Raw genomic sequence first — 72089 nt, forward strand, 5'->3', positions numbered from 1 at the left:
AACGACCAAATAAAAATGAGAATCATAACCTATGGGTAGAAAAATCTGCATCCAAATATCACAACACAATAAAGTTAACATAGTATAGTGACAACACACCGTAACAACATAGGACAACATAGTTTAGTGTAAGACAAGGGACAACAAAGTGTAAGACACTAGACAACATAGTACAAAACACAGTACAATAGCGTATTAAACACAAGACAATAGACTTACAAGTTCAGCCCTTTCAAGGTCTCCAAGTATTAATCCAAAATCTGTCAGTTCCTTTAGTAATACAGTATTATAGTCCTTTTGTGACAAGTTTGTTGCACCCCGTTGAAGAAATTTTATGTTAGACAAGAAAAAAAGTATTATATAAAGACTTAATGTTCATGTGTAGTACTCACACTATGAATGGTTGAGAAAAAAACTCGGCAGTTATATCATATACTAGAAAATAAAGAACTGATTCAATGAAGAATAAACAAGAGGAGACAGTTAACGCTGCAATAGATCCACAATGAACAAGGGACACACTAAATGAAAATAGTGCAACAACGATAACTTACCTTTCATCTCTATCTGAAGTTAACGCTGCATCTCTATCTGGTTTTTTCCTTTTACCTAAAGTTTTTTTGTTCTTCTCTGTCATTGTTTGAGCGGATATTTAGGGTTAGAGTTTAAGCGGATACTTAGGTTAGAGTTTAAACGGATTTGAGAGTGAGTTTGAGCAGAAATGGTAGTGAGTTTTAGCGGAGATAGATTGAAGAGAGGGTTGTTGATCAGAAATGAGAGTGAGTTTTAGCGGAGATAGATTGAAGATTGAAGATGGCTGTTGATCAGAAATGGGAGTGAGTTTTAGCAGAGATAGATTGAAGAGAGGGTTGTTTAGAGAATTTTGAGCGTTTCCAGATTGAAGAGAGAGAATGGTTGAAAGGAAATGAGAGGAGTTTGAATTGAGGGGATTATCCTACGTGGAAAAAGAAAACAAAATTAATTATTATTTGACCTACCTGGCATGTAAGGTGGAGTCACTTCTTGTTTCGTTCCCCAGAGTCGCTTCTTGTATCATATCTCTTGTTATATTAACTTTGTTAACCCGTTGCTGTCTTAAGTCTTTCTTAATTTATTTTTCTACTAAATATGTTTTTCTAACCCCATTTCAACAATTCTATATTATTTAAATCCTCAACTGTAACACATCTTTTGGACCATTAAGTTTGATTCCATTTGAACTAATTAGTAAATGAAAATAGAAATATGCATGTGATCCTAGATTCTTATATTAATAAAATCGAAAATAGTAATAATAAAAAATGTTCACCAATAAGTATTTGTTATTTAAACTGTTAATCCGTTGCACCAATTCTTTGGTCTTTCTTAATTTATATTTCAACTAAATAAGTTTTTTAAAACCCCACTACAACAATTCCATATTATTTAAATCCTTAACTACACATCTTTTGGACTATTAAGAGTTAGTTTTATTCAATCTTAACTAATTACTATTCTCATGTAAATGTTCACTAACTAATAAATATAATTAAAAATAATGTGAATAATAATAATAATAATAATAAATGTTCACCAATATTTGATAACCCATTTCACAAATTCTTTGGTCTTTCTTAATTTATTTTTCCTAATAAATAAGCATTTTTAAACCTCACTCCACCAATTCCATATTTTTTAAACATCTTTTGGAAAATCAAGGGTTGGTTTGATTCAATTTGAACTAATTATTATCCCTAATGTAAATGTTCACCAATTAATATATAAATTTGTTAACCCTAACCCATTGTTAGGGGCGGAACCAAGTAAATTACCGTCATTATTGATTATTTCCGTCGCTAAAAGGCATTGGTGACAAAAAACTATAAAACTAGCCCGGATAGATTTTTTTAATAAAAAATTAGCCCGGGTAGGTTTCAAATCCTGGCTCCGCCCTTGCCCATTGTACCAATTCTTTGTTCTTTCTGATCCGTTTATTTTTTTCATTAAATAAACTTTGTTTCGACACCACTACACCAATTTCATAGTATTTAAATGCTCTAACGACAAATCTTTTGGATCATTAAGATTTTTTTTTTATTTATTAAAACAAGTCAACTGTTTTGTGCAATAAAATGAGTAGTTTATTTTCTTCTTGAAATTCAGATTTTATTAAGACAAGTCAACTGTTTTGTGCAATAAAATGAGTAGTTTATTTTCTTCTTGAAATTCAGATTTGACATAAAAACCATACTCATGTACAATTAATTTTACATCTAGTTCTCAAATCACATTTTTTTCAAACAAGAATGCATAACGTTTTGGCATTCAGATTCAACTACACATCAAACAAACTCGAATGTTTGGGACAAAGCCCAAATAATCGCAAATACTTCAATCACAACAACGCGACAATCTCTCTAACACGGAAAGAAACACAAAAATACATCACAATATCATCTTCTTTGGTAACCCCTCGTAACGACCAATATCTCAAGACCCTATTGGATTCTTCACGTCCTTTCCTTCGGGGAGAGCTTGAGGCCATCGACGAGAAACTTCCATCATTTGTGTCAGTTCTCCGGTCAGTTGGTGCCGGAGAATGCTGGCACAAACATGGAAATTTCCTTGGACACCTTATGGGTGTCTACCGGATTCTAAAAATATGGGGTGTGCAAAATGCAGTTTGTCTATGCGGTCTTTTCCACTCCGCATATTCCAACTCCTACACTAACCTCGCGATATTCGATCCCACTACTGGCCGCGACGTAGTTCGCGGCCACGTGGGACCAGAAGCCGAACGCCTCATACACCTCTTCTGCATTATTCCTCGACAAACCTTAATCCACGACGATCTCTTGTTCAAATACGTGGATTCTGAACTTGTCGAGCACCTGAAACTGTCGGAAATTTCGGTGAGCAATGCAAAGGAGAAGCGGTTGTTCGATGACGATGAACCGTGGAGGAAAAAGATCCAGTCGCTTGTGCCATCAGATGGGGTCATACTCAAGCATATCAAAACAGGGGAAGATGTTCGAATCTCACGAAGGCTCTGAGAAAAATAAACTATTGGAGGAAGAGGAGATAGAAAGACTCTTGAGGATTTCTTAACTGAAACAAAACTTTTTTATTATTCTTTTCTCTCTTACCTCATATTCAGCACACAGACCTTTATTTATAGTCTCTTAACAGAAAACAAAACGTACAAGAAATAAAAACAAATATTAAAGACAAAAACTGTAACATCAACATTTAAGGCTGACCATGATTACTAAAACTGCTAAAACGTTTGAAACGTTTGAGATCTCCACCATTAAAGACATTCAATTTATTATTTAAAATATGGCTGACCGTTATTTGAGTTTATTGTGTAACAAATTCCTCCCTTAAACTCAAATCTTTTCCATCTTTCATTCCGATCATCCTCTTGAAATTTTCGAACAACACAGTTGGTAGCGCCTTTGTAAAAATATCCGCCACTTGATCACGACTCGCAACATGACTTAATCGCACTTTACCTTCCTTCACATGTTCCCGTATAAAATGGAAACGAACATCGATATGCTTGCTCCTCTCATGGTGCACCGGATTCCTTGCCAACTCAATTGCTGATTTGTTGTCGACTCGTATTTCAGTTGCTTCGTGTTGCTGGATTTGTAGTTCGTTCAGTAGACTTCTTAGCCATATTGCGTGACACACACACCAGGATGCTGCCACATACTCTGCCTCACATGTTGACAATGTCACTATTGGTTGCTTCTTTGAGAGCCATGTAAAAGCTGTGTCTCCCATATAAAACACATATCCCGATGTACTTTTTCGATCATCTATATCTCCACACCAATCACTATCGGAATAACCGATCAACTTGTATTCCTTTGTCTCGGAGTATAGTAACCCGAGTGACGACGTTCCTCGGATGTATCGAAGAATTCTTTTAATAGCCTTCAAATGCGTGTAGTTCGGTTCCTCCATGAATCGGCTTACTATGCCGACACTATACGCAATGTCAGGCCTTGTGCATGTGAGATATCGTAGACTTCCGACTAAACTTCGATATTTGTTGGCATCCGTACGATCTCCTCCCTCAAATTTAGAGAGTTTTGTTCCGAGTTCCATTGGTGTTGCTACTGGGTTGCATTCTTCCATCTTATTCTTTTTCAGAATGTCTTTTGCATATGCCTCTTGGGACACAAATATTCCAGATTTTCCCTGTCTTACCTCAAGACCAAGGAAATATTTCATTAGCCCTAAATCTGTCATTTCGAACTCCCGAGTCATAGCGATTTTAAAGTCTTGTATCATCTTATCATTGTTCCCCATGAATATAAGATCATCAACATAGAGAGCTACTAACAACAGGTTACCTTCGTCTTTCTTTGCGTACAATGCATGTTCGTAGGGACATTGTATGAATCCGTTCTTCTTGAAGTAGGTGTCGATTCGGGTGTTCCATGCTCGAGGCGCTTGCTTTAGCCCATATAGCGCTTTTTTTAGCTTCAGCACTTTACTCTCCTTCCCGACTTTCGTGTACCCGGGTGGTTGCTCCACAAATACTTCCTCTTCAAGCACACCATTTAAAAATGCTGATTTCACATCCATCTGATAGATCGACCATTTGAAATGTGCCGCTTGAGATAAAAGAAGCCGGATTGTCTCCATTCTTGCTACTGGGGCAAAGACTTCATCGTAGTCGATCCCAGCTTTTTGTCTATACCCTTTTGCAACAAGGCGTGCCTTGTACCTTTCTATCTCACCTAGGGCATTCATCTTTTTCTTGTAAACCCATTTCACTCCGATAGCTCGACATCCATCCGGCAACTCCGCCAACTCCCAAGTTTCATTTCTTTCGATTGCCCGTATCTCTTCATCCATCGCGTCTTTCCATTTCTTATCTCTCACTGCCTCTTCAAAAATGATGCTCTCTACATCTGCCAAAAGACACACCAAGTGTGCTTCACTTGTTGACTCGTATAAGTCTTGTAAACTTCGCATCTTCGGTTGTTTGGGCTCGTCTTCATCATCAGATGTTTGAGAGGTTGTTGGTGCTAATATCGGTTTAGTGGTTGATGGCTCTCCTTTTTCTTCCTGTTGAGATTCCTCCTTTTGGTTATTCCAATCCCATGCACTTTCTTCATTCACCTGCACATCTCGGCTTACGACCACCTTCTTTTCAATTGGGTCGAATAACTTGAAGGCCTTCGTTTTCTCGTCATATCCGATGAAGATGTATTTTTTGCTCTTATCATCTAGTTTGGTTCTTCTTTGATCTGGTATATGCGCGTAGGCCACACTACCAAATACCTTTAAATGTGATACGGTCGGTTTTTGTCCGCTCCAAGCTTCTTGTGGTGTTAGATCCGCCAATTTTGCGTGCGGGCATCGATTTTGGACATACACGGCACATTGCACCGCTTCTGCCCAAAACTCTTTCGGCATGTTTTTGCTCTTCATCATAGACCGAACCATGTCGATGATAGTCCGATTTTTCCTCTCGGCCACGCCATTTTGCTGGGGTGAGTATGGCGCCGTTAAAAATCTTTTGATCCCTTGTTCCTCGCAATAGACTGTGAAAGCGGTTGATATGTACTCTCCTCCTCTATCTGACCGTATGGCCTTGATGAAAAAACCAGTCGTCTTCTCCACTAATACCTTGAATTTCTTGAATGCCTCGAATGCTTCCGATTTTTCTTTCAAAAAATAAACCCAAGTTTTTCTTGTATAGTCATCAATGAATGTAATAAAGTACCTCTTCAAGAGAACCAGCAAGATCATCAACGGTCATCTCTTCCAGACTCTTTGATTCCTCGATTGCACAAACGACGTTTTCGAAATTCTCGGTCAATGACCGTAGAATCTTCTCCACAACTCTTGCATCGGAGAGGGTTTCTCCATTGCGTTTGAGTTGATTCACCACTGTTTGCACACGTGTGATGTAGGTAGAAATTCCTTCTGACTCCTTCATCTTCATGGCCTCCAGTTCGCCTCGAAGAGTTTGAAGTCGCACTTGTTTAACTCGATCGGCACCCTTGAAAACCTTTTCTAAAATGTCCCACGCTGCCTTCGAGTTTTCTGCACCTGCAATTTTCTCGAAACCCGACTCGTCCACCGCTTGAAACAAAAGGTAGAGAGCGGTCTTATCTTTCATTCGTGTTTCTTTCAACGCCCTCAACTGAGTCGCCGAAAGATTTCCTGTTTCAGCTGGTTCTTCATAACCATCTTCAACTACTTCCCATACGTCTTGTGCACCGAGTAAAGCTCGCATCTGAATACTCCAATTATCAAAGTTGGTTTTGGTGAGTCGCGGCAGTGGTATTTGCCCCAGCGCTTTGTTTGCCATGGCGCTCTGATACCAATTTGAGAAAAATAAACTATTGGAGGAAGAGGAGATAGAAAGACTCTTGAGGATTTCTTGACTGAAACAAAACTTTTTTATTATTCTTTTCTCTCTTACCTCATATTCAGCACACAGACCTTTATTTATAGTCTCTTAACAGAAAACAAAACGTACAAGAAATAAAAACAAATATTAAAGACAAAAACTGTAACATCAACATTTAAGGCTGACCATGATTACTAAAACTGCTAAAACGTTTGAAACGTTTGAGATCTCCACCATTAAAGACATTCAATTTATTATTTAAAATATGGCTGACCGTTATTTGAGTTTATTGTGTAACAGGCTCGTGGCGATTTTCCTATTGATCACCATGGCGGATTTCAGCGATCAATTCTACGGATTTCAGGCAAGAAACTTAATAACACGAGTCATTTTTTTTTGTTGGTGGGCAAACAACTGTGGAATCGAAAAAAAGCAACTAAAGAACGAAAACATAATATTTGTAGTAATTCGATAAAAACGGACCTACATCCATTTTCGAATCACAAGACACTTATCATTTTGCTATAAAGAATGTTACATTAGTAATGTAATGATTTTTTTCACAATTAAAGCTCACACGCAATTTAAAAGGAAGTAATGCTTGTAAGGCAATATATTTGAACATTTTTTTTTTGTTGGCAGGATATTTTGTTTGGAAACACAAATGGAAGAATGGAATTTTCAGAAAACGACTGGGATGCCGGAATATGGCCAGGAAATGGGAAACCAGGGCTATGGATGAATTCGGTATCCCGAATGGGAGCAATCTACAGTCTGCTGGTAAGAGAAGAAGAGATTTTCATCCAACAAAGGATGTGCAATTCAAATCAATCTGAAACAGAATCAATAAAAGACAGAGATGAAGAACTGAAGCTGGTAATCCCTCCTGTCTTCAATTACTGCACTAGAGTATTAGATTCAGAGGAGCAAATAGCTGGTAGGGAATTATACTGGGAAGCAGTCTGCAATGGTGGAAATGAGAAGAAGGAGAAGGTTGAAAAGCTGCTGCTTGATTCTATATTGAAGAATCCATTCGTGGGAGAACCTCATGTGGTTCTAGGTCAAGTGTATGCAGGACAGGGGAGATTCGAGGAAGCAGAGATGGAGGCCGAGAAAGGAGTAAAGTTGATGTTGGAATGGGGAAGCCCGTGGGATAAGAGGGTGACTTGGGAAGGGTGGATTGCTTGGGCTAGAGTTGTTCTTATGAAGTCTAAAGACAAGTCTTGGCCAAACACTTCTTGGGGTATCCTTAATCTTGGTCTTGTCAAGTGAGTTGTTCAATATCATGTCTTTCTTTTTCTTCTTCTTCAAGTTCTGTTTTCAAATAAAACCATCATCATCTAGAGTTTCACTAATCTATAGTTGTAATGATCTTGATATATTTGGTTAAGTAATAAATTTGTGTAGATTGTGACTTGTATGGAGAGAAACTGCCAATATTGTTTTGAGAACAAATACTTTTAAGAGAGATTTAAAAGAATTTAATACAAAATCTTTTATTAATTCAATTAAATTTTTTCTTATAAGTTATTTTGTTATTATTTTTCACAATTCAATGTCAACTGAAATCATTCTACAAATTTTTAGTTTTGTTTACAGAAGTATCAATTCAATCCCATTAATATCTTATTTCCTTGAGTTAATAATGATAAACAAATTATCTAAAGATTCTCAAGAAATAATCTTAAGTTTTAACACGAGCCATTAGGCTACAACATATTCTATCTAAATACTTAATAAATTTAATTAACTATCTTAAATTTTTATTAAATGGGCTGTCCTAGGCCCTGTATACAGTTACCATTAACCTTCTTGCTGTTACCATTGATCACTTGTAAGCAAAATGGAATACGGTCGCCCACGTTCACTAAAACCTCCCTCACTTTTACTAAATATACAATGATAAACGAATATGAAAAGTTCGGCATGATTAAATAATAGAGACCGTGTTATATCTTGTTACCATGTATAAAATAAATGGTAACAAGATATAATGCATATCAGCTTATCAGGATATTTTTCAACAAAAATAAAATAACATCTTACAATTTTTTAATCATAACATTCAAAATCTGTAATTTTTAAATTCAAATATTCAAATAATAATATCACCACAAAAGACTCAAGTTGAAATTTATACTAAATGTTTAACAAAGTTTATATGTCTTCTAAATCTAAAATAAGTTCAAGATCTATATAACTATTAATAAAAGTAACAAATTTCTCAAGAAGTCTTCATCTTCCAATTGTATGTGATCAACCTACAACTACAAATAAAGACAACCACACTACAACAAAAAAGACTTCAGGCGACCCTTCAAAAGACTTATGTCAACCCTTAAAAGTGTCACCAAAAATATCACCGACCCTTATTCTTGCGTCGCCATAAGCATAGTCGGTGCAAGTTATAACAATGCTTATTTAAGCGCCGGTAACATGAATTTAAGCGTCGCCAAAATCCCATATAATTTTTAACAATTTTAATTTTTGTTTTAAATTAAATAATCATTAAAAACATTTAAAACAACATTTCCTATTCATTATTGACAATTTAAATAATAAAAAAAACATAAATTTTCTCTACAATATTTTATCATAAAATAATATCATAGTCTAATAAATAAAAATTAATTACCATATTACACTTTTTATTAATGTTCTAATGTTCAAATAAAAAAACATTAGATTCCCGTTTATTTCCAACTTTGCAGAATTATTCCGGGCAGGCTCCATGCGAGTGAACTCTGGCTACGTATGTAAAGAACATGTTTGTGATGATTACTATTCTTGTCGAAAAGCTGCTCACCAACAAAACCATTAAACATTAATGGAGTGATATGATAAACACTGATGAATAATTAATCACACGACAAATTCTAACAAGTTGAAATAAATCTATCTATATATTGCACTTACAAATGTGATGTTCATAGGCTCCAAAGGGTTCGATGAAATAGAATTTGTTCTACTCTACAACAAAAATATTTAAGTCATATATCTGAGACAAGGATAAAAAGACAAGAACTTTAAGAGTCTAGAAAATACACATGACAATAAGTTATGTAAATACAAATGTAGGAATTGCGCAATTTCAAATGCAATTAACCATGTTTAATGACTTAACTAGTATCTATAGCCAGAGAGAATCGTCTCTCCAGTATCAACCTGATTCAATGAATATTCTTCAACTTACTTAAGAGAATAAGGCGGATCCACAAGCTTCTCAATAGACATTGAGATCGGAAGTTGTCAACTACAAAATTAACTACAAAAATAAAGTAGATTTAGTGAAGTTCACCCAAAGACTATCTCAGAGAAATGGCAGAAACAAAAATTTACCATCGATCAAGAAAAAACAGATACAAAGAGGTTTCTCATTTTTCTAAATCTCATACATACATCAACCTCAGGGCACATGTAATTGGGAGTTCCAACAATCTGTTAAGAACATAAGAGGAAGGACTAAATGTTTGGCTAATAGATATCTTCTATCAATACAGAATAAGACGAAAAAATTGAAAACGCTGAAGAACATACTTCTACCACCCCATTTTGATCAATACTTATGCTTTAACATGCAATCAGATTCCATTGTTCTTTCCTATATTCATATGAGAGACTTGCCTGTCCAAACAACAGAGTTTGCCTGTGCAGGCATTGTCGTGAGTCTTCTTGACTACGGATTTTCAGTTAATAGGGATTACACCACCCTGGTTAAGACAAATTGAAAGAATGTTCAAGTAAATTATAGTATAGATGTTAAAACTTAAAACAGTAGATGATTTGAAAAGTGCATTACCCAACCAAAAGTTCTTGAAAGGTCGTTGCCTGTACCGAGACATCCCAAAACCCAACCTACTGCACTATCACCTCCTGCAACATGCAAATTTCTAAAGTTTTTATAATGTACATGCATTTCTGCAAACAGTTTATAGGCATGAATCTTACCACAATTCATACTGAACAAACTCATAAGGATTCACAGAGTTTAAGATAAAAAACCTGAAGATTTACAAATTAAGATCATTCATGAGACTTCACTAATTAAAATATGAACTAAGACAAACATAAATTAGTAACAATTAAAAATTGATGGCTTCAATTGCTACCATTTCAATATATATATAAAAGTATGATCTAGATTCAAACCCAAATTCCAAGTTCTACTTCAAATAAGTTTTGATTTATTTGTCGTCTACATTAACCAATCAAATGGATACCCATTTGAGATAGGGATAGAGGGAAGAACCTGTTCACCCATCAATTCCTGAAGACGACTTTTCAACCTAGGGCCATGCCGACCACTGCTGTTGGAGTTAATGAAGACAACCAACAGAGATTCACAAAGCCATTAGAAAGAAAAACAATCAAATTGGGGATAGTAAGTAAATCAAATTGGTAAGAGAAAAGAAGGATTATGTTGAAGAAGAAGGACCAAACATAGGATTGTCGTTGAGGGCTGAAACGAAAAACGACCGAAGATCCAGCATAACCATTTCCTCTGTTCTTCGTTCTCCTACTTTCCAAATATTGAAACAATAAAGAGCATATCTCAAGATTGAAGGAATTAGCAGATAGACTAAAGAGAGAACATGTGATCTATAAAAGAAAGATAAACAAAAACAAGAACAATGGGAATATTGATCAAATTTCAAAACCTATAATAGCTTCTTAAGTTAAGAGCCAAGAAAAAACATTGCAACTCATCTTTATCCATTCAAATCTAATTACCATGTATATTGAAACAAGGTATCTTACTTTATGCAAATCAATCAATAGAACTGGAGTATCATCAACACTTACCGACTGAAGATCACATGTTTATAAATATATACATAGATTCGAATTGCAGTAAGATATAAACAACAGTCTCAAAAAATCATTATTGAGTTACAAAGGTATGAAAAAGTTCAAACTTATGGATAATTATTAGTGTGTGAATCACTCAATTGATAGAAAGGAGAAGAGCATAATAGTCTTTGATTTTGTAAATACATATTACAGATCCAATGAGAAAAATACTATCCACATGTAATCCGAAGATGTAATCCGAAGGTAGAGATCAACTTATATATATAAGCAATTTAGAGTGAGATTAAATAATGAATTTATCAAGTATGTATATCAAAAATTAATAAAGGTTGTTGTATGTATAAGGGTTGGCAAAATTTTTGTTTCTTTTGATTTTTAGCTACGCTTAATATGCGTTGGCATATAAGGGTCGCCGAAAATATGTTATGTTGTAGTGCCAACAAACCAATATTTTAACACTAATATATCTATTTTTTTTTCAACACAACAACACATCCTTCAACTCAAGATAAAAAAAAGAAGACAAGAAGATAGTTTTAAAAAATACATGTTTTGTCTTCATCTCAGTTATCTTCATATTCTTCTACATCTGAATTTAACATACTTATTAGACCAATAAAATCTAAAATGATAGAAGATGGAGTGCCTAAGTATCTAACAATTTTCCCTCCATTGCGAAATTATTTTATCAATCTTCTAGCTTCATTAGTTGTTTGATCAGTTAATCTTTTACCTTCACAAGCTGCTTGTTCATAGACTAATTGGTGTACTAACTTACAAAGTTCTACATTCTTTTGTCGGAGGTTTTTGAGTTTCAAGATCGACTGTTTTGTCTTTTCGTCTTCGAGTTTCATCGTCTTCGAGTTTCAAGAAAGGCATCTTAGTAAGTTGGTCGATTCTCATCTCTTTACTCCTAAATTGATTAAATCACACACATTAATTTTTAATTTTTAAATATGCACACCAAAAATTTTGTGAACAAAATGTCTTAATTACTATTTCTTGTTATAATTGAGAAAAATACTTAGCTCCCATAATGATAAACATATTTAAAATTTATTTACTAACAAGTTTTTAGATATGAACAGTCTTAAAAGCACGGTAAAGGAGGGGTAGGTAAACAACCATTCTTAATCTTCTTGTGCCCCTTGTGCGTTTGGTGTGTGCTTAAGTTGCATTCAAATTATTCTCATGTGGGACAATGTGTTTTTTATTTTTCTATTATCGGACCTCCATTTGTCCCCTAATTCATTCATGTCTTAATATAGCATAGTCCGATATAGGGGTGTAAATGAGTCAAGCTGCTCGTGAGTAGCTCGTTCAAAGCTCGACTCGAACACAGTTTGATCGAGCTCGAGTTTTATATTTGTTGTTCGGGTAGCTCACGAGTAACACATGAGACTCCGATAAAGATGCATGTTAGGAGTATCAATATTTATCTTAAAACAATTAATAAAATATTAAGAGTGATTCAATGTGTTCATATAAATTGAAAATAAATACTAACTCACATCCGCATAATAGTGTCACAGATTATCAATAGTAGACTGACCTAACAAGATTCATTTTAGTATATGATGTTGAATGAAAAAATTATCTCGGTACAAGACCAATTCTTAAAACATGTTTTTTTAGATTTTTCATTAGATACATGTTGTGGAAAAAGATCTAATCTAAATATATAATTAGGATATTCATGCATAATCGATCAACTAAAGATATACTTCATTAAGTTATACTTTTGATGGGTGAACTCATTAGATCTCGCAGTATAAAAAATGAGAGCCGCACGTGTTGCTCATCTATTCCGTCCACACGAGTTCGTTTAGATCTTATTGCCTTCTATTGCTAGGACAAAAGAACAACATATACAATATTATTGTCTATTGGAAACAAAATATATATCGTATTAAAATCCTTCCATCTCTCGTTTGATTAAAATGAGAGATGGAAAAATAGAAGAATTCAAGGGACTATCCATTTTCTAATTATAAGCGTTCCTTTTCCATTTTGGGAATATCAAAAGACAATCTTTGATATTTCGCCTTCCATTTTCGAAATTATTTTTACCATTAATAATTGTTTTATTTCATATAAGTGTTGAGATGAATATTTCTAATTATTAATAATATCTAATATATTTACTAATAATTAGAAATCATTCCTTTTAATCTATTCCGTCAACTCTAAGTGTTGACCTCATATGACTCAATTATAATAGCTATATGTTTAACCCCATTAATCGTAGTTGGCTTCTAGCAAAGCATTGCGACTCCTAAAATAATTAGATTAAATTATTTCCGTTAATTGTCCTACCCAAGTTTAGTCATTGCACATTGAATTAAATGACACAATTCCTTCAATCTCCCACTTGCCCTTAAACAAGTGTGCAATATAAAATACCTTTGTCTCTTAATGTCTTATTTGACAATATGGTGACATTCATATCATTTATCAAATATGTGTTTCGAATTTATGAGTTTGAGCTGTCAATAAAACGAATGATTCAAATAATCCATCCGAGCATTTCCATGCATTTTCAATTCTTTCCCTTCAAGTGGCCGAGACACCATTTCTTTTCAATGTATCACATTATACATGAAGCAATAAGACTGAGACACCATTTCTTTTCAATGTATCACATTATACATGAAGCAATAAGACTGAGACACCATTTCTTTTCAATGTATCACATTATACATGAAGCAATAAGACTTCTCCAGTCTTGTATGACTATTGCTCCCACTCAACTTTTAGTAATCCTAACAAATGCTTTTATAACTCTCTTTTATGGAAAATGTTTAACAATGTTAAAGAAATACCAATCATCAAGTGGGATAATAACATACTCATGTTTGAGGAATCTACTAAACATGGTTTAACTCAAAACTCTACAACTTTTGAAAAATCTTAAGGTGGTCAGTCTTACATGTATCCTTCATACACATATATGTAAATAACTTAGACATCTCCATGTTCCTATAGCCCATGAAACCTGGCATTATCAATCAACTTACAATATAGTAATATATAAAATCATCCATGTCCATTTGATGATTTTCAAATAGACATTTTAATAATTCAAAAACGCATTTTAATGATGTTTCATTCACTAGAACACTTAAGGTGATCTCATTTGTTAATAATAAATTTTTTAGACATATTATTTAATATTGATAAGAACAATATATTTTTTCATACTAATAATATAAAATATTTTTTTAACAATAACTTTTATATTAAAATATATAATATTACATAACATATTAATTTATATATATATATATAATAAATATATATATATATATATAATATATATATATATATATATATATATATATATATTATAATGTTTACTATCACCACATTAATCAATGTCAACAGTTTTTTTCCTTCATCTCTCTTACTTTATCTTTCTTAATTAAATTTTATTTATTATTATATATATATATATTATATAAAATATATATATATATATATTATATTTCATTACCATATATTATCTAAAAAATTATACATATTAATATTAATTTAAGATATAAACAATTTTGTTATAAACACACATATCTTCATAAATTTTTATATTTTTTTTTTATATATATATATATATATATATATATATATATATATAAACAATTTTTTTTTATAAATGCACCTACATTGATAATTTTATATTTATTTATTACCTTATATATATTATATTATTTTTCATCATTAATTTTATATAAATACATTTTATCTTTTATCAAATATTTTTTCTCTCATATATATATATATTATTTTCTTTATGAGTATAAATAACTTTTAAGTTTATATAAAAATTAACTAATTGGTAATAAATATTAAATAAAAAATATATATACATACACAAAATAATAAAATTATTTCAACAATTATAAGTGGTCTAGCGATTTAAGTGTTCACATTTCATGTTGAAAATCAGAGTTTGAATCCCAAAACATGCAAATTTATATTTTCAAGATGGTGCAACTTTTAAACAAATGATAGACATCTGAAAATGTGAGGGCAAAATTAGTGTTGGTTTGGCGAATATTTGAAACTCTGAGGTTTCGAGATGGAGGTCGGGTGGTGGGTGGTTTGTCGAGTGTGAGGTCAGAATTAGTGGTTGGTATGATGAGCATTTGAAAGTCTGAGGTCTCGAGATGGAGGTTGGGTGGTGGGAGGTTTGTCGAGTGTGTGAGGTCGGAATTAGTGGTTGGTATGACGAGCATTTGAAAATGTGAGGTCACGAGATGAGAGGTCGGGTGGTGGGTGGTTTGTCGAGTGTGAGGTCGGAATTAGTGGTTGGTTTGTCGAACATTTGAAAGTGTGAGGTCACGAGATGGAGGTCGGGTGGTGGGTGGTTTGTCGAGTGTGTGAGGTCGGAATTAGTGGTTGGTATGACGAGCATTTGAAAATGTGAGGTCACAAGATGGGAGATCGGGTGGTGGGTGGTTTGTCGAGTGTGAGGTCGGAATTAGTGGTTGGTTTGTCGAACATTTGAAAGTCTGAGGTCTCGAGATGGAGGTCGGGTGGTGGTTGGTTTGTCGAGTGTGAGGTCGGAATTAGTGGTTGGTAGGATGAGCATTTGAAAACATGAGGTCACGAGATGAAGATCGGATGGTGAGTGGTTTGTCGAGTGTGAGGTCCGAATTAATGGTTGGTTTGGCGAACATTTGAAAGTGTAATGTCACGAGATGGAGGTCGCGTGGTGGATGATTTGTCGAGGGTGAGGTTAGAATTAATGGTTTGTTTGACGAACATTTAAAAGTGTGAGGTCACGAGATGGAGGTCGGGTGGTGAGTGATTTGTCGAGTGTGAGGTCGGAATTAGTGGTTGGTATGACGAGCATTTAGAAGTGTGAGGTCACGAGATGGAGGTCGGGTGGTGAGTGATTTGTCGAGTGTGAGGTCGGAATTAGTGGTTGGTATGACGAGCATTTGAAAATGTGAGGTCACGAGATGGAGGTCGGGTGGTGGGTGATTTGTCAAGTGTGAGGTCGAGTTAGTGGTTGTTTTGGCGAGCATTTGAAATTGTGAGGTCACGAGATAAATGTCGGGTGGTGGTTAGTGGTTGGTTTGACGTTGGATAAGAGGTCTGTGATCAATTGAGATTGGTTGCTGATTTGTTGAAGTGTGAGTAAAAGAGATGTTGACTAAGATTGGTGAGTAGAATATATATTTAAAATATTATTTATCTATAAATATTTTAGAAAAAATTAATATTATTCAAATCTAATTAATTTAAAATTATGCACCCACTTAACCCATCAATTGATCATCATGTTGTGACTTACACTTTTTCATATGTCTTTTTTATCCCCTCATGAATCACCCACCAATCTTAGTTGACCTCAAATGCGACAAACCACCCACTTGACCTCCATCTCTTGACCTCATACTTTTAAATGCTCACCAAATCAACCACTAATTTCGACCTCACTCGACAAACCACCCACACCCGACCTCAATCTTATGACCTCACACTTTTAAATGCTCATCAAACCAACCAATAATTTCGACCTCACACTCGACAAACCACCCGACCTCCATCTCATGACCTCACACTTTTAAATACTCGTCAAACCAACCAATAATTCCGACCTCACACTCGACAAACCACCCACACCCGACCTCCATCTCATGACCTCACACTTTCAAATGTTCACCAAAGCAAACAATAATTCTGACCTCACACTCGACAAACCACCCGACCTCCATCTCGTGACCTCTCATTTTCACATGCTCGTTAAAACAATCACTAATTACGAGCTCACACTTTCATATGCATCGTATCCTTTATTTAAAAGTTGTGTCACCATATATTATAGTCAATAATGCATTCTTGAAAATCAAAATTTAAATATTTTGGAATTCGAACCCTGGTATCAAACATAAATTGTGAACACTTTAACCGTCAGAACACTTGAGTTATTAAAATAATTTTATTATTTTATATATATATATATATATTTTTTTTTTATTTTATATTTATTATAAATGTATAATAAAAAATAAAATATATTTATATAAAATTAATGATGAAAAATAATATATATATATAAATAAATAAAGAAAGGTAACTACATTTAAATATATATATAATTAATGAAAGAAAAAAAATAATTAGGAAAGAAAAAAATATATAAAATAAAATTTATTTATAGTTTTTAAAATTTAAAATTTAATTAAGAAAAAGATAATACAAGAGAGTATGAAAAAAAATACATAATCACACGTGAATTATTATTGGGGTGCTTTTTTACTTTAAATATCATTATATATATTTATATATATTCACTATCCTCATCACAATTACTATTATAAATAATATTTTTATAATCGTAAAAATAAATATTATATAATTCTTTCATATAATAAAATTGTATTAAGATAAACAAAAACCCTCCAGAAACTTTATTATTGCAAAAAAGATGAGGGATTACAAATAAAAAACAAAATATTAAAGTCTACATAGACACAAACTTAACGGCGCCGTCTCACAAACCCCTTGAGTCTTACCTCCAAATTTACTCTGGCAAAGAATAGTGCAATGCGGTTTATCACAGTTGTGTATATCCACTGGAATCTCTGCAAACTTTGCATTTACCGTCCACAATACTTCATTACCTGCTTATAAAAAAAAGTATTTTCTTACCAAATCTTAATAACAATGTTATGAATAAGAAATTAGAGTAAAAAAATCTTGCACGAAACAATAATGAATTCAACTATAAGTGTAACTCAACATACTCAAGAAAATAATATATCACAAATTATACTACTATGATAAGAAAGATTTAAAAATATAAATTACCTGAAAAACTAAACAGGAATAAAAGAACAAATCCTAAAATAGCTGTAGAACTTTTCATAGTGAATTTATGTGTTTAGTTGGCTAGTTTTCTTATTATATTAGTTTACAAAAATAAAATATTGAAACCATGTTGTATTTTTATACTAAAATAATGCAACATTAAAAAATATATATATATTTATTAATGGTTACTTTCTTAAAAGTTATCTTATAAAATAAAATCTACAATATTATATTAAATACACATACGTACCCATGTTGACAAAGTGAATATATATATATATATATATATATATATATATATATATATATATATATATATAAAATGATGCTTAATTTTTAAGGTGTCCGGATTGTCGGGTCGAGATCTGTGGTTAATTTAGATACTTGGGTCGGATTGTGGGTTAACCCGTCTTTAAATTTAAAACGGTTAAAAATAAAATTAAAAATGCTAGAGGTATGTTTCAAAATTGCAACCTAACAAAACAAGTACAATTTTTTAACCAACCAGGCTACAAAAACTTTATATTTTAAATTCAACACCAAATTTGATAAACGCGGGACGTTTTAATATTAATATAAGTTCAACTTTTTAACTAACTAATATATATATATATATATATGATGATGATGATGATGCTGCTGCTTAATTTTTAAAGTGTCCGGATTGCCGGGTCGAGAGCTGTGGTTAATTTGGATACTTGAGTCGGATTGTGGGTTGACCCGCCTTTAAATTTAAAACGGTTAAAAATAAAATAAAAAATGCTAGAGATATGTTTCGAACTTGCAACCTAACAAAAAAAAACAAGTACAACATTTTACCAACTAGACTATTAAGACTTTATATTTTAAATTCAACACTAAATTTGATGAACGCGGGACGTTTTAACATTACATTCAATTTTTTAACTAATATATATATATATATATATATATATATATATATATATAAAATAATGTTGAGTAAATAGATACTTGGATCGGATTGTGGGTTGACCCACCCATTAACTTAAAACGATTAAAAATAAAATTAAAAATGTTATACGTAATTTTTTTTAACGGTTTTATATATTATTAATCGTGCAAAATGCATATGCTAAATGCTAGTAATTTATTAAAATATTTCGTAGCCCTCCGGTCCACCTGGACCGTCCGTGCTTCCAAATTGGCCCACCAACGCATAAGTTTGTTTGCTGGAATTTGGCATCATTTAGCTTATTTAATCACTTTATTGCTTTAAACCATTTTTTTTTAAAAAAAATATATGATTTAGAATAGTTTTCTAAATAGAAATGAACAAAATATTTTATTTGGGACTGTTTGGTTATATTTTATCATTCTTCCCAATAATATACATTACTTTCATTATGCAACTACAATTAAAAATAAAAAAATCTTGATGATCCTTGCATTAAATAATGATTTTTTATATTCGAACTTGAATTTTGAGAATAATTTTAGGTTTTAGCTCAATTCTATCCTATCATGTTATAGTTATGTGTTTATTTTAAATGCAATTTTCTTACCTTTTTAAATTTCGTGGCCTAGAAGCATGTTTAGGAACATAATGATAAATATTCCCTAGATTCTAGGTTAAACAAAAACCATTGCCTTAAAGACACACGAGGATATATTTCATGAATGAAAAAAAGTGTAAACATCACGATTTCAAAAATAACAAATTCATTCAAAGTAGAGATGGTCTATTTGAGAACAAGCATGTGGGACATGGCGCATAGGCATTTTTTACATGTGATTAAGCACCGAATCAGAAATTGAAATCTCAATATTCTTTCCTAATTTCCGATGGAGCAAACTATGTGGTGACTCTTAAAGTCAAAATCTATATATATTTAAATTGAATAAACTGAAATAAATTTTGGTTAAGTCTGTCATTTCGATTTCTCATCCCACTCGGAATTCGAAAGGAAGATAAGACATCACGAATTCAAACTTTTTTTTTGAAAAATGAAAAGGGTCAATTTTAGACGTGTCATAATTTTTTATTTTTTTTTATTTTTTTTTTGAGAAAAACGACTTAGCGTCATTTCATTAAAAATTTCCAAAAACGGGAAAAAAACCCACGAATTAAAGAGATTATTCTAGACAGGCCTAGAATGATTTTGAAGTCGTAATATTCTGAATAAAAGCTAAAAAACTAAAAACGTAAATGAATTATCTGTTTACAATGCTTTCAATTCTAGTGAGTTTAAAAAACGGTAAATTCCAGTGCCTACAGATATTCCAGTTCTGCTCCGTGCTTGGAATTCTTCTCCACGTTCCCGCGAGGGCGCTGCAATCCGATACAATATCTTTCCATAACTCGTCAATGCTCCTGCGGGTTCTGTCATATACCCTTGTATTTCGTTCTTGCTAAATGTTATACACCACTGCTCTAAAGCCGCACTTGAACACGCTTGTTGCAAATCTATTTCCCTTGGCTTTGAGTAGTGCTGCTTCTTTGATTTCATTCCATTCGCTCGGGAAACTGATCAGCTTCAGGCTTTTATAGAATCTGTCCCAAAGCTCCAAAGCAATACAACAACTCCCGAATAGGTGATCTATGGTTTCTTCATTTCCTATGCATAGAAGACAGCTCGCGTCCGGGATGCTCATATACTTACTGATACGATCACGAATGCTGAGTCTTTCCCAGAAGGCGAGCTATATGATGAACTGGTGTCGAGGGATAATATCCGTTGACCATACAAGATAACCCATTCTACTTTTTGCGCTTTTTCCCGGATCACCTCCCATATTTTCTTCAATACCAGCTTCCTATTGTCCTCAGCTTTCCATTCATGAATATCTGGTCTGTAGTTGTATGTTACTTATATGATCAAGAATCCTCTTTCCTTGTGAATTCTTCTCAAGAGCAAGTTCCAATTCCCTTTTTTGATGTCTCTGATTTTCGCTTTTGCGCAGTCCCTTCTGATACGAGTATTTTGAAACTCCTCCTTGTCGATAATAGGCTGGTTTTCAAACCAAGGGTTGTGCCAGAATATAGTGTCTTTCCCGTCCCCTAGTCGGATGTCATAAAGATCTGCAATATCGCTTCTTAGTTTAAGAATCTTTTTCAGAGACCAGCTCATACCTTCGTGAATTTTACAGGTCCAAATGCTGGTTTCGTGTTTCATAAACCTCGTATGCATCCATTTGATCCATAGTGACTCCTGATTGCGCTCCAAAGCCCACAGATGCTTGAAGGTTAGAGCCTTGTTCCACTCGATACAGTTCTTCAAGTTGATGCCTCCCTCGTCCTTCGGTTTGCAGAGAGCGGTCCATTTGACTTTCTTTCCTTCTCTTCCACTTCTACCCCAGATAAAGTTTCTCATCAGTGTGTCGAGTTCCTTCATTAACTTCTTCGGAATGACCATTTGCTACGCCCAATAGCCAACTATGTCCATAACCACGGTTTTGATAAGTTCGATCCTCCCTGCATAATTACAACTTAGTGAAAGAAGAATAATGACAATTATTCTATGCATAATAAACTCTAATTAAGATCATATATTTATATGTCAAATAATTGGCCTAATGAAAAAATATCAAACAAATAATGATTTTTTTTATCGTAGTGCGAGATTAGGTCCAGATTCCGGTCAAAACTCATTTGGTCACCATAACTATTAGGCCTGTAAGCGGTTCGGTTCGGTCGGTTAATAGACTAAAATGTACAACCAAACCGTAGGCGTCGGTTTGCCTAAATCATTATCCGTCGGTTTCGGTTTATTGATCGGTCCGGTTTCATCGGATTGACGATCGGTTTGGATGATTTATTCGATTTGGTCGGTTTTAAAAATCTTCTATAAAATAAACCTGAAAACACTATTAACGAAAAATCAATTTTAATTTGTATCTTCTCAATCAATAATGAATTTTACATTCTTCAACTACAACAAGAAAACAAAACTCCCAAAATTAACAAATCTGATGCACCGTTCCAATATATTATATCCCCTATAATTGAATAATAAATATATATCAATTAGGTCATTACTCAATATCTTCATCATCAACGGAAAGAACTCGCATTCCCACTAGAAGTTTTTCATTTTCGCCCATTGAATCTCCTTTCATCTCTCTTCCACGGCCATCTTCACAAATGGCTTCAAATCAGTTTTCTAAATTAGAAAATCTCTCTCTTTGTAGTGGTTATGACAAATGCCCATTTACAAATCTTTTTAGCCCACGGTCGCCAGCTTCCTTTTTTAACCTTAAAATGATTCGCCGCCTCGTTCGTACCTAGTTAATGGAGTGATTGGTGAAGGAAGCTGAAGACCTCGTTCGTACTTAGTTAATGGAGTGATAGATGAAGGAAGCTGAAGACGAAGAGCCTCTCCATTCCATTGGGTTGATCTGTTGGGTCGAAGTCGAAGCAACACGAGTGAGAAGGAATTGCCGAGCATTCATTGCATATAAGCTGAAATACAAGCGTCGGTTCGGTCGGTCAGTGGTACGGTTCCGCCACCAAAGAACCGAAGCACCAACCCGAATGAGTTCGGTTCAAAATATTTTGAACCATCGGTTTCTCGGTTTGACCGGTTCGGTTCGTGGACGGATCAGTTAGCTTCGGTTCGGTCGGTTTCAATCGGATCGGTCGGTTTTCTTACAGGCCTAATAACTATAATCGTTACCGAATAAAATAATAATATAGAGTTTCATTAATCTATAATGTAATAATCCAATATAATATATACTTGGTTAGGTAATAAATTCGTATAGATTGTGGCTTGTATTGTGAGAAATTGCCACTCAAAATTTGAGAGAAAAGTAAGAATATGGTCAATGCTCTAGATTTGAACTTTTTTTTAAGAAAAAAAATGTTTTAGGCATGTCAAAATTAAAATTTAAAGAGAAAAAAATGATGACATATATTATGTGTATAATAAACCACTAGTAAAAAAATGGACTTCAGTAACAAATATCAGTAACGATATAAAAATCCCGGCGGGCTAAAAATCCCCAACTCATCCTAACCTAAGGTGGGTTGGAGGTCAGGCGGGTCAGCCCACAGGTTGTCTCATTATAAATAAAAATCATTAATAGTTATAGAAAACAAGAGTTCAATAACATGATCAAATAGTCATAATAAACATCAAACAAGATTCTTGTCTATCGTTACACATTAATTGACCAAATAGTTCAACAAAGTAACTAAAATTTGAAAATTTCATAAAATATAAATTTCAGTAAAGTCAACAATCTTTAAATATCATCAATCGAGATATAATTCATGTCAAATCCTTCTCCTTTATCTCATTTCTTTTCAATGTCTACATTAGCATCCTCTAGAACATTATATCATTTCTTGAACAATATTGATGTAACTATTACGTTACCTTCTTGAATTTTATTTAAATATGAAATACACAAAAATGAAAGATATAAGGCTAGGGAGAGGAAAAAATCTAGGATTATGCGGCATATGCCTGTAAGGCTATAAATCCGATTAGATTTTTTTTCCAACCCACGGGCCAACCCATGCCCGACCCGTCTAGGCCCGCTACCTAAGCGGGTTGGCCCGTGTATGCCGTTTTTCAAATGGGTTGCTAATATTTCAACCCAACCCGTCTAAATTGTTTGACGCGGGAGACCAACTCAATAGGCCTAACCCAAATTGACGACTCTACTTACTGGCCTTATAAAGTCGTTACAGATGATATATTAGTAACGACTCTAAATAAAGTCGTTACTAATAGCATAATTTTCTCTTTATTTTTCAGGGATATCTGTAATGGTTTCCAAAAAACTGCTACTGAATCTGCCTTAATATTAGTAACAACATTGTAATTAGTAACGACAGAGTAGTTACTAACGCTCCTTTAATTAATCCTAAAGAATTTCTTCTCTTTTATTCTTCTTCCCTTCTCTCCGTTGCCGTCCAACGCTTTCCTTGTGCTTTTCTTCTTTACATTATGTGCTACCTTATGAATAATTATCAAATATTGATCATGCAAGAAATACATAACGAAATGCAGTTAAGAGGTTGTGATTAAAAGGTTTTTAATTACATGCATATGTGCAAGTAATAGATTCAAATCATAAGTTGATTTTCCATCTTCAACAGATGAGAACGATGGAGTTAATTTGAAGTGGAAAGGTGATCGAAGCGTTGAATTTTGTTGCAAAGGAGTTTGTACCAATAGGAGAAGCAAAGGTGATTCTCAATCTCACTCTTTTGATATCCAAATGTGGGTTAGTGTTCAATATAACATTTAATAACTGTTCTTAATACATATCCAACTCATCATTTTGGGAGATAGAGAGAACACAGGTGATGCTAATGAGATTAGTGCAACCATTCTCACTACCTTGGGTATTGACACAAGTGATGATCTTAGTTTCTTTACTATCTTGTTATTTTGGGAGATATAGAGAATACAGTTTATTCTCTAGAATAATTTAAAAATTCATTACTATCTTGTTCATATCTTCAATTCTTTATTATTAATTTCTGATGATTTTATAAGATTATTCTTATGGGATTTCTTCAGTATACATGATATGATTTGATCTTCTTATAAACTAATAAAATGTTTTTTTCTTTTTCTTGAGGGAAGTATTTATACCCATCCTAAGTCGGTTGAGGAAGCCAAATGGACTGAATCCGTCAAAAACCATTAATGAATTTTTGGCTGTTCTTGGCTTGTAGTCGCTGAAATAAGCAGTGACGAAACTCACTCTTGTAGGGAGAATGATGACCATCGTAGGGTGATCATATTTGAGCTTTGAATAAGCTCATTTGGTGGACCAATGACTGAGTTCCAAAAACCCAAAATCAACAAGGTTCTTCATGCTTATCTAGACGACGTCGCGATGAAGAAGGTGATCGGAAGTTAAAGCAACATTGCATATAAATATGTTTGATTATTAACACATATGTTTGGTTTAATATAAAAATCTTAAAACAGTTTCTTTGTGCTAAGCTATTTAAGAGCTTGCGCCATCGATTTTTTTTTGTCTTTGATGTTTCAGAAATACGAGTCGCGATGTTGCGAAAGAGATGATGTTCATTTCGAAAAAATAAAAAAGATTCATCTTAAGGAATCAATAAATAAAGATAAGTCTTTATTGCATATAAATATGTTTGATTATTAACACATATGTTCTTATGCTGTTAAAGCTTAGTTTTATAAGCTAATATATTTTGATATGAAATTTTTTTCAAGAAACATTAATTTGTATATTTATTATACAAATGTTATATAGAAAATAAATTAGAACACAATAATTTAATTTGTTCTAGTCTTATTTAAAGATTTGTTTGGTTATTAAAATTATTAATAATAATGAATGAAAATAAGAAAGTAATTAATACGTTAGCTTTCAATTTTCATAAAATTTATGGTGTTAAAATTAATTATAATTGAAACATATGGTTTCAGTTTTAAAATAATTAATTATAATATACACCTTCTTTTTAATTAAGCATTATAATTAATAAGAATATGGTAGGATGATTTAATAAATAAAGAGAGAGGATATCTTTATTTATATACATTGTTTTATATATTACATTTTATTTTGGTAATAAGTTATCGTTTTAAATGTGTATATATTCATTGGTTGATAGAGTCTAGTCAAATATGACGTATAAGTTGTCTCTAGAAAGAAGACAAAAGGTCATAAAAGCGGTACAACAATGAAATGACACATTAATGTTGAAACCATTCTAATTTCTTATGTAGAAATTATGAGAGATGAATGGGTTCATAATGATTTTTATAAAATATATATAAATATATAATATGAGAGATGAATGGGTTCATAATGATTTTTATAAAATATATATAAATATATAATATGATTTGTTTATTAAATAACATTAATCATGAATGTTGAAATCATTATAATTTCTTATGTAGAAATTATGAAATGAATTAGGTATCATAATGATTTCTTTTATAGAAATTATGTGATTCATAATGACAGAAAATGAAGGTCATATGTATAATGAGATTAAATAAGTTATTTGTTTTAGAACTTATTCTAATCATGTATTTAAAGAGACACGACTATGTTAGTCGAAATTGTCTTTGCAAAAATTGTCTTGACGAGAATAATCTACTCAGATTTATTTTGAGAATGCATAGTCGTTTAACGTCGATTATTGTTCAAAACATGGCAATGTAAGTGTTTCGATTAAGATATGAAATACATTTGTAGTTATATTTAATTTGATTATATGCTAATTGATTATTAATATAAATCATGCATAATAGCTAATAATATGATGATTCATGTTATTCATAATAAGTATGATTATCTAGAAATTTATATATATATATATATATATATATATATATATATATAAATTAAGATTTATTTTCTATCTATTTTTATTTTAATAGATAATTTTGAAATTTGTCACAAATCATGATTTCTTGGTAGAAATCAGACATGAGTCTTGATGTGAAAATCATTATAATTTTCTTGTGTAAAAATTATGAGATTAATTGGTTCATAATGATTTTTATAAAATATATATAAATATATAATATGATTTGTTTAAATGACATTAATCATGAAGGTTGAAATCATTATAATTTTTTATGTAGAAATTATGAAATGAATTGGGTATCTTAATGATTTCTTTTATAGAAATTATGTGATTCAAAATGACAGAAAATGAAGGTCATATGTATAATGAGATTAAATAAGTTATTTGTTTTAGAACTTATTCTCATCATGCATTTAAAGACACACGACTATGTTAGTCGAAATTGTCTTCGCAAAAATTGTCTTGACGAGAATAATCTACTCAGATTTATTTTGAGCATGCATATCCGTTAACGTCGGTTATTGTTCAAAACATGGCAATGTAAGTGCTTCGATTAAGATATGAAATATATTTGTAGTTATATTTAATTTGATTATGTGCTAATTGATTATTAATATAAATCATGCATATTAGCTAATAATATGATGATTCATGTTATTCATATTAAGTATGATTATCTAGAAATTTATTTATATATATAAATTAAAATTTATTTTCTATCTATTTTTATTTTAATAGATAATTTTGAAATTTGTCACAAATCATGTGTTATTTGATTGACAGAGATTTGTTATAGAATGTTAAAGGTCATCTAATTAATTAAGAAACCAATAATTGATGATATGAATATTTATTTATATAATTAGTTAGTTTTATATTTGATTAAACATAAATGATCAACATTATAATTAAGTGTAATAATTAATATTTTAATTAATTATCATGTATTTTTTTAAACGGTATTTTTAATGATAAATGAAGTTGTATATATATTTGTTTAATAATATATATGACATATTATTTATCTAATTACATTTATATGTTATTGACTATATATATATTATAGTTGTTTTGTCATCGTGGTGACTAAAATGAAAGAAGCAATAATATATAATATCATATATATGAATATATTAATTTTAGTTTAATATAATATATTTGATATACATTATTCAATTGCATCATTAAGACTTACTTAATTTGATAATTTTGAAATCAAATAATTACACGCAAAGTCTTGTTTGATTTGAGAATAATGTGGCAAACATGCCGATATTATGGGATGCAAACGTGCAACCGGAAATAAATGTTTAAGCGACTTCGGTCAAAGTTGCTTGAAACATTATGATTTATTTTGTAGAAATCATGTGATATGGTGAATATTTATTTGATTAAATATTCTAATTTCTTTTATAGAAATTAAGTGTTGAAATAAATATTTTAATTAATTAAATATTTTTAATTTCTTATGTAGAGATTATGTGAAGAATAATTTATATATGAATAAACATTCTAATCTCTTATATAGAAATTATATTTTATTCAATTAAATATTTATGATATAGTTATCTTATTCATTGTATGATAAGTATAACAAAAGAAATTTGTATTAGAATTGTGTGACAATTTCTTGATTAGAAAATCATTGATTTAAATCATATAAGTGTGTGATTTTAAAAAAATGGTACCAACACGAATGTGGGGGCAAAATTTTTATTGATAATAACACAAAATATTATGTATATTAGGATAAATAAAAGATAATTTATTGTTAGAGAAATATGTTCTCTACAAAAGATAAAGTTGCGCAACTTTACAAAAAGAAATAAAATAACAAGAAAATGTCTTGTTTGTATTTGCTGAGTTGGTGCTCAAATCGATATTTTAAATTTGAGGATTTTGAAATCAAGAAACGTGTCATATATTGACATCACTTTCATAAATAATTGAAGAACCAATGTCTTCAAAAAGATTTTATGAAATAAATGAAAAAGAAAGTTTATAAAGTCTTGATATGACTTATAACAAATTTTACAATAATGATATGAAAATTTGATCATACTTTTATTAAAAAGTGTATGTGACAATTATATATATCATGAATACAATGAAAATTATTTCATTACGTGTCTTTTGTGATATTTTTATCGTTGAAAATTACGATAAAAATGATTAAATCAATTAAGGATATGAATTGCACTACACGAAATATCATGTTGTTATCAAATGATATATTGATATTATTAAATGAATGACTTTATGTCTAAAAGTAAATATGTTTACAATTAGAAGTGCAATCTACATATGGAAATCTTCTAAAAAATTATGATGGATAGATTAAACGTTATAATCTATAATTTTGACTTATGTCGAAAAATAAAATATTTTTATGCAAAATATATAAATGTTTACACGAAGGCAGAATAGTTCAAAGACATTTTGTCTACTAGTTAGCCAAGTAAACAATATTTTCATAAAAAATAAATGATAAGCATGTATGAATGACTATGTTTCTTATTAGAAGATGTTCCAAGGTTAACTAAAAATGTACCAACATAAATTTCTAATTATTGTGATAGTAATTAGAAATTGGACAAGCTTAGAGTCAGTGACAAGTCTAAACATACACGTCTTAGACATAATGTCAATAGACTATACTCTCTAATGGAGTTATCAAATTTGACTATGTAAGTCAAAGATAACAATGTGGATCCACTAATCAGATTATTGAATAGAGAGATAGTTTGAAGTCTTTTGAGACATTAGCCTATTATAAGTTGGTATGAAGGAAAACCCAACCTATGCAGACTGGAGATCCCAAGAACTAGGTTAAATGGGACAACCTAATTGTACTGACTTGGAAAGTTATTGTTGATGATTAATCCTATAACGAAACAATATATATTTTGACGAGAATAAGTATATCGCTTTTAATGATTCTTTGTGAGCAAAGAGATCACCTATGTGAGGGAGAAGTGGGTCCGCTTCGAAAGAATTGCACGGCTCAATTCTAGACCCTCTCACAGAACCAGGCGCGTGTTCCATGGCCAAAATGGACACAACCATGAGAGCTTGACATGTATTAGGGAGAATTCTATGTGAAAGTGTGTAATCGTTTACACAAAAAGGCAAAATAGTTCAAGGACATCGAGTCTACTAATCAGCTAGTAAAGTTATATGCGTTCACAAGGGAAGGTTCAAAGGGTTACACCTACCTATCCTATGTAGAATTCAACTGTTGAACTTTTTACCGGGTTAATCTTTCAATTTTCATTAATGTGGGAGATTGTTGGAATTAAGCTAATTCCATTAATAAATGGAAATAAGATTATGAATAAATAAAATCAAATAAAATTCACACAAATTCAAACGTGAATTAACGGTGAATTTAATCCAAATTATAATTAAATATTAATTATTTAATTAATATTTAATGCCTAATTAGAAAATTAAAGTATAATGTTACGATAAACATTTAACTTTAATTGCCTATCAATTGTCTAACGTTTAGACTCTTCAATTTGCTAGCATTGAATGTCTAACATTGTATTCCAACAAATTAACGTATAGGCAACAATGTTAATTAGTTATGGACTAATTAACAAATGAATGAGAAATATTTATTATTAATAAACGTTTGGATGGTTTTATTTGAAGGTTTAATTCTCAGCAATATATACTCATTCATTATTCATTTTACATTATTCAATCATCTTATATTTTCTCACTCTAGAATTCCAAAAGCCCTCTTCTTGTTTTTGTGAGTGTTCTTCGAGTTCTTTACTCGATATTTCCGTTGAAACCCGGTGATAGTTCAGGTACGCTGATCAAGTTCGATGAGTAGTGATTTTAGTGCAGAATCACTACTGGATTCGTTATACCCTAGGAGACAGCCATCTACGATAAACTTCAGCACAAACGGGAGACGATGAAACTGTTTTAAGGGAAATATGTCTAACACATGCTCGAATCAACATTTTATCTGGTGATTTCGTTCTTTGTAATATTATATTTATTTAATTTATTTGTAACATCATTTTATATATATTTTCTGTTATTTCAAGACATTATTTCTAACCGGTGGACCAATGACTGAGTTCCAAAAACCCAAAATCAACAAGGTTCTTCATGATTATCTAGACGACGTCGCGATGAAGAAGGTGATCAGAAGTCAAAGCAACATTGTTTTGAAGGCGTCCTAGCGTTCCGTCTAGACGTTGTTGGCGTTTGGGCGGTCCGTTAGCGTTCTAGCTAATGATCGTCTCCTGATATGTTACGACCCGGGCGCGCGTCTCCTCGGCTAAAACGGGCTACACAAAGTCTTTCTGGCCGCTAGATAAAAATCGCACTGATCCAATAATTTTGGCGTGTGCTGCAACTAATTCTTTTAGTTTCGGCCACAAGATCATATATATATATATATATATATATATATATATATATAATTAAATTCTTAAGGGCTTATATGAAATTAATTTTTCTTTCATCCATTTGTTTTAATTTTGATTTTTTCAAATATATAAAATATTAAAATAAATTTGAAAAATATTTTATTAATTATTTTTATATATTTTTAGGATTTAAATAAATAATTGTTTAGATGGAATAGATAAAACAATTCATCAAAATTATTTATTTTTGTCCTTTAATTTTTCTAAAATTATTTTGAGACATTATGGGTAAAAAATTTATCCCAAATAATTTTATTTTTTATTTTGTTCTTAACTCTTAATTAATTTTATTAATTAGCACAATAATTAATCATAAATAATTGTTTTAAATAGGTTTTTGGCCATGGGTTTAATTATTTTAATTTTATTTATTTAAAATAATTCAAAATAATTATTTTAATATTATAAATTGGAGTGTAAATTTTTAGTGCATATAATATGGTTTGAGTGGAACTGAAGAACCTTCGACAATTATAGATGACCGTTGAAGTCCATTCAAAACGATAGTATCATGACGTGGGTTGAGGTGAGATCTGGTACGAACGTAGACTCAACGGAGGATCACATCACTCTTTTGAAAGATTTTCGTGCTAAATGATTTATTACATTTTTATGTAATAAATTTTACAAAATGACACTTTAATTTTATTGAATCATTTTTATTAAAATATAATAAAAAATAAAATAATAAATAGAAATCCTGAGTTTTGAGTAAATCAAACATTTTCATATATATATATATATATATATATATATATATATATATATATATATATATATATATATATATATATATATATATATATATATATATATATATATATATATATATATATATATATATATATATATATATATATATATATATATACGGTGTGTTGTGCCCTTCCTCTCTTGTAATTAAGATTGGATCAAGAAATATCAATTTTAATAGTAAATATCCAGATTTATTTTGATGAAATTTCCTTTTAATATTTATGAATTTAAACTTTTTTTTGGACCTAGAACCCATATAGATCCAGATTCATAAAATGATAAATTATTTATCTAGGGAAGTAGCGGAAAAGGATGAAAGAAAGTCAAATGGACCGCTCTTTGCAAACCAAAGGACGAGGGAGACATCGGCTTGAAGAACTGTATTGAGTGGAACAAAGCTCTCACCTTCAAGCATATGTGGGCTTTGGAGCGCAATTACAAGTCACTATGGATCAAATGGGTGCATATGAGGTTTATGAAATACGAAACCAACATCCGGGCCTGCAAAATTCATGAAGGTATGAGCTGATCTCTAAAAAAGATTCTTAAACTAAGAAGCAATATTGCAAATCTTTATGACATCCAGATAGGGGACGGGAAAGACACTTTATTCTGGCATGACCCCTGGTTCGAAAATAAGCCTATCATCCACAAGGAGGAGTTTCAAAATACCTGTATCAGAAGGGACTGCGCAGAAGTGAAAATTAGAGACATTAAAGACGGGAATTGGGACTCACTCCTAAAAAGAAATCCAGAAGGACATAGGATACTTAATCATATAAGTAACATGAAATTACACGACAGACCGGATATTCATGAATGGAAAACCGATGACAATGAGAAACTAGTATTGAAGAAAATATGGGAGGTAACCCGGGAAAAAACGCAGAAAGTAGAATGGGTTCCTCTTGTATGGTCAACGAAGATTATCCCTCGACATCAGTTCATCCTATGGCTCGCCTTTTGGGAAAGACTCAGCACTCGTGATCATATCAGCAAGTATATGAGCATCCCGGACGCGAGCTGTCTTCTATGCAGAGGAAATGAAGAAACCATAGATCACATATTCGGGAGATGTTGTATTGCTTCGGAGCTTTGGGACAGATTCTATAAAAGCCTGGAGTTGATTAGTTTCCCGAGCGAATCGAATGAAATCAAATAAGCGGCACGACTCAGAGCCAAGAGAAATAGATTTGCAACAAGCGTGTTCAAGTGCGGATTTGAAGTAGTGGTGTATAACATTTGGCAAAAACGGTATACAATTAAAATATATGACAGAACCCGCAGGAGCATTGAAGAGTTATGGAAATATATTGTATTAGATTGCAGCGCTCTCGCGGGAACGTGGAGAAGAATTCCAAGCACGAAGTAGAACTGGAATATCTGCATGAACTGGAATTTACCGTTTTTTGAACTCACTAGAATTGAAAGCATTGTAATCAGATAATTCATTTACGTTTTTAGCTTTTTAACTTTTATTTAAAATATTACGAGTTCAAAATCATTCTAGGCCTGTCTAGAATGATCTGTTAAACTTATGATTTTTTTTCCTTTTTTTGAAATTTTTAATGAAACAACGCTAAGTCATTTTTTCCAAAAAAAAATATACAAATTACATGCAACAATACAATTGTTTTTATGGTAAAAGAATAAATAATTTTTATCTAATTTTTTTTTGATAATAATTTTTTTTTTTAAAATAATAGAAAAAATAATTTTATTTTTATTTGATATAAAAACTACAATTAAAATAAATGATAACAAATTTGATAAGAAAACATTTATTTAACTTTTTTCTCATCACATCGATCTTTTCCTTTTCGACTTTTTACTCTCATTTATCGGTTAATCAATAATATCATTTATTACGTAATAAACCTCTCATATTATTAATTCTATGACCTCACTTTTGCACTCAACTGTCTCAATAGTACTAACATCTTTTACCATCATTTTTGACAGATCGACCATCTCATCATATCTCAAACCTCTTTACCCTCACTTCTTCGGTAAACCAACAAATTCATTCATATAGTTAACGACAAATATTTTTTATTTTCCAATGAACATCTCACTACTAATCTTGTGACCTTACTTTGAGTATTTTGTACCTCAACCATCTCATATCATTATCGCGACTTATTTAATCTCACTTCAGCAAACCAACCACCAATCATATTGACACCTCATCTCGTGAACTCACTTTTACACTTTGTTCAACCAACCATATCATATCACCAACCTCTTTACCCTCACTTCTTCGGTAAACCAACAAGTTCATTCATATATTTAACGAAAAATATTTTGTGTTTTTTAATGAACATTTCACTATTAATCTCGTGACCTTACTTTGAGTATTTTGTACCTCAACCATCTCATATCATTATCAAGACCTCTTTACCCTCACTTCAGAAAACCAACCGCCAATCATATTGACCTCTCATCTCGTGAACTCATTTTTACACTTCGATCAACCAACCATCTTATATCACTAACCTTTTTACCCTTTCTTCTTCGGTAAACCAACAAATTCATTTATATATTTAACGAAAAATATTTTTCGTTTTCCAATGAACATCTCACTACTAATCTCGTGACCTTATTTTGAATATTTTGTACCTCAACTAGGAGGTATGTATACATTGGCTGAGGTGGGCTTAAGGCCACCCCAATTTTTTTTAATATATTTCATAAAAAACGAGATTTTTGCTTCTCACTTATTTTTAATGCTTCTCACTCATTTGTAAAAATATATATAGTCGCATAATATTCTAATATTTGTATCCAGTTCATTTGTATGTTTATGTGAAAATCTTAAATTTTATTTTATTAATTTAATACTTTACTAATTTTTTATTATTTAATTATTTTTATTTTTATAATTATTTTTTAAATTCAAAATATATAGAATCTCATCATTTTTTTAAATTGTTTTCTTCTATTTCTCTTCTTAATGGTGTATATTATGTTCATGACTGATTTTATTTTATTATGTTTAATTATATTATTAATTTATAATGTTAACATTATTATTTTTATTTTACTCTAACTATTTAATAAAATAGTTACTTAGTTTTAATATTAAAATCGTTACCATTACAGAACAAACATTGTCAGCCATAAAGAATAAATAGAACCTCGCAATAAAATAGAGGATGATATTTTCATTACGCGATCACTTTACCCTCACTCTAGAAAACCAACCACCAATTATATTGACCTCTCATCTCGTGAACTCATTTTTACACTTTGGTCAACCAACAATCTCATATCATTAACCTCTTTACCCTCACTTCTTCAGTAAACCAACAAATTCATTCATATATTTAACAACAAATATTTTTTTGTTCTCCAATGAACATCTCACTACTAATCTCGTGACATTACTTCGAGTATTTTTTACATTAACCATCTCATATCATTATCGCGACCTCTTTACCCTCACTTCAGCAAACCAACCACCAATCTTATTGACTTCTCATCTCGTGAACTCACTTTTACACTTCGGTCAACCAACCATCTCAATCACATATTAACCACCAATATTTTGTTTCTCAATGGATAACTCTCATTACTAATATTGTGACATCACACACTTTCACACGTCTCTTATCTCTCGCCAAACTAACCACTAAATGTCAATTGACCTCATACTTTGGTCAATGAACATCTCATTTCAATATATTTTTAACTACCAATCACAATCGACCTATAATCTCGTGATCTTACGATCTTTTGTTACCAGTCTCTTGTCCTTCAGCAAACAAACCACCAAAATATCAATATTACCGACCTCTTATCCCCTTAGCAAACCAACCACTAATCCCATCGACCTCTAATCCCGTGACCTCATACTTTCACATGTTTATAATATATCGACAAACCAATTATCAATCACAATTGAATTCTAATCTAGTGACCTCATTACTATCACACACCTCTTATCTCTCGTCAAACCAACCATCAATCCCAATGAACCTTTCCATCTCATGACATGACACTTTTACATGCCTCTTATCTCTCGGCAAACCAACCACCAATCTTAATCACACTTTCACATGTCTCTCTTATTTCTTGGAAAACTAACCACCGACCTGAATCGACATATTGTCCCTTAGTAAACTAACAATCAATTCTAATATTACCGGCCTCTTATTCATCGATAAACTAATTACCAATCTACCTAGGGTTTTAGATTTAGGTCTATCATTCCTCAAATTCGCAACTACCATAATCATTGTCATTTTAGTTTTATACTATCACTCTCAAAGACTTAAGTATTTCATTCCCATCACACCATCCGCCCACATATATCATCGTATTTTCTCATGTGAACACATTAACCGTTATATCACTTATAATTGTTGATTTTAATTTAAAATTAAGTGAATATATATATATATATATATATATATATATATATAAAGTTTTTAACTAACCAAATTATGTGTTTTTAAATATATAATATAATAACTAAATTAACAAGAAAAAATATTTTTATTTAGAGAGAAAAATAAAACTTGAGTGCATGAAATTTAAAATTGTATTATTATTATTATATATATATTTATATTATAAATATTTAAAATATTTAAACCTAACATATATTATAAGATTAAATAAAAGTTATAATTTCATTAAAATAAATAAATTAGAAGAGATAAAAAATTATATTATATTATATATATATATATATATATATATATATATATATATATATATATATATATATATATATATATATATATATATATATATATATATGATTTATAAAAAAAATTGTTTAGGTAGTTTTTCTTTCCTTTCCATGCATTTATAAAAAAAATTGTTTAGGTAGTTTTACTTTCCTTTTCATGCATTTTTAGTATCCTTCTTTTTCATACAGGAAGGCATACAACACCGGAATTACAAGAATCACTGTCGGATAAAAAGCAATCACTGAAGAATAACTTTTTCTATCAAATAAGAACAAGTTCATATAAAGAAAGAAATCAAGATGAGAATATGCAGTATTTATCTACCTCTTCAGTTCATCCCACGTTCATTACAAGAGGAAGGAGAATGAGAAGAGGAAGAAAATATGTTGAAATATCAGGTTGGTATGGAAATAAAAATCTTGATTAAAATAATTAGGATTTGATATAGTTTATAATCTTTGTTTGCAATCTCTATTTCTTGTATGTTTGATTGCTACTAATCAGGTTCTTTAGGGTCGTTTGATTGTTATTTTATAATCCTAGCAAAGGCTTGTCTAGCTTTGATTCTTGACCATCCCATTTTTGAGATTTTAATGAAATAATTTTAACCGTTTTCAAAAAAAAGAGATTGCATACAAAAAGTCAAGGGTGTGTTTTGAATTGTCATTTCATTTCATGAGTGAAATGATTTTGTTGCCTGTCTATTCATTTATTCTAAAGCACTAAAGTGAGAAGGATTCGTATGAGGTTCAGATAACACTAAAATATATAAAAAAATATTTAATATCTTATTTATAAATATAAAATTATTTATGAGACAATATATATTTCTATATGATTAGCTAAAAAATTTATATTTTTATAAAATTAGTAATGAAAGAGAATATGATATATATATATATATATATATATATATATATATATATATATATATATATATATATATATATATATATATATATATATATATATATATATATATATATATATATATATATATATATATATATAAATATAAATATAAAGAAAATAAAAATTAATTATGAGAGATAAAAAAAATAGATAATATATATATATATATATGATAAGAGAGAAAATAAAAAAATAATAATTAGAAAATAGAAATTAATATATATATATATATATATATATATATATATATATATATATAAAACTATATATATATATATATAAAACTATATACGTAATGCCTTAATCTAATTGTATTTGACACAAATCTTTAAATTATTCTCTCTCACAATGTCATATATTCATTAAGCAGTTCAGAGAAAATAATTAATAAATGAGTGAGTAGGGTAATACTTCACTTTTGTGTATAAATGAGTGAGTAAGGTAATACTTCACTTTTGTGTATAAATGTCATTTTATTAGTGAAATACATACATGAGTATGAGTAGAATCGAAATAATCTAACTAACTCATAAACCCAACTGTAATTTAGAATTTAAAGAAAAAAATAATATATTAAATTATTTTATATATTTATTATACCTAATATAAATATAACATAATAATTTTAAATCATTATTAATTAAATATATATGTTTATAATTTATTACAATAACTAACATAATAATTTTAAAAAATTATTATTAATTAAATATATATCACATTCATATTGTTTATTAATGGCATAAGAATTATATATATATATATATATATATATATATATTCATCACAATTAAGATTATAAATAATATTTTTGTAAACGTGAAAATAAATATTAAATAATTCTTTCATATAATAAAATTGTATTAAGATAAACAAAAACCCTCCAGAAACTTTATTATTGCCACAAAGACGAGGGATTACACGAAAAAACAAAATATTACAAATTACATAGACACAAACTTCACGGCGCCGTCTCACAAGCCCCTTGAGCATTATATCCAACTTTACTCTAGCAAAGAATAGTGCATTGCAGTTTATCACAGTTATGTATATAGACTGGAATCTCTGCAAGCATTATAAAAAAAAGTATTTTCTTACAAAATCACAATAACAATAACAATGTTATGAATAAGAAGATTAGAGTAAAAAAATCTTTCATTAAACAATAATATTCACACTATAATGAATTTAACTATAGGAGTGGTGGACCTACTAGGAGTCGGGCCTCCCCAACGAGGGTAAAAATTTTAAGATATTATATATATATATTTACAAAATAAAGCTTTGTCTGGCTGGTTTTGGAGCTAACGATCACCCTGTCTCTCGCATTTCCTTTATAATAACCTCACACTTTTTTTTATAAAATAATAATTTTTTTATTTTATACAAACATTATTTTCTAATATATAAATATTTATAATAAACTAACACTTTTTTTTTTTATAAAAATTAATAAAAAAAATTAATTCTATAATTAATTATAGTGTTCTAATTTCAAATATAATTTTATTAAAATAATTATTATTAATATTTTATTTTATACCAACAATATTTTCTAAGATTCAATATTTATAATAATACATAAATTTTAGTTAATATATAAATAAGATTTATTTATATAAGTTAAAATATAAAGAATTATATATAAAATAATGAAATTCATATAATATTATTATTTATTTTAAAACTACATTTATATTATAATTATATATATATATATATATATTTTATTAATTTCAATATAATTAATAATACAAATTACTTATAAAATAAAGATTAAAATAATATATATAAATATAAGTGTAAAATATTATTTTACATTTCTTAATTTTAAATTAGTTTTAAACTATTTCAACAAATAAATGTATTTATTATATTTTATTTAAGGGCCTAAGGTTGTGACACATATTTATTTTTAGTTATTTAATTTATGTAGAATATAGAATAATTGAGATGTTCTATAAACGAATTTGTACTTCTACATCACATGACCAGCTTGAGTCTAAGACTCTGAGTCTTCTTAATCAATTAATGAGTCTACTAATGAGCCTAATATTACTGATCAAATATACATTGTTAGAATATAGCATATCAAAAGATGCATTATTTTGTTTATGGTGTTATCTTTTGAAGCCTTTAAATAGAGAAAACGTAGATGATATTTTTATAGGAGATGGGTACAAAAATTGGAAAAGGGCATTGGAAAGATTCAATCGTCATATGGGAACTTCAAATAGTTGTCATAATGAAGCTAGAATTCAATTTGAATCATTTCAAGATCAAAGAAATAGCGTGAGAAACGTTTTACGTACACATGGTCGTGATATAGAAATAAATTATCGCACCTGTTTAACGACAATGTTTGATGTAACACGCTTACTATTCAGGCAATGATTACCTTTTCGAGGATATGATGAGTCAAGTAATTCATCAAATAATGGTAAGTTTCTTAAATTGATTGATTGGTATAGTCAACGTAATGGAGAGATTTTGTCTTCTTTTATATCGACTCATGGACAAGAATAATTTAGTAATTGTGTTGGTTAGTATTTTGTAATTGTGCTTGTTAGTATTTTTATATAATTACCGAGTAAAATTTTAATTAAAAAATGCATTTATTTGATCGCCAAAAAAATGCTACCTTACTATGTAGTTGACCTCCCGAGAAAATATTTCTAGATCCGCCACTATAAGTATAACTTAACCCACTCGAGAAAATAATATATCACAAATTATATTATAATATGATAAGAAAGATTTAAAATAAATTACTTGAAAAACTAAACAGAAATAGAAGAACAAATACTAAAATAGCTGTAGAACTTTTCATAGTGAATTTATGGTTTAGTTGACTACTTTTCTTATTATATTAGTTTACAAAAATAAAATATTGAAACCATGGAGTACTTTTATACTAAAATAATGCAACAATAAAAAGTATATATATTTATTAATGGTTATTTTCTTAAAAGTTATCTTATAAAATAAAACCTACAAGATTAAAATAATACACATAAGTACCCATGTTGACAAAGATGTTCAGTCATTTGGCATAGTCATTGCTCAATTCGTTGTAAATCTTCTACTTCCCGTATCATCGCTTTTTACTAACATGAATTTCATGCATTTGCATAGATAAAAATATATATATTTAAAATATTATTTATTTATAAGTATTTTAGATAAAATTAATATTATTTAAATCTAATTAATTTAATATTGGGCACCTCACTTAACCCACCAATTGACCATCATGTTGTGATTCACATTTTTCCATATGTCTTTTTTAACTCTTGTGGAATCACCCACCAATCTTAGTCGACTTCACACTCGACAAACCACCCACTTGACCTCCATGATCTCATGACCTTATAATTTCAAATGTTCATCAAATCAACCACTAATTCTGACCTCACACTAGACAAACCATCCACCATCCGACCTCCATCTCATGACCTCACACTCGACAAACCATCCACCACCCGACCTCCATCTCATGACCTCACACTTTTAAATGCTCGACAAACTAACCAATAATTATGACCTCACACTCGACAAACCACCCGACCTCTATCTCATGACCTCACACTTTCACATGCTCGCCAAACCAACCAATAACTCTGACCTCACACTCGACAAATCACCCGACCTCCATCTCGTGACTTCTTCAAATGCTCACCAAACCAACCATTAATTCCGACCTCACACTCGACAAACCACCCACCACCCGACCTCTATCTTATTACCTCACACTTTCAAATGCTCGTCAAACCAACCAATGATTCCGACCTCACACTCGATAAACCACCCGACCTTCATCTCGCGACCTCTCATTTTCAAATAATCGCCAAACCAACCAATAATTCTGACTTCACACTCGATAAACCACCTTACCTCCATCTCGTGTTCTTTCACTTTCAAATGCTTGTCAAAACAACCACTAATTTCGAGTTCACACTTTTATATGCATCATATCATTTGTTTAAAAGTTGTATCACCATATATTATAGTCAATAATGCATTCTTGAAAATTAAAATATAAATATTTTGGGATTTCAACCTTGGTCTCAAACGTAAAATGTGAACACTTTAACCGCTAGAACACTTGAGTTATTAAAATAATTTTATTATTTTGTGTATATATATTTTGTATTTAATATTTATTACAAATGTACAATAAAAGATAAAAATATATTTATATAAAATTAATAATGAAAAATAATATATATATATATATAAATATAAATAAATGTTAACTACATTTAATATATATTATATATATATATATATATATAAATTATTAATAAAAATATATATATATTATGATTAGTGAGAATATATATATTAAAGATAAACAAAACCCTCTAGAAATTTTCTAGAAATTTTGTAATCGTGAAAATAAATATTAAATAATTCTTTCATATAATAAAATTGTATAAAGATAAACAAAACCCTCCAAAAATTTTATTATTGTGACAAAGATGAGGGATTAAAAAAAACAGAATATTAATGGTGATTACATAGACACAAACTTACCGGTGCCATCTCACAAGTCCCTTGAGTATTATTATATCCAAATTTACTCTTACAAAGAATAGTGCATTGCAGTATGTCACAGTTGTATATATCGACTGGAATCTTTGCAAACCATGCATTTACCGTCCACAATACTTCATTACCTGTTTATAAAAAAAGTATTTTCTTACCAAATCTTAAGAAAGCGAGAATTTCCCTCTTTATCTGTATTTGTTCGTGTACCTACTTGAGCCGAATGAACGGAAACTTTCACGTCCGATTTTGAAGGGGGAAGATTTTCCCTGAATATTCAGACAATAAAAAGAAAAACAAAATTAACAATGTTATGAATAAGAAATTAGAGTAAAAAAATCTTTCATGAAACAATAATGAATTCAACTATAAGAGTAACTCAACATACTCAAGAAAATAATATATCACAAATTATACTACTATGATAAGAAAGATTTAAAAATATAAATTACCTGAAAAACTAAACAGAAATAAAAGAACAAATCCTAAAATAGCTGTAGAACTTTTCATAGTGAATTTATGTGTTTAGTTGACTATTTTTTTTTTTTTTTTATTATATTAGCTTACAAAAATAAAATATATTGAAACCATGTAGTATTTTTATACTAAAATAATGAAACAATAAAAAGTATATATATATATATTTATTAATGGTTACTTTCTTAATTAATAGTTATCTTACAAAATAAAATCTACAATATTATATTATTATTAAATATCTACAACAATATATTTAGTATATATATATATTTATTAATGTTGACAAAGTGACTTTCAAATATTTTATTAAAATATTTCGTCCGCCCTCCGGTCCACTTGGCATATAGTTTGTTTGCTGGTATTTGGCATCATTTAGCTTATTTAATCATTTTATTGCTTTAAACCATTTTTTAAAAAATAAAAATTCAAAAATGATCTAGAATAATTCTCTAAACAGAAATGAACAAAATATTTTATTTGGGACTGTTTGGTTTTATTTTATCATGCTTCCCAATAATATACATTACTTTCATTCTGCAACTACAATTAAAAATTAAAAAATCTTGATGATCCTTGCATTAAATAATGATATTTTATATGCGAACTTGAATTTTGAGAGTAATTTTAGGTTTTAGCTCAATTCTATATTATCATGTTATAGTTATGTGTTTATTTTAGATGCATTTTTCTTACTTTTTAAATTTCATGGCCTAGAAGCATATTTAGGAACATAATGATAAATGGTTCCTAGATTCTAGATTAAACAAAAAAACATTGCCTTAAGACACACGAGGATATGATGGATATGTTTCATGAATAAAAAAAAAGTGTAAACATCACAATTTCAAAAATAACAAATTCATTAAAGTAGAGATCCTCTATTTGAGGACAAGCATGTGGGACATGGCGCATATGTGTTTCCCACATGTGTTTAAGCACCGAACCAGAAATCGAAATCTCAATATTCTTTCATAGTTTTCGATGGAGCAAACTAGGTGATGACTTTTAAAGTCAAAATCTATATATTTAAATTGAATAAACTAAAATAAATTTTGGTTAAGTCTGTCATTTTTATTTCTCATCCCACTCGGAATTCGAAAGGCATCATGAATTCAAACTTTTTTTAAAAAATGAAAAGGGTCAATTTTAGACGTGTCACAATTACAACTTAGTTAGAGAAGAATAATGACAATTATTCTGTTCATAATAAACTCTAACTAAGATCATATATTTATAGGTCAAATAGTTGTTTTAATGGGCAAATATCAAACAAATAATAATTTTTTATCGTAGTGCGAGATTAGGTACAAACTCCGGTCAAAACTCATTTGGGTCACCATAACTATAACTGTTACTGAATAACATAATAATATAGAGTTTCATTAATCCATAATGTAATAATCTAATATATACTTGGTTAAGTAATAAATTTGTGTAGATTGTGGTTTGTATTGTGAGAAATTACCACTTGGAATTCGAGAGAAAAGTAAGAATATGGTCAATGCTCTAGATTTTGAACTTTTTTTTAAAGAAGAAAATGTTTTAGACATGTCAAAATTACAATTTAAAGATAGAGAAAAATAATGACAAATATTATGTGTATAATAAACCACTAGTAGAAAAATGGGCTTTTGTAACAAATATCAGTAACGACTTATGGTAAAGCAGTCAGACGGGCCAACTCATGGCGGGGAGGGCCTACTCACCAAAACCCAGCGTTTGATGGGTCGGCCCGCCATCCTGGCAGGCTGAAAATCCTCAACCCAACCCAACTCAAGGTGGGTTGCTGATTAGGCAGGTCAGCCCGCAGGTTGTCTCACTACAAATAAAAATAATTAATAGTTCTAGAAAATAAGAGTTCAAGAACATGATCAAATAGTCATAATACATACCAAACAAGATTCTTATCTATCGTTACACATTAATTGACCAAATAGTTCAATAAAGTAACTAAAATTTGAAAATTTTATAAAATGTAAACTTCAGTAAAGTCAACATTCTTTAAATATCATCAGTCGAGATATAATTCATATCAAATCCTTCTCCTTTATCGCCTTTCTCTTCAATGTCTACACCAGCATCCTCTAGAACATTTGATCATTACTTGGACAATATTGATTGAACTATTACGTTGTCTTCTTGATTTTTATCTACATACATATGAAATACGTAAAAATGAAGGCTATAAGGCTATATGACTAGGGAGAGAAAAAAAACTGGGGCTATGCGGCATATGCCTATAAGGCTATAAATCTGATTAGATTTTTTTTTATAACCCGCGGGCTAGCCCAAACCTGACCCGTCTAAGCCCACGGGCTGGCCCATGTATGCCCACTTATAAATAAATTACTAATATTTCAATCCAACCCGTCTAGATTGTTTGGCAGGGCGGGCCAACCCAAGGGCCTTACCCAAATTGACGACTCTACTTACTGGCCTTATAAAGTCGTTACAGATAATATATTAGTAACGACTCTAAAAAAACCATTACTGATACCATATATAGTTTTCTCTTTGTTTCTAGGAGTATTTGTAAAGGTTCTTCAAAGAGCTGATACTAAAACTGCCTTAATATTAGTATCGACATTGTAATAAAGTTGTTACTGATAGTCATTAAATGAGCATTTGTAATGGCTCAAGACATAGCCGTTACTGATACTCCTTTATTTAGAAATAAATAACCAATGGTAGTTAAGAGGTTGTATTAAAAGGTTTTTAATTACATGCATATGTGCAAGTAATGGATTCAAATCCTAAGTTGATTTTCCATATTCACAGATGAGAACGGTGGAGTTAATTTGAAGTGGAAAGGTGATCCAAGCATTGGATTTTGTTGCAAAAGAGCTTGTACCGATAAGGGAAGCAAAGGTGATTCTCAATTTCACTCTTTTGAGATTCAAATGTGGGTTAGTGTTCAATATAACATTTAATAACTATTCTTAAATACATATCTAACCCATCATTTGGGGGAGATATAGAGGGGAAATTTGAGGAAATGACCCCAAAAAGGGGGTTAATTATGTTTGGTGCGGGGGGATAATTTTTATAGCGCTGGTGACCCCCAAAAAATTTTCTGCCGAAAATACTCCTATTGCGTCACGCACCCTCCTGTTGCGTGACGCACCCGAGGACATTGTGAAAAGTCCACAATGCCCTTACTATATAATAAAAAAAATTCAGTTCTTCCCATTTCTTTCTTTCTTTTCTCTTTCTTCACTTCTTATTCTCCTCCTTCTCTCTAAAAAGACCACCCCCGACGACGATCCCCGACGAAGACCCCGACGAAGACGGCGGAATCCCAACGAAGGAGATGTTCGCTGCTATCCTTCAGATTACAGATTATAGGTTACTACAAATGGATCATTTTGTAGCTTTTTGCATTTCAGATTCATTATATATTCATAATCTGTAAACTGTATTCTTCTTCCTTCCTTTATTTCTCTCTTTCGACGCATTGTTTGTTAGGGTTTAGTGATTAGGAATTGAGTAGGTGAATGTCACCGTTGCGACGGAATCCGGTTGCGTAATGCAGTTGCGTAACGCAGTTACCAGAAAGCCTTTAGAACAGAGGAGAAAAGAGACAACTTTTTAAGATGGAGGTTTCAATTAATGGAGAAAGGTATCCAAGAACTCGATTTCAAACCAGAAGGTATCAATTCCTTGCTTCAAATCAATGATCTGAAAAACTCTCCTGGCCCATCTAAGAAAGAGCTTCGTTTCGCCACAAAACAAGTTGTTCATCTTCTCCAAGACAATTACCCAGAATTCGTAGCCAGAAACGTAAGCTCTAATCATCCTTAATCCATTCATCTTCCTCTTTTACAAAAAAAATTAAACATTTTGATTTGATTGGATGACAGATATTCATCAATGTCCCATTCTGGTACTATGCATTCAACGCCCTTTTCTCTCCTTTCCTAACCCAAAGAACCAAGAGCAAAATGGTGGTCGCCCGTCCGGGAAGAACAACAGAGACTCTTCTGAAGTAAGTCTATCCTATTCCTATCAATAATGATGAACAAAAGAAGATGAAAAATGTGATCTTTAACCAATTGATGAAACAGGTTCATTCCAATTGAAGAAATTCCTGTTGAATATGGAGGTTTCAAGAGAGATAAGAATGATTCAAAGTTATGGGTTGAAGATAACAATGGGGTTAAAGAGCTTATAGTAAAAGGTGGATCAATTGAAACAATTGAGATAGCTGCACCAGAGATTGGAACAACATTTGAATGGGATTTGACAGTTTTGGGATGGGAAGTGAACTATAAAGAAGAGTTTGTTCCAAGTGATGAAGGTTCTTATAGTATTATCATTCAAAAGGTGAAGAAATTGGGTTTAAATGAGGGACCAATTCGAAACACATTCTGTAACAATGAAGGTGAAGAAATTGAGTTTAAATGAGAGACCATTTCGAAACACATTATGTAACAATGAACCTGGAAAGATTGTTCTTACTGTTGATAACAGTGGAAGCAAGAAGAAGAAGATGAAGAAGGTTCTGTATCGACACAAGACTAAGAATGCAGCTGAATGAATGAAATTATCAAAAATTTGAGTGAATTATTTATTTGTTTTATTATTATGATTATCATTATTCTTTGTAGGAAGATTGAGTGAAAAGAGAGAGTTTTGAGAAGAGGGTTGCATTGGTTTTCTTTTTATAAAGATTATGAAGATTGATTTTTATTATTATTATTTCTTATTCTTTTGCCAAGCTTTTGTTTCTATGTTATATTGTTTTTTTTATTTGCAAATTTAACAAGATTCATTATATATTCATAATATGTAAACTGTATTCTTTCTCCTTCCTTTATTTCTCTCTTTCGACGCATTGTTTGTTAGGGTTTAGTGATTAGGGATTGAGTAGGTGAATGTCACCGTTGCGGCAGAATCCGGGTGCGTAACGCAGTTGCGTAACGCCGTTGCGTAACGCACCCCAGACAACGTAACAACAGGAGCATCAAATGACTTTATGTAAGTATCGCGAGTGGCTAGACAGATGGTGGAGCGGTTTGGGTTCAGTAAGAAGATCGGTCAGATTGCCATTGGTGGAGGAATCATAAACACAACAATACATTTGCATATATATATATATATATATATATATATATATATATAAACACAACAATTGTTCTGTCAAAGCCAACAACAACAATAACATTAACAAGAAGAGGAATCAAATAAAATAGAAAAAATGCCATCTGCCAGTTCCTCCTCCTTTGTGCTTCTTATCTTCTATGGCAGCAACTTCGTTAAGCATATCGGCTGCATCTTTGTGCATGTCCATCTTCGCAAGGGCAACCGCCTGCATGTAAAAAGCAGTCGACCAATCGGGGAGGACACACTGGGCTTGTATGGCATCTCGAAGAGCTGCATCAGGTTGCTCGCACATAAGATAACATAGACTTCGTCTTCCATATACAGTTGGGGAAATCATCGTTCCCACATCTATGAACTGCAACATTTTTATAACCATAATCAAATTATAAACAACCAAACATACATATATTACATACCAAAATGTTTTATTTTTATATACCTGAGAATAACAATATATAGCAGTTCTAAAATCCTTATCACGGAATGCCAAGTCACCACGCTTCCTTGCATCCAGCGTGTCTTTCATCTGTTGTGTCCATTCTTGAAAAGAAAGCTGGAACAAATCAAATAAACAAATAAGCGTTTGTGTTTGTACCAAAATGGCATTAGCAAAAAAGAATACCTCATTAGTTGTTACCAAGATTTGATTGATGGTTGTGAGGTCCATTCTATGACAGACATCGCCCATTGGTGAAAGAGGATGTTGAGGGGTGGCTGGTGCCTCTTCATGTTTAGGGATACCAAGCATCACATAAGATTGAATCTGATGAAACAACGTATCATCAATATATAAAAGACTTCTCATCCCAATCTGGATACAGATCATAAAGTGTTTCAAAATGAACTTATAATTAGTGTGAATATGACACTTTCAACTGCAAAATGAATTAAATAAATGAATTTGCATTACAGTCAAGAATTATTATTCTTTGAAGACCTTAGTTCCAACTACTGTAGAATTGGAATCGATATAATTGTATTAATGGACTGGAGGAGGAATTGATATAATTGTATTAATTGCTACAAATTATAATTAGAGTGAAAGAAAGACAATGGACTCACATCAGGTTTATTCTGCAATGGGGCAAGGGTAGCAACCAGGTCTCTTGTGTTCTCTTGGTTCATACTGCAAACATTTTGAAGCTATATTAATAAAAACAGTAGCCTCTTCAGTTGAAAAATTTCCTTCCAAGTGTGAATCAATCAAAAGAAGAATGTTCTTCCCACGCATCATATAAAGCGCCTGCATTAGGACAAAGTTTGTTAATAAAGAATGCAATTTTAATTTTGTCTCAAATTTCTCAATTTAAAGGTCTAGGCACCTTTATATATATTTCTGCATTGATTAGATTGTTAACTATTTCAATCTGCTATATAGCCATTCTAACCAAAATATAACTCTACTAATAATCACCACTAATCTAGAAGCTGATTAACTGCAATATGCTTTTAAAATACTGCTTTCAATGAAGATTACACCACCATATATGAACAAATCATAAAACACAAGATGAGTTATTTAGGGTACAATAACATGCCAAAATAACTTTCAAAATGATACAGCAATAGTTACAAAAAAAAGGGGGCGCAATAGGTTCCAAACCATATATAGAGATTCCACAGCTATATGATACTACACGTCCACGGGAGTGTGCTGGCTGGAAAATCGGCACTATGTTCAAACCCTAGATATAAATCAATAACTATCTATAATAATTGATTCTAGTGATCCTTCCTCCGGAAACCTAAATAAGTTGGTATATATTTCTCACGTCTACGATAAAACAAGGAACTAGAAGAAGCGTTAGGCAGAGAATGTGCTAACCAAATGAGACGCATCCTACTTGATGCATCCTACGTGACGCACCTGCGTGACGCATCTACGTGACGCATCCAACCAACCAACCTGCAATCAACGAATCAGGACAAATCAATGACGTTCTGTAAAGGAAATCAACACAAACAATAATATGTATAGGAAATCAACACAAACAATCATATGTAAACAAAATATAAACGAATATAGTGAAAATTTTTGCTTCGGCCGTCGTCGTTCGTCGTTGGAGCCGCGGTGAACCGCAGTTCGCCGTTGAAAGTTATTCGCAGCTCTAGGCCATTGAATATAGTGGAATGGTCGACGGTGCCTCTTCGATTGGTTCTTCGGCGATGAAAAAGAAGAGAAAGTCTTCTCCGCCACCAGTAGGGTTCACGGCGGAGAAGACATGGATGCGAGAGAAAATGAATCGAAAATGAAAAAAAAATTATGACTTTATAGGGTTTAGGGTGCGTCACGCGGCTGGAGAGTGCGTGACGCAGGGGTATAATGGTCATTAAAAAATTTGGGGGTCACCAGCGCTATTAAAATTACTCGCCCTCACCATCCGCTATTAGACCGCTTTTTAGGGTCATTTCCTCAAATTTCCCCGATATAGAGAACACAGGTGATGTTAATGAGATTAATGCAGCCATTCTCACTACCTTGGGTATTGACACATGTGATGATCTTGGTTTCTTTATTATTTGTGATTTTGGGAGATATAGAGAACACAATCTATTCACTAGACTCATTTAAAAATCCATTACTATCTTGTTCCTATCTTCTTTTTTTCATTATTAATTTTTAATGTTTTATAAGATTGTTCTTATGGAATTTCTCACTATTCATGATTCTGTTTTCTCAAAACCAGATTCATCTTCTTATATACTAATAAAATATTTTTTTCTTTTTCTTGAGGGAGGTATTTATACTCATCCTAAATCGGTTGGGAAGCCAAGTGGACTAAATCGGTCAAAAGCCATTAATGAATTTTGACTGTTTTTGGCTTGTAGTTGCTGGAATAAGTAGTGACGAAGCCTACTCTTGTAGGGAGAATGATGATCATCGTAGAGTGATCATTTTGGTCTTTGAATAAGCTCATTTGGTGGACCAATGACTGAGTTCCAAAACCCAAAATCAACAAGGTTCTTCATGCTTATCCAGATGACGGCGCGATGAAGAAGGTGATCGGAAGTTAAAAAAATCATCGTTTTGATGGCGTCCTAGCGTTCCGTCTAGACGCCATTGGCGTCTGGACGGTCCGTTAACGTTCTAGTTAACGATCGTCTCCTGATATGCTAAGACACATGCACGCGTCTCCTCAAATAAAATGAGCTACGCGGAGTCTTTCTGGGTGCTAAATAAAAATCCAACGCTGATCCAATAATTTTGGCGTGCTGCAACTAATTTTATTTAGTTTTAGCACATAGGATCATATATATATATATATATATATATATATAATTAAATTCTTAAAGGTTTATACGAAATCAATTTTTTTTCTCCTTTTTTATTTTAATTTTAATCTTTTCAAATACATAAAATATTAAAATAAATATTGAAAATATTTCACTAATTTATTTTATTTTTTATATTTTTATGATTTAAATATATAATTCTTTAGATGAAATGGATACAAAATTCATCAAAATTATTTATTTTTATTATTTAATTTTTTTAAAATTATTTTGAGACATTATGGGTAAAATATTTATCCTAAATAATTTTATTTTTTATTTTGTTCTTAAATCTTAATTAATTTGATTAATTATCACAATAATTAATCATAATTAATTGTTTTAAATAGGTTTTTGGCCCTGTGTTAAATATTTTGATTTTATTTATTTAAAAATAATTATTTTAATATTATAAATTGGAGTTTAAATTTTTAGTGCTTAAAATATGGCTTGAGCGGAACTGAAGAACCTTCTACAACTATAGACGACCGTTGAAGTCCATTAAAACGATATTATCATGACGCTGGTTGAGGTGAGATCTGGTAAGAACGTGGACTCAACAAATGATCTCATTACTCTTTTGAAAGATTTTTGTGCTAAATGATTTATATATTTATTTTTCTCAGCATTTTTCATGTAATACATTTTATGTTTTTTTAACTATACTTTAATTTTATTGGATCATTTAAAAAAATAAAATAATGAACTGAAATCCTGAGTTTTGAGTAAAACCCAAATTAAACCTGCTCCTTATATGGTGTGTTGTCTCCTTCTTCTTTTGTAATTAAGATTCAAGAAATATCAATTTTAATAGTAAATATCCAGATTTATTTTGATGAAATTTCGTTTGTTAATATTTATGAATTTAAACTTATTTGGACCTAGACCCATATAGATCCAGATTCATAAAATGATAAATATACAAATTAGATGCAATTAACAATACAATTGTTTTTATGGTAAGTGAATAAATAATTTTTATCTGAATTGTTTTTTGATAATCATTTTTTGTAAATAATAGAAAAAATAATTTTGTTTTTATTTGATATAAAAACTACAATTAAAATAAATTAACTTTGTATTTGTAAGTATTTTATCTTATCTTTTTATTTGTTTTTAGTTGTATTCTTTACATATTATTTATTAATTGTTGTATTTTTTTAATAATAAATTAATTTAAAATATATAAATTAACAATAAATTATTATTACTATTCTTGAAATAATTATAAATAATATAATAAAAATAATTGGATGTTGAAAATGTAACTTACCAAGCCACATTTCAAATAAAATAAAAATTATTCATGAATAAATCAAAATAAATTAAGTAATATATAATTAAGAGACAAATTCTTATAATTAATATTTATAATCCTAATAATTTAATGATAAATACGTACCATATTTATAATTTTTCTTAAAAATATTTATCATATTTATAACATACCTTAAAATACCTCACTTGATAACCAATACTTAGGCAAGAGCATCCCAAATGGACACCAAAATATTAAAATAAAATCATTTAACATGACAAATGTTTCATTCTGATGTTAAATCTTTATGATACACTTTGTCATAATTTCAGGATTCGCAACCCGTTCCATAATTGATTATGGTTCACTGGTAAAAAAAAAATGACCTTTACCGACAGATATTACAGAATGTTTTATAAAACTCTCTAATTGATCCCGAGAGGAACGTGGTAGGTGAGATTAGATGATTAATTTTGTATGATGTCGATTGCAATATTTCAATTTTTTGGTTAATTAAATTTCAATGTTGGTAAGTATCTATAAGTTATATCTCTATGGTCTCCACTAATTTTGTGTCTTTTAATTTAAAATTTTGCATTGTTGTTTGTTTTCTTTGTTCTTGTTTATTCATTTGTAAACATTGTGATTGATGTTGTCTTAACAATCTTTATAGAATAATGCTTGTTAAAAAAACCCATAAAATACAAAAGAGGACAAAACAAATATTCAATTTTATTTTATCACTATTACCACAATTTATTTGATCAATATTACCCTCATTTAGCATAATCTGGTTCATGAATGTTTATAGATCTATCTTTGGCATAATCCAAATTATTCTTAAAATATAGGTAATAGAACTTTCAATTAACAATTGCATCCTGAAATTTAAAAGCTCCATTCTTTGTAACAATATTACCTTTTTGAAGTGCATCAAATTTTGGCGGTATAATACAGTAACACTCATTATGAAGGCAAGTGGGTATATGCGTAGGATGACGACATTGACATTCTTTTGAATTGATACATGCAAAGGTCTCTGAAAATAAAAGTCCTAAATATACCAAATGGTTCAGAATTAGAGCAATTAGTTATCTTCAATTAATTCAATTGTTAAAATAGAACTGTGAAATTCATAATTAGTTGCTTTTAAATAAGATTAATCATTTTCTTCTTTATGTGTAAACAATACAAATGTTATAGTATGAATTAATAGAGATGAAGATAGAATATTTACCTAAGAAAATTAGGAAGAAAGTCATCTTAAGAGTCCTCTTCTCCATATCTCTTATTTGTTTCAAATTAAGAGAAAGAATTAGTACTTAAATTTATCTTTATATGATGTATATATATATTTGAAAATGGAAATTTATAATTGTAAAAATTAAAATAAAGGTTATTTCATATCTTCACATTTAAATTTTAGTAAATTTTAATTTATTTAATTGTTTGGTTGAAAAAGGTTATTTCATTAACTCCATTGAATTTTTAAGTCAAATTTATTAATTTATTTGGTTGGAAAAGGTCATTTCATATTTTTTTATTTATTTTTTAGTCAATTTTATTTATTTTTTAAGTTGGAATATTTGTCATCTTTATCTATTTACAATATAAAATACATAAATTATATCACTTCATTAATTGATATATTCATTATATATATATATATATTATCTCCGTCTATTTAAGTTAAATATAATTCTTTTTATTATATATAAATAAATAACACTTAAAAAATATATTTATTATATATATATTTTCTTTTTACTTATTTTTTTCTATATATATATATATATATAATATTTTTTATCCTAATATTCTGTTCTTTTATTTATAATAAAAATGTATAAAATAAATTATTTAAAATATAAAAAAAAATAATTTATATATATTTATATTTTTTTACTTATTTCTATCTATACATAAATATATATATATATCCTTTTTCTATATTTATAAAATATATAGGAGAAGGATTACAACTATTATTCTTGTAATTTTATTTTGACCAGAATTTATTTATGTAATACATTTATGAAAAACATATAATGTAATATTTTATGATTGACACAATTGTTATAGATAATGTGGTTAACATTAATATCTTATTAGTTTAGATAATCTATTTAAATGGCGTGACTGTATTCTACTCTAAATTGACATCTATACATAAAAGTGAAGCATCACCCTTCTCATTTGTTGGTTTTTTCTCTTTGTATAAATGGTCGGGTCGTAGTGGATATGAAGGGAAATTAGAGGAGGGAATAATGTGTCAATAAATCATTAGTTGAATAAAGAAAAAAGTGTAAGGATGAAAAGAATAAAAAAAAATATTTTTTTAGCAAATCACATTGTGCCACAAATTTTTTCCATAAATAAACTACTAGAGATGACACATAAAAAAAGAGAGCTTAACAAGTTGATTTTACAAGTTGATTTTACATTATTTATTGTTTTTTATAATGTGTATTTTCATTTTATTGCTTTGATGTAAGCTTGTGTATTGATTTTTTTTTATGTTTCTCATCTTCAATTTCAATCATTTACTTCCTTAATTGCATGAATAGTGAGTATTTAGAAAAAAAATTTAAGTATTGAAAAACTATTGATGGAGAGTAAATGGTGAATTATCGAGTTGGCTTCATCTACCAGTATCGCTAATCTGGTAAGAGTACCACATTTATTGAAGGTATAGACAAATTCTCGTAAAAGCCATAACATAAACTAAACAATTTCAAACTATTAAACATTGAGCTTTCAGAACAAATATTACTTGTATTCTCACCCTCCACAACTCAACCTGTACAAACAACATACGATAACTATGAAGATAAACCCTTAATTAATATTTTTTTTTTTGAAAAAACAGTTAAAATAATTTCATTAAAATTATAAAAATGGGAAAGTCAAAAATTAAAGCGAGACAAATCTTCATTGGATTAAGGTTTAAGGAACTTAAAACCTAGAGGTATAATTTTAGTCAAATGAATCTTTCTTACCAAGTAAGTCTCCTGTACTTCTCTTCACCAACTCTTTCTCCATATCATCTTCCACTTATTTTTTTTATCATATAGGTAACAAGTAAGTAAGTATATTCATCTTATTCTGTTGAATAATTTTCAAATGTTTTATAACTAAAATGATCTTTTTATAGTAACAGTAAAAATTGGTAAAGTCAAAGCAAGTTGAATCAATCTAGAGAGCTTCATCGAATAGATCCACTACATGTAATTATATAAATTATTAATTTGATTAATTCCTTTGTCAGTATACAAGCAATTTCAATTTATATAAAAGGGATAGAAGCTCTAAAAATCATTCACGTTTTTTTTTAAATAAATATAATTGATCTATTTAGAAACACTTAAAGTTGGAATGCAGTTAGAATTGAACTGACCTTAAATTAATATATACATGATTAAAAAATATTCCAGAACATTATTTTATTTAAATCAACACCTCAATAAGATATTGTAGAAAAATATGTATTTAAGTAAATTAAAAAAAAATTCGTTAAAACCCAGCATAAAAAACTGGTCAAACCAAACAGGATATTATATAACCAATTTCAAATGGGGATAAACATAAATTTAGGATGGTAGTTGAAAGATTTTCTCAAATTTAGGCCTCTCCTATTTTCTTGTTGTTTTATATACGTCATCAGTATAAACTAAAATTATTTTTTTCTTACCACTCCCTCTCACGCCTGTCGCTCTCCTCCACGATCACCACCACCGGGGGCTTCCCCACCTATCTCCGCCAATAACTTCTCTCTTCGAACCGCTATTATAAATTGTTTTCGACCGTATTTCTCTCGTAGACAGAAAATGATTTCTTGAATCCTACAAAGATCTTTTAGTTAAGCTGCTATACAAAATACTAAGTGCGAACCTCTCTCTAATCCATTTCGTTTATACGCATCACTACAATTTCAATTTCTGCTGCCACACATATATGTATATCTTTCTGTATCTTCGATTCCAGCCACAAAATGTTCAAGTTCCAAGTTGTTTTTGCAAATGTTGTCTTCTAATCGTTAGATCTAAAGCTTTTACATAGCAAAGCCCTAACTATAGAAGACAATGCGTTATGTTGTGTTATATTCTCTTGTTAACCATATCTAACTCACACACGCACTCACTCTCTTCGCACTCACTCTCTTTTCGCTATTTTCTTTTCTCTTTTAAGAATAATCTCAAAATAGATATCCCACTATACCCCGCCAAAATGCTCTAAATCGTTTAGGCATGGATGAATTCACAAATCTCAACCACTACTTTACTTGAATCTTTCTACAATATATCGTTTCAGACATTTACTCTCACTTTCTCTATCCAAATAACTCTTACCTCTATTTTCCCCTTGTTTTTAGTAGTTTACAAATTAAATGCCAAACAAAAGGGGCACTAATGAGGCATATGTTGATGCTATCTATGGCACTCAACTCTATATTGATTCTGAGGCTAATTTATACTAGTGGGAAGCAGAAAAGAGCATACAAGGCTAATTAATACTAGTGGGGAAACTCGTCAATCTTGGCCAATAAATCAAATACAATCTGTTTACTTCATTCTGTAGAGCAAGTGAGCATGGATTAAAGAACTTACGGTGGTGGCGGTGATATCAGTTAGTTTGAGTATGAGGTGTTGGAGAAGAGGGAGAGAGTTTAAATTTCAGAGTTAAAAAATATTAATAGATGATAATTAATAAAAAAATAAGATGACAAAAAAAAAATAAAAAATAAAAAATACAAATTGATTAACAGTGTTAATAGGTGTTAGTGGGGAGTATTATATTTAACGAAATATTATAACTAGATTTCTTAAAATGATAAAAAAAAAAATACGAGAATCCTAAATTTGACAAAAATCCTTCCCCTCTAATCTTAAATTTGTCATTTATCCCATTTCAAATGAACTGACTAGGTTTAATTCTCACTAAAAATTAATAAAATTTTGAAATATATTAAAACTATAAGTGTGTATTGGATAGAATTGGAATTGGAATCAGGATAATTTCAATTCATAAGAGAATATTGAAATAAAATTTTAATGAAATTCAAACTAGTTATATTTTTATAATTCTCAACTATTTTTTTAACTCCAAATTGTAATTTTAAGTTATTTTTTCTTTTATATTTTTTAAACAAAAATATATTATTATTTTATTATTTACAACATGTTTAAGGTATTAAATCGATAATTTTTATTTTTGAATTTAGTAAGTTAAAATGTTGAACTGATATATTTTTTAAATTGAGTAAGTTAATCTTTCAAACTAATATATTTTTTTAATTTACGAAGTTAAATATCGAACTGATATTTTGTTTTTTAAATTTGAGAAGTTAAAATGTCAAACTAATATTTATTTTTATTTAAGAATTAACATGTCAAACAATATTCTTTTTTATCTCATAATCAATCTCTAAGCATATTTTTTTTTATACTATCATAATATGTCAAACTAATATTTTAATTATATTGATAATATATATTTTAATTAATTTTATTTTTTAACATATAAATTAAAATTGAATTACCATAAAATTTTAAAACATAATAATTAAATTTTAATTCTCAATCCTAATTCCACTCATCCAAAATCTATCATAATAGTTTAGTACACTCTATAATAGCTCCTCCTTTGCTCTCCTGTAGTAGCTCCGATAACCTAAACTTTTAATGATTTAGGATTAGTAATAGTTTATTCCTTATAATTATATATATATATATATATATATATATATATATATATATATATATATATATATATATATATATTCCTATAAATAGAGATCATGTATATAACCCATAGAGATTCTTGGCATTTGTAAGTCGAATCTCTAAATATCTTTATTATTTTATATTAGTGTTATTTGTGTGATTTTCAATAAGTGGTATTAATTAGAGTATATTTTGAGAATGTGTTAACCTAATCTACGTGATGAGGAAGACTCTAGCTGGTATGTTTTGTGCATTTTAACTAATCTAAAGAACTTGTGGATGATATTTTGAATATCTGATGGAAACTGTTAAGAGAGGAGAAGTTGTGTGTTCGTCATTTAGCAACTGCACATAAATGAAGAATATGAGTAGAAATTTTCGCCTATAGCCTAGCGAATTTTGTCAAACTGGAAGACTAGGATTGAGCTGAGAATTTATCGGGATGTTTGGTAACTCATTTCTCAATATTTTCAATGGTCGTATTTGGTCGTTTACTTTATTTTCCTTGACTTGAAATTTCTTTCAAACTTAATGTTATTATAATTGTTTTGAACCAAAAACTTTGTGTTATTTTGAGTTATGTCATTTTGTGATTGTGTGTAATTAAAAGTTGATATACTTTAATTTTATACCTAATGTCTTATTATAGTGGGGTTTGATTTGAACTAATTTTGTTTGGCTTTTTTTTAGTTTGTGTTGGGCTGGTTTGGCTTGAATTTGAATTTTTAAAAGTGGTGATATGCAATTTATCTCATAAGAGATATGATACTGGCCAATGTAGATAATTGTTGTTGATGTGACTAATATATACAGAGTAAACTGAAAATGGGAGAAGCTAAAAACATATAGTGTGGTTAATCTATGTTATAAAATTGTAGAAGATAGTATTTTAGTTAAAGTTGATGACTTTAAAGTTTATTTGCAAGAGAGTTGTTAATTGGTATGTGTGTACAAACATCAAACCTTGTGAATATGTTTTGTTTGAAAATCTCTATCATATTACTACTGTAAAATCGACAAGTGGGTGTTGTTGATACCTTAGAGATATTACTACTGTAAAATCGACAAGTGGGTGTTGTTGATACCTTAGAGGTCAACCAAAAATAATATTTTCAAAAGTATGAGTTGAGTGTGTATTCTTGATTTGTTATATGATTTTTTATGCAATATTTGGCTAAAAGAATGTGGATAACAAAAGTCATGGTACCTTCCTTTGGAGATCTATTAATTTTTATTAGACCGGTGTTTAGTTTGAATTATTTTAAAATTAAACATAGTTCACTCATTTCTCATTTATCATATCACTTATTTCATTAACTAAAATATTAAAATATTTTTTATTTTAAATTAATTGTTTTTTATATATATTAATATACTTTAAGTGTTTTTATCAAAAAATAATCATTATATTCTTAAAATCATTATTTTTCTTTTCTCATTTTAAATCATTAATAAAATCCTAAATCCAAATAATCACAAAATAAGTATAAGTCACCCATATATATGCATTCATTTTAGAACATATTAAAATCTGAAAGTGTTTTAACCATTCCGTCAAAAGTACCATTGTTTTATAAGTAGATATGGAGCGATAAGAAAATGTATTAATTTAAACCTAAACCATATTTTTCCTCCAACCGATACCCATACCGAAACGTAAACCCAAAATGAGTTTTTCATCATTTTCCCTCTCTTCTAAACGCATATATATACGTTTGTACTGTTCATAAACTCAAAACTTTTTTTCCCTTCTAATTCAATCCCTAAACTTAATTTAGATATATTTTATATATTAAATTTATTTATATAATTTATTATTTTAATTAATTTATTTAGTTTATCTATATAATTTAATTTATTTATATAATATTTTTATATAACATAAATTTATAATAATATTCAAAATTAATAATAATGTTAAAAAACATATATTATAATAATGTTCAGAAAAATTATAATAATATTTAAAAAGTATTTTTTAGCTTTTGTATTTTAGTTTTTCAATTTTTAATAAATTTTTATAAATAACTTATAATCAAATTTAAAATATTTGAGTGATATTAAAATATTTTGATTTAATTTATAACATTATAAAATATATGGGGTGATATTAAAAAGTTATAAAAGTTCATGTAAGAAATAATATTATAAGAATATTATTTTGGGTTTGAGAATACGTTTTTCGGTTGGAGAAAAATTACTGTTTGATGTGATATTTACACTAAAATGAGTTTGAAAATGAGTTTTACGATTGAAGATTGTCTTAATTTTTGGTATCTTTATTATTTTCCATCCATCAATTTATTTTATTCTTTATCACATTTATTCTATTTTTTATATATTTAAAATACAATACTTAAACAAAAATAAAAACACATTCAACCATCATTTCCCAAAGTACATAATCATAAGATAAATATTTTAAAATTTTATCTGGAGATATTTTTTCTCACTTCGGGCACGACCGGCACATCAACGCCGCCGGAAATTCCGACGTCGGAATGATCTCAAATTTCTCCAACAGGTGCGTCTTTTTCCCCCCTACAATCTAACCGAAGGAATTTCAATTTGGCCGGAGGAATAGAGAGATTTCGCAATTATAATTTCTAGATCGGATATTTGGATCGTTGTTGGCACGATCGGCACAATCGGCACGATCGACACAATCGGCATTATAATTTCTAGATCGGATATTTGGATCGTTGTTGGCACAATCGGCACAATCGGCACAATCAGTGCGATCGGCGCGATCGGCACAATCGGCACGATCGGCACGAACGACACAAACGACATAAATTCTCGCCGCGACCGCGCTTCTACATTGGAAGTCGGCCGCCATCCTCCAGCACCTTCGATCGGTTGTCGTGCACCCTCTAGAACGTGTTATGTTGTGTAAGGAACGGTCGCGGTCATCTTCTCCTACCGTCGATCAGAGCATTTCATCAAAACCCCCTTCTATAGAGACCCGTCGTCGAATCGGCGTCGGTCTCCCTCCTCTCCTCACTTTTCGCTTACAGGTTAGTTCGGACCTCGGTCGGGACATCAAACCACACCGCGAGGTGCAGGTAGGTCTTCTTTGAACTTCTTTCTCACCGTTTGAATCAAGTGTTCGGTCTGGAGGAAGCTTTTGTAGCTACAGACCGTTCCAAAATTGCTTAAACCCTTTCTTGTTTGAGCAATTATCTTCAAGCCCCTGTTCCGGTGCGATTGGTTTCCAATTGTGCTGTTTGCGCCCACCCTTTGCTGCAGAATTCCAACCTCCGTGGCTCCTTTGAAGATTAGGAAGTTTGTGCTTGATCTTTCCAATGACTGGTACGCGCCCGTCCAGTGTTGTTACTCAGGCAAGGGGCGTCCTTCAAGTCCTCCCCGTTGATCCTAAGAAGGTGCTGAAGGGGCCGTCGACAAACAACAAGGCTAGGTCTGATAGACGAACTCGCAGGTCTCTTAACAATCCTAGGAAGCAAAAGCCAGAAATCATGGATGAAGTTCTAAAAAATGGAAAAGATGCACCTATTGATTCTATGTCAAATACATCATCGGATATGTGTTCTTTTCCACATGCTGATGAATTATATGAGAATAGTTCTATTGGGGATTCATATTGTAATGATATGCATGTTCATAATAGAAATGATATGACTGAATTGATTGGAAAAGATAGTACTGCATATAGAAATGATAGGACTTTAATTCCAGAAATATCTGTTGTTATTGGAATTGCTGAACAGAATGGACCGTTAGGGTCTCTAGTTGGTACCCTAGACCTGGCCGGTCATTCTGTTGGAAAAGGATTTGAAATCTTGCCTGGATGAAACTGATGACAATCGGGTTGTTTGTGCTGAAAATTCGGTCCCAAAGTTGGAAATAATCTATCAAAAGGGCTCTAAGGTAATGCAGGAAAATGACATAAATTGTACAGGTTTATTGGATCATATTGAAAGCTCATCTATGTCTGTTTTGAATGATCCTACTGAAGTTGATATTGGGGTTCCTATTGAGGTAAATATGACAGGACTGAATAAGACTGCTGATCAAGAATTAGTAGGTCAAAGAATAAGGTTGGGATTAGTTTCAGAAACAGGAAAACATGACAATTTGGGTTATTCAGTTGCAGAGAAAGATCAGAAAATAGAGTTTACTGGTCCTACTAGAGTGGATGCTGAACTAGGCAAAATGGGTCATATTGAAATTGCCTCTACAGAGTTGGAGATATCAGCTGCTCAAAGTCTATTGGGTCCAAAGAATGACATAATTTCATAATCTTTTTATGTAATGGGAAATCTTGTAAAACTGAAAGTCTTGGGTTCTATTGATGATCAAAATGCTAAGTCTACCTGCCCTACTAAGAATCAGATGAAAAGTCAGACAACCAGACTATGGACTATGCTAGAAAAATGTTGGACAGAAGACACTAAATGCACTCAGGATTCTGAAACTGAGGCTAAAATTGCAAGATCTTATAAACAACCTACACATCTAGTTAAAACTGTTGAAGGACATAGTCTAACAGAATCTAGAAACACTGAAGAAATTGGATATGAGTTGGAGCTGGTCATGGAAATAAATTCAGCTAAATCAGAAAAGCTTAATAAAATAGATCTAAGGGATGATGAACTGAACTTGATTGATAGAGTCAATGGTGAAAGCTTGGCTGGGAATTATATTGATTCGTTGGTTGATGGCACCATGAATGACAATCTGTTTGAAAATCTGGGTCTGGGTATGAATCTCATGGAAGCTACAAATAAGTTGGGTGAGAATATAAGTCAGGGTATAAGAGTTGAAAAATGTATGAAATTGGAAGAATTAGCCAACGGTTTTCACTTGGCTGAGTCTGATAAGGGGTTAGCCAACGGTTTTCGCTTGGCTGGGTTTGAAAAAGATAATTTGCTTGCTCACATAAGCCCTGGTGCTACTTACATTTCTGGTCATACAATTGCTGCATTTTCCGGTCCTAATCGATAGGATGATAACTCTACAATCAAAGTTATGAGCCACCAATCGAATCAAAAGAACCAAAGCATGGATGTTGATTTGGAATCAGACGATAGCACCGACTATGATGAGACAATAATATGCGACCTTGATTATCATAAGTTCATGAATAAGATGTCAACAACAAAGATCAAACCAAAAGCAAAAGGGCATAGTTCTTCCAAAACAAGTGCTGAAATTGAAAGGATCGGTCAAGTAACAGGATCAAATAATTCTAAAACAACTAAGAAGGGTAAGAATGGATCTAAAATCAAAGAAATGAAAAACATGAAGGCAAATAACTCAAGTTCCAAGAAAAATGCTGAAATAAATCCCAATGAAACTGTGACACCCGAGGCTAACACTAAGATATTGAACATGGGTGCGTTTTCTCCACTCGTTAATCTGGATCCTGAAATTCCAATTGATAGCATTCAAAAGAGGAAAACTGGCACACAAGAGAAGAGTACTGAAGGGGATATTCTAAAGAAGATTGGAACAATTGAATGCAACGGTTTTGTGGGAAATACAAGGGTTAGATGGGCCGAAAAGAACAAACAAGACAGGAAAGATAGCAACCCTGAAATAGTCATCTCCTCAGCTCCTCCTACTGCTGCAATTCGTGACAAAGAAAATACTCAGGCTGATAACAAAGATCCTACTGCTTGTCCAATTTGGTCAATGAGGAAAAACGAAATAGCAAATTTAGCAGGACTGAGAAACCAGATGAAGAATCTATTTTACCAAGTTGATAAACAAGAGATTACGATGCCCCAGGAAAGAAATGATCAATTGAATGCTCAGTTCAAAAGTCACTATCTAAAGAATTGGAATCTCTTCAACAAAGACCAATATGATGAAGTGATCAAGTGGACGGTTGACGCCATGAAGGAAATTCTAAATGTAATAAAACAAAGGTGTATACAATCATGAGCAACCCAAACAAAACCTGGCAAGAAGGAAATGTGTGGAATGGAAATGCCTTGAACGATCCAGAAAAGGGAAAATTCAAGATAGACACCTTATACCCAAAGGTAATTACACTTGATCATCCGCACCGGTTTGAGCTCCCACCAGAAATTGAAGAAAAATGCGTAAAGGCATGGGAGTTTGTCATAGTTGGTCACTTTATGGGCAACATGAAGACACCATTTGTTGAGGTTAAAAGAACGTTGATGGGTCAGTGGGAATCCTTTGGTCTGAAGAGGATCACAATCAATGATCACAGATTTTATTTTATATCCTTCAAGAATGGAAGCGAAATAAAGCTGATCATAGAGAGCGAATATACCTTTATCAAAGGAAAAAGACTCAAGTTGTACAAGTGGAGCAAGGAACTTAATACTAATTATAGACCACCCGAACTTGAACAAATCTGGGTGAATCTCAAGAATGTTCCACCACACATGTGCAACCCAATGGGCCTGGCCTATATTTCAAGCATTATAAGCAAACCACTTATGTTTGACCCAGCAATGGAAGACTACGAGCGTGCATCTGTGGCAAGAATTAGTGTCGAAATCCATCCAAGTAGCCCTCTTCCAATTAAGCTTGAACTTAAAGATAGACTGGGAAATTTATTTGACATTGGAGTACAATACGAATGGAAACCAAATCGATGTATATGGTGTAGCACTTTCACACACGCTACGAATAAATGTCCAGTCAATAATAATATAAAATTGAAGGCCAATAACAATGCTCAAGAAGGCGGTATCAATGACTCTAACCAGGCTCAAGTTGAGAGAAATGTGAACAGGTCTGAACTTAACATCAATGAACATACTGATAATGATAGGATGGGCAACCAAAAGCAAGAACAGGTAAGGGTAAGGAAGAATATAGGAAAAAGAATGAAGTGGGTAAGAGTACAAGTTGGCCCTGTTAACGCTGATCCTATTGGTCATGTTCAGGGCACCGGTCCTAAGGATTCTGTTTTCTCAAGAATATGTCCTTTTCAAAACGTCGATCCTGGTCAGGATATCGGTCCTAATAAAGTTGGACATAGCCACACCAGTCATAGAACTTTTCATAATGCTACCGTACCTAGCCATATTGACCATGTTAAGCCTTGTCCTAGACTTGCTGATCCGGATACTACTCAAGTTATCAGACTTACTACTATCGATCTTGATGAAAAATGTTCTGGTTCTAAAGTTTCTGGAATTCAAAGATCTATGGGATGGGGAATACTTGGCCCATATGAAACAAATAAAATTGGGTCTGATGGCACTCCAATAGGTCGTGAGTTCACTCTTCACAATTCTAGAAATGCAAGCACGAACCAAAAAAGCAATGTCATCAGAATTCGAAATGACCCGATTCATGGGCTCAGAGCCACCTTTCGAGATAATGAACAAGAAAATACTGGACAAAAAAATATTGAAAAACCAACAAGCAATAAAGAAGCTCTTGAGAATGAACTGGAAAATCTTGGGTTTTGTGAAATTAAAAGATCAAGTGCAGAAGAAGACAATTTGGTCTTGAATAAGGCAGTGAGCCTTGGTTCTGAAGTAGGGCGAATTAAAATCGATAACAGACACGAATCCAGTAGTGAAGAGGTTCAAAGTCAGAAAAGACCTACTAAAGAAGAACAAACTGAAAAGCGAAGACAGAGCATAAAGATCCTGGATCCAGAAGCCACCGACTTTATAAAGGGAGAAGATGATATCTATGTGAGACAACACCCACTCAATGTGAATAGTATTCCATGTAATCAAGCTGTAGCCATTGAGGATAGCGAGACAAGTGATGCTTACAATTTCTAGAAAGTCAGGTCCATGACAGTCTAGAAAGTCAGGAACCCAACACTTATATCCATTCATGAATATAGTGACATGGAACATAAGGGGACTCAATGACCCTCTGAAATGCAAAGAAATCAGGAGGATCATTGAGAACCAGAAGATCACTATTATGGGTATTCTTGAGACAAAATTGAAAAGCCGGAACGTTGAGAAGGTTAACAAGCTGTGTATTGATAGCAGCTGGGAAATCATTCACAACTCAAATGACAACATGGGCAGAATCTAGGTTATTTGGGATAACAAAGTTGCTGAGGTCAGGGCTCTCTTTTTGAATGATCAAGCAATCCTGGTGGAGGTTAAAGACAGAATCACAGGAATCTTGTTTAATCTTGCTATTGTTTATGCTAGCAACTCAAGCACTGACAGAAGACTCCTCTAGAATTGTCTTAGAAACTGGATCGGTAGTGATAAATTTTGGGCTGTCCTTGGTGATTACAACGTAACTAGAAACGAATCAGATCTTAGCCCAGAATCTGAAATAACACGAGATATGATTGGCTTTAATGACTTTATCAGAGACATGGGTTGTATCGAGCCTACCAATTCTGGGAATTTCTTCACTTGGTCTTCTACGAGAGGGAATGAGCAAATTAGAAGAAGTAGAATTGATAGATGTCTGGTAAATGAGAACTGGATTAACCAATTTCCGAGAAGTCAACTTCATGTTCTGAATCCGGGTATATCTGATCACTGCCCGATTAAATTGTTCTGGGAAAAGGAAGAAAGGTTCAAAAGGCCCTTTAAAATTTTCAATTTCTGGATGGAAAACGACAAATTCAAGGGTATTCTCGAAAGCGTATGGTCTATAGATGTCAAGGGATCCAACATGTACAGGGTTTCTAAGAAGCTTAAACTCTTGAAGAATCATCTCCAAAGCTTTGACAAGAAGAAGTTCAGCAACATCTTCAATAGAGTTCTGGTTGCTAGAGAAGAATTGGAAGAAGTTCAAAAAAGGTTATTAAGGGATGATAATGATGAACAACTCAATGAAACAGAAAGGGATGCGCTTGAAAATTTCAGGAAGCTGAGTCTTCTTGAAGAGAATTTTATTAGACAGAAATCAAGACAGAACTGGCTCTCATTGGGTGACAAAAACACTGCTTTCTTCTACAGAAAATGCAAGACTAGAAACATGAGAAACAATGTATACAGGCTGAAGAATGATGATGGTGAATATGTTTAAGGTCAAAAGGTGTACAAGATTTGGCTATCGATTTCTATAAGCAACTTATGGGTACAAGAAAGCAGCATCAAAGTCACCTGAATACCTTGTATCAGATTATTGATAGGAAAATTTCTGCAGAAGATAGTCGTGTGTTGATAAGGGTGGTCACGAGTGTTGAGGTTAAAGAAGCTCTGTTTAGTATTGATGGGGATAAAAGCCCAGGTCCTGTTGGGTTTAATGCACAGTTCTTCAAAGACAATTGGTCGGTTGTGGGTAAAGACGTTACTGATGGGGTTATGGAGTTTTTCAAGAACATGAAGATGTTAAAGCAATGGAATACAGCGGTCTTAACCTTGATCCCTAAAACTGCGGTACCCGAGAAAGTACAAGATTTCAGACCAATTTCCTACTGCAATGTGATTTATAAAATAATTTCAAAAATCATTTCTAAACGATTTAAAAATGTCATAGGAAAAATTATAAATCTTAATCAATCTGCATTCATCCCTGGTAGGACAATCTCTCATAATATTCTTCTCATGCAGAACCTTTTAAAAGACTACGGGAATAAGAAAATATCCCCGAGAGTGGCTTTCAAAATAAATATCAAGAAAGCTTTCGACTCTGTTAGTTGAGAAGTCATTCGAGACTTTCTAGTTGTTTCTGCTTTTCCTATGATTTTTATTGATTGGATTATGCAGTGCGTTTCATCATCATGCTTTGTTGTTAGTGTCAATGGAGTCCACGGAGGCTATTTCAAGGGTGAAAACGGGGTAAGGCAAGGGGACCCCCTCTCTTCTTACCTTTTCGTAGCTATCATGGCGATTTTTGAGAGCATCTTCGCGATGTTCCGAAAGAATCGTCCATACATCTTTCACCCATTTTGTGAGGTAGAGGAGGTAACCCATTTATACTTTGCTGACGATTTGTTCAATCTAGCGCACGCAGACATTGATTCCATTAAAACTATTAGGGTTGCACTAACGTTCTTTTATGAGGTTACATGTTTAACTATTAATGAAAGCAAAAGTGTGGCATTTTATGGAGGCGTAAATGACGAAACGAAGCAGGACATTTTCAACATCATGGGCATCAAGGAAGGAAGTTTTCCCGTATGGTACTTAGGAATTCCGTTAACTGCGAAGCAGATCGAGATCTCACACTACAAGCCTCTGATTGAAAAGGTAAAAAACACGATATCTGGCTGGGCAGCGAAAAACTTTCTTATGCAGGGAGGATCGAACTTATCAAAATAGTGGTCATGGGCATAGTTGGCTACTGGGCGCAGCAAATGGTCATTCCGAAGAAGGTAATGAAGGAGCTCGATACACTGATGAGGAACTTTACCGAGGGCAGTAGCGAAAGAGGAGGAAAAAAAGTCAAATGGACCGCTCTCTGCAAACCGAAGGACGAGGGAGACATCGACTTGAAGAACTCTATCGAGTGGAACAAGGCTCTCACCTTCAAGCATCTGTGGGTTTTAGAGCGCAATTAGAAGTCACTATGGATCAAATGGGTGCATACGAGATTTATGAAATACGAAACCATCATCTGGACCTGCAAAATTCATGAAGGTATGAGCTGGTCTCTAAAAAAGATTCTTAAACTAAGAAGCGATATTGCAGATCTTTATGACATCCGGCTAGGGGACGGGAAAGGCACTCTATTCTGGCACGACCCCTGGTTCGAAAACCAACCTATCATCCACAAGGAGGAGTTTCAAAATACCCGCATCAGAAGGGACTGCACATAAGCGAAAATCAGAGACATTAAAGACGAAAATTGAGACTCGCTCCTAAGAAGAAATCCAGAAGGACAAAGGATACTTGATCATATAAGTAACATACAACTACACGACAGACCGAATATTCATGAATGGAAAGCTGAGGACAATGAGAAGCTGGTATCGAAGAAAATATGGGAGGTAACCTGGGAAAAAACACATAAAGTAGAATGGGCTCCTCTTGTATCGTCAACGAAGATTATCCCTAGACACCAGTTCATCATATGGCTCGCCTTCTGGGAAAGACTCAACACTCGTGATCGTATCAGCAAGTATATGAGCATCCCGGACACGAACTGTCATCTATGTAGAGGAAATGAAGAAACCATAGATCACCTATTTGGGAGCTGTTGTATTGCTTCAGAGCTTTGGGACAGATTTTATAAAAGCCTGGAGCTGATCAGTTTCCCGAGAGAATGGAATGAAATCAAAGATGCAGCACTACTCAAAACCAAGAAAAATAGATTTGCAACAAGCGTGTTCAAGTGCGGCTTTGGAGTAGTGGTGTATAACATTTGGCAAGAACAGAATGCAAGGGTATATGACAGAACCCGCGGGAGCGTTGAAGAGTTATGGAAAGATATTGTATCAGGTTGTAACGCCCTCGCGGAAACGTGGACAAGAATTCAAAGCACGGAGCAGAACTGGAATATCTGTAAGAACTAGAATTTACCGTTTTTTAAACTCACTAGAATTGAAGCATTGTAATCAAATAATTTATTTACGTTTTTAGCTTTTTAGCTTTTACTCAGAATGTTACGACTTCAAAATCATTTTAGGCCTGTCTAGAATTATCTCTTAAACTCGTGGGTTTTTTTCCATTTTGGAAATTTTTAATGAAATGACGATAAGTCATTTTTCCAAAAAAAAATAATAATTAATAAATAAATATTTTGTAGGAACGCATACTCATTTAGATTTCTTAATATCAAAATAATATTTTTTTTTCTTTTTAGTTGATAATTAATATTAGAATTAAGTGATATATAAACTTACCTAAATTAAATCTATCCCATTTTTACCCTTTCCATATTTAAAATAATGTCGTACTTATTTAAACTTAACATATTCCTTATTTTAATATTTTAAGAATAATAAGTCAATAAAATGTGATAAATGGAAGACAACTAAAATCAAGGGTCTAACAAATAAAGAGTTACACATAGTTGCACTTTGTTTTGCATTTTTTTTAATTCAAATTTTTATTGTCCTTTTATTATTATGAAAATTATTTTAAAAAATCTTTCATTTGGTAGTTAATTACTTGTGAGAGGGTAATGATAATATTAAATAGAGTATTCATGATTGTATATTAATTTTCATTTCCTTTTCTGGATAACAACTATATTATTAATGCTTAATGATATTCTGGTTAACAAAAACAAATATATATACTAATAATATTTTTGGTAAAATGCATATTAGTAAAGAAATCCAAACAATGAAATATATGTCTTAATTGACCACCACCCCCATGTTCATATAAATAACATGATAAGCTACCTCAACATTTGGACAATCACAGAATCAGCATAGCCACTACTATCTTAAGAAGATCAATATTATGGGCAAGGTTCAAGTAGGAATAACATTTTTCCTCATTCTTTTCATCATCATATCTGGTACTCCACTCTTTCTCGGATTCAATTAAATCTCGTTTGTTTTCTACTTGGTTGCGTACTAATGTTGTATGGTATTCATGTTCTTGTTAAATTTATGGGGTCAAATTTTGGTGTTAGATGCATCTTTTCCATGTGCCACAAGAGGAGATTGCTGGAGAGTTTGTGATGGGGCATTTCCTGAATGTGTTAAAGGAAGATGTGAATGCTATGGCGCCAAATTCACTAACTTAGATGGCAGAAAGATTGTAAGAAAACTTGGATGGGCACTTGATAAGAATTATAAATAAGTCAAGCTCTAATTTGAAGGAAATTAAATTTTAATGTTGTTTTGAAAAAGTGCCAATATAATAAAATGGATAATATAGAAATTATAGTGTTTAAAGAGTATTATATAAAATGAATTTGTGTTATTTCTAATAAGTCGGTTATTAAACTAAAACTTTATAATGCATGTTAACAACATTTTTAGACACACAAAATAAGTTAAATTGAGTATCATAAAAAGATGTATTACTACTGTATACACATTTTGTGGTAAACATATATTTTAACAAAAAAAAAATGTTCACTTTAATTTTATATAAAAAAGAATGCAATGTTTGAGATTTGTGAAAATATTCATGTGATACAAAATTAATAATTTCACTTTAAATGTAGACATCTAAATATCTTCAAAATTTATATAAAGGAAAGCCAATTAATTACAATCACAAAAAAGGAAAGGAATCACAAAATTAATTAGGTTGGTTAGTGTAATTTGATAATTTGGTTGATTGTTTGAGCCTTAAAATATTAAATTACATTTATAAACAAATTATATATTAAATTTAAATTTCACCTTACTAATTAAAATTAAAATTATAATTTATTTTAATTTTACGGTTATAATAATTGATTTATTTTATATTATTAATTATTTTATATTGAACGGTGCAAACTCGAGATCTCATTAAATAATTCAAAGTCTTGTAAGAATAGATCAAAGATTTAAAGGTTGGTTGGATTCTCATTTAAAACGAATTATTCAGTGTCGTTCTATTGCGCCATGTCTTGTCTTTGACATAAGAGTACCGAAACATCTCTGCACCAGTATTGAAAGTGAAAGTGAAAAATATCATAATTATTAAGAGTCCTTCTAATTTTCTATATTAAAAAAATAAAATTGAAACTTTGTTTTAGGTTAGAAGACTTCTTTAAAGAAAGGTTTTCAATTTATTATAAATATTCAGTTTCTTGAAAATCTTCTAATCAAATGGCCTTCTTGTGTAAGAGTGGATTTTTATGTCATTGCACCCGAAGTGACTCCCTCTAGAAGATATTGGCCTACACATAATTAGGTCCTACAATATGAATACTAAGAATTAGTTTATCAAATTCAGGCCGGAAGCGTGAGTATACTTGATGGGGTTCCATACAATATAGACTTATGTTAGCATTATGAAAAGATGGGACATTGAGAGGATCGTTGTGGTTTGTCTTAGAACGGATATAGTATTACATATCTTGTCTTCAAATAATATATATATATATATATATATATATAAATAAATAAATAAATAAATAAATAAATGATGTTACAAATAAATTAAATAAAATACAATATACAATGAACGAAATCACTATAATTCAATTATAATACAATGTTGAATCGAGGATTGTGCTGAACACATTTCTCTTAAAATAGTTCCACTTAGGGTTGAGTAAACGGGTAAACCCAACCCGTATTATTCAACCCATATTCAACCCAAATTAAATTAACCCAACTCATAACCCAACCCATTTTTTTTCATTTAACATGTATTTGACTCATTTAACACATTTTTATCTATTTAACACGTTTTTGACATATTTAACACATTTTTGACATGTTTAACACGTTTTTGACATGTTTAACATGTTTTTAACATTTTAACACATTTTATACGTTTTTGCTATGTTTTGACACGTTTAACACGTTTCTCATATTTTTGACAAGCTTAACACGTTTTCCACATTTTGGCACGTTTTTCATATTTTTGGCATGTTTAACACGTTTTTAACACGTTTAACACGTTTTTGACATGTTTGCCACATTTTCACGATTATGACACTTTTAATACGTGTTTCACACGTTTAACGTGCCAAAACATGATATACGTGTTAAACATGCCAAAAATGTGAAAAATATGTTAAACATGCCAAAATGCGTTAAATGTGCCAAAAATGTGTTAAAAGTTGTCAAAACGTATTATAATGCAAAAAAATATGTTAAACATGTCAAAAATATG

The 72089-nt window shown here is 31.1% G+C and overlaps 3 protein-coding genes across 3 annotated transcripts; 2 read left to right on the top strand and 1 right to left on the bottom strand.

Annotated features, from left to right (window-relative positions):
* The first annotated feature begins 2285 nt into the window (after nt 1-2285).
* LOC124918210 lies at nt 2286-7664 on the top strand. The gene is made up of 3 exons (XM_047458415.1): nt 2286-3025; nt 6659-6722; nt 7001-7664. Exons 1-3 carry the CDS (start codon nt 2286-2288, stop codon nt 7628-7630), a joined length of 1434 nt encoding a protein of 477 aa, XP_047314371.1. The 3' UTR covers nt 7631-7664.
* Nucleotides 7665-10652: 2988 nt separating this feature from the next.
* LOC124918212 (patellin-4-like) lies at nt 10653-46782 on the top strand. Its single transcript, XM_047458417.1, has 5 exons — nt 10653-10756; nt 45660-45894; nt 45975-46099; nt 46179-46483; nt 46542-46782. Exons 1-5 carry the CDS (start codon nt 10653-10655, stop codon nt 46649-46651), a joined length of 879 nt encoding a protein of 292 aa, XP_047314373.1. The 3' UTR covers nt 46652-46782.
* Nucleotides 46783-47293: 511 nt separating this feature from the next.
* On the bottom strand, nt 47294-49686 carry LOC124918213 (serine/threonine-protein kinase BSK1-like). The gene is made up of 6 exons (XM_047458418.1): nt 49586-49686; nt 49085-49123; nt 48280-48343; nt 47840-47980; nt 47657-47770; nt 47294-47572 (listed from the first exon to the last, which is right to left on the bottom strand). Exons 1-6 carry the CDS (start codon nt 49684-49686, stop codon nt 47294-47296), a joined length of 738 nt encoding a protein of 245 aa, XP_047314374.1.
* Between the last annotated feature and the right edge of the window lie 22403 nt (nt 49687-72089).

The sequence above is a fragment of the Impatiens glandulifera genome, unplaced genomic scaffold, assembly GCF_907164915.1.
Source record: "Impatiens glandulifera unplaced genomic scaffold, dImpGla2.1, whole genome shotgun sequence".
In the NCBI taxonomy this organism is placed as follows: domain Eukaryota; kingdom Viridiplantae; phylum Streptophyta; class Magnoliopsida; order Ericales; family Balsaminaceae; genus Impatiens; species Impatiens glandulifera.

Bases quoted from the DNA above. Each gene is read 5' to 3' on its own strand.
- LOC124918213 (XM_047458418.1), bottom strand. From the start codon at position 49,686: ATGGCTGCATTAATCTCATTAACATCACCTGTGTTCTCTATATCGGGG. The intron at 49,124-49,585 runs GTAATTTTAATA...CGTTGATTGCAG, and splicing joins ATAGCGGATGGTGAGGGCGA to GTTGGTTGGTTGGATGCGTC. The intron at 47,771-47,839 runs GTATTCTTTTTT...GATTTGTTCCAG, and splicing joins TCTTGGTAACAACTAATGAG to CTTTCTTTTCAAGAATGGAC.
- LOC124918210 (XM_047458415.1), top strand. From the start codon at position 2,286: ATGCATAACGTTTTGGCATTCAGATTCAACTACACATCAAACAAACTC. The intron at 3,026-6,658 runs GCTCTGAGAAAA...ATTGTGTAACAG, and splicing joins GATGTTCGAATCTCACGAAG to GCTCGTGGCGATTTTCCTAT. The intron at 6,723-7,000 runs GCAAGAAACTTA...TTTTGTTGGCAG, and splicing joins ATCAATTCTACGGATTTCAG to GATATTTTGTTTGGAAACAC.
- LOC124918212 (XM_047458417.1), top strand. From the start codon at position 10,653: ATGCCGACCACTGCTGTTGGAGTTAATGAAGACAACCAACAGAGATTC. The intron at 10,757-45,659 runs GTAAGAGAAAAG...TGCGTAACGCAG, and splicing joins ATAGTAAGTAAATCAAATTG to TTACCAGAAAGCCTTTAGAA. The intron at 46,100-46,178 runs GTAAGTCTATCC...TTGATGAAACAG, and splicing joins ACAACAGAGACTCTTCTGAA to GTTCATTCCAATTGAAGAAA.